Here is a 72,089-nt window from a genome sequence, read left to right on the forward strand (position 1 = left end):
CCTCACAACTATCAGATCTCAGTTTCAGAACTTGAAGGAGAAATGCAAGGACCAAACAGAACTGCTACCACTCCAGAGTATTAATTTATTCAATTTCTTCTACTTCATATATCATCTTCATGTTTTCACTGATTGCATGTTGATCTAGGTTTTAAACACATTAGTTTATTCTCTGTTATTACGAGCAGTTTCCTTCAAATTTCTTCACATTTTCGCCTCGTAACTGATTTTCGAATGTATATCTAACCTATTGATCGCTCAATTCATTCAATCATGTTTGAGGACACACGTTTACTCGGATTATTAATGTAATACGTGTTTGAATGTTTATGTTATTAAAGCACAATGAAGAAGAAGACCTTTCGTTTATGATCTTTAAAAATCTGAACTAATTTATATGTTTGTTCAAACGTTTTATAAACCAAAAAGAAACCTACACAATCAAGAACACATCCGAAAAATGATCCAAGAATCCTTTTATAATAGTATCGGGCTATCGGCCCACATATACTTGAGTGCAAAATAGCCCAACAAATGTAAAAAGCCCAACACGTAGAAGGCTTTGTTTTAGTTTTGGGCTTAGGGAACTAAGTGTAGTGAGCCCAAAAATAGAAAGAGAGGGAGAACTTATATCAGTGTATGGGTGTAAGTTTCTGATACAATATGAAACGGACACGAAATTCGAGGATTTCAGTTTCTTATAAACGTTTAGCTAAACAAGTCGTGTTCGTGTAAACTTAACGGGTTCACATGTTGACCAGTTTGATACATGTGTTAACATTTTTATCTTTTCTAAAATATGTTTCATGCAATAACTTAAACTAGCTGGGTATTTTTTATGCCAAAATTTAAAGTTTTAAAAAAGGTTGGCATAGTTTAAGCGATTGCTGAAAAAATGTAAATACAAATTTTAAAAATATAAAATTCAAAAAACAAAAATAAAAAATCTGGTTAAACGTGTTGTATTGATGTCAACCCGTGAATGTGCATGTTGTGTTTGGGTTCATGTATGATATGATTTTTGGTTTCGTGTAAATTTTTGGGTTCTAAACAGGTTTTCCCTGTCAACCCACAAAATGACTCTTTTAAAATCCCAAACGAATTACGGAATACAGGTTTTCTGAATTATGAGGATCAAATTCTCTACTATGTAAGTATTTATAAAGTAAAAATGAATCAATAAATTACGGATAATATACAAAATTGATATCATAATGTCATAAATTAAAATTGATGTCTTGTCAACTTTAAACTTGCTATAATTTGTACCAAAATACCAAATAACAATTTGGTTGTTAGCTATTGCTTGCTATACTTTAAAATTTCAAAATAGAAAGTTGGTTCCTACTGGATGTCATTTACCCTAATTTAACTCCACAAAATGAGGTGGATCATTACATAAAAATAACATATATTCCTCTTTTCAAATGCATACAAAGGAAGATATTTTCTATTTAAATATTAAGAAATTGTATATACACACTTGCATGTGCAAATAATTTCAATTTAAATTTTGTTGTAAAATTTGTAACCCTAAATATATTATGATGTAGGTTTATTGCATGTATTTTTATATAACATCCCTATCAACCGAAAAAACCGACCCGAAAAAAACCGAACCAAAGCATTAACCAACGGTTAATTTTTTAGTTTTTCGAAAACCCGATTTTTGGGTTTAGGTTAGGTTATCCAATTTAAAAAATCGAAAAACCGAACCGAACCGATTAATCGAACCTATGTTTTTTACGTATTTTTTTAAGATGTTATGACCAGATAGAAAACACCAAAAGAATCTACCATTGATGTTGATGAAGATTATAAAGATGATCAAGATTGGGTCTAAACTTTAAAGATGAATGAGATAATGAATGAAGATTCGGGAAACCTTTTAGTTTTTTTATTAAGAACGTTGTTGAATTTTAAACTCTATTACTCAAACAACTGTGTATTTGTTTGGTTCCACATAACACGTGCCTATTTTTGTATTTTGAATTCAATATGTATGAGGTACTCTAATTTTTTTTTGGAATTCTTTTTTTTATAATGTCTACTGACAATAAAAAAACCGAAAATAACCTAAACCGAAACCGAAAATAACCGAAAACCGAATAACCGAATATTCGAATAACCGAAACCGATTTGTTGGTATTCTAAAATAACTGATAGCTTAGGTTTAGGTTTAGGTTTCACTCAATAACCGAACCGAACCGTGCTCACCCCTAAATTGCTATGTAGATAGGAATTTTATGTCCACCCACAAAAAATATGTTTATGATAAATGCATAAGAACTTAAATAATAAAATTTAGTTGTAATTTCCTTAATTGGCACAATAATTTTCCATACCCTGTAACTATGTACAAATTATTTGATCATTTGAAAAAATACTTTTTACAATTTTATAAAAGAATCGATAGTAAGAAAGTCTACGAATGGTTTGACAATACTTTTTTTGATTAAAATTCTAGGATGAACCACTAATTATTATTGTGGGTCGGCCGGACCAACTGGTTTGACGATCGCTAATAGTTCAATTTTGATGGTTAAACTGTTTGAAACTGGACTAAAACCGTCAAACTATAAATCCAAACCGTCCAACTTGCTTCAATTTAAGAGGGAAAAATATTCATATTAAATAAATCAAAATCAATCAAATAAGTAAATAAAAATGCAGTAGAAGAACTCATATTCCAACCGAACAAATTCAAACTGGAAAGGATATTTCTGATTCTCGAAGAATGAAGGGCAAGTGGATTGATCGAGAAAGATCTCTTGTTCTTATTATAAGATCGTGATTGGATCCGCATATACTAGGTAAAGAGAATAATCTTCTCATTTGAGAATAATATAAAAACGGAAAGTGTTCAATTGGCCTCAATGGTTTTTTAACGCCCCTAATTAATCGATAAAATATCTACATTATGTTTAAAAGTCAGTACAATAATATAAGAAGATAAGACATGAGCTTAAGTTTCACAATTTGGTACCGTATCTTTTTAGATTATGGATGATACAAAATATTGTTTTTACCACGTGACATAAAATTGACTAATAAGCTAATATTCGGTTTGTTTTCTCATCTGTAAAAAATGACAGCAAATTTGGAATTTTATATTCACAATAAATAAATCACAACTGTCTCTCCTCACGTCCTCACGGCTATATATACCTGTTTGGCTGTTTTATATATATACATTACATGGTCAAGAACAACATATACATACATGACACATATAAACATTGAAACAGAACATAGATTCCCCAACGGCCAACTCCTACCTTCAATCTCTTTAAGTTTCCACAAAAGTTGGTTTTCAGTTTTCATCCATCAAAAGGCAAAGCTGTAGACCACATAACTTTACTGGTACGTTTTCTCATCATACATCATCTTATTATTAGATCCAATTTATGTAACATTTGAAATAAAACCTTAATGAATTTGTCGGTCATTTTGTTGTTGATTTGAATTTGTATAGATTGATTGATTCAAAGTTAATTATGGCAAGAGATTGTGAAAAAGTCAAAGAAGGTGGTTGTACAATTAAAATAGGTGCAACTGGGAAAGTGAGTGCCTTGATGATGCAAGAAGTTGAGTCAAATAATATCAAAACATCATCGAAGAAACCGGAGATCAAACCACGGAAGATTCAGACAGAACCGGTTTCGATTGATTGTCGAGGGTCCACCAAAAGGCTACAAAAGATGGTGTCATCTAACGGTAATGAAACCGCTTTAAGAAAGAAGAAAAACATGAAACATGTGTCACAGCAGATTCCTATGTTAGAGTCTGAAGATTTGTGGATTGATAAAACTCCTGTTCGAGGAGAGCAACGTAAGAAAGTGACACGACGGATTGTTGAAACGGTGGATTTGAAGTGTGGGAAGAACGATGGAGATTGGTCGGTTACACCGATTGGTAATCAACTTAGAAGGCTTAGTTTTTCAAAGATTTCGAGTTGATTTTGAAATTGTTTGATGTTCTGTGTCATCTAAAACTGAAATTGATTCATACACCATAAGATGTTTTGAGGTGTTTGTTGGGGTGTTTAATGATTTGTAACTTTTGGTGTTGAGATCAATTTTAGTGAAATTGAAAACCTTCTGTTTTGGCAAACCCAATAATATTATTTCATTCTTGGGTGAGTTTTTTTTTAATTGGGTTGGTGGTTTGGATGCTTTCTTGGGCAAAACTTATGGTTGCATGTGCATAGAAAGAGTTTGATTGATGAATATAAGCTGTTTTACTTTAAAAACTATAAATTTTGTATCTTCTTCTTGATTAAGATGGAACCCTACATGTTTTTTTTATTCATTGATATGTTCAAAAGTCAAAACATTATCATGTTTCTTTAATCAGCTAGAAAGAACCATGGGCTCAACTATATACCTGGTCAACCATATAACCGCTATTATTTTATTTAACCTCATTAATTAGCAGGGTATTGGTCTGTTCGGCTAAAACTGTAGAAATATAACATGTTTGTCAGATGGAATTGAAATACTTTCTCAATCGCATGAATATCATGAACACATCAAGTCTTTAAATATCTTACCAAAAGACAAGCCCACAAGGTTTTTAAGTAAGATTGAGAAATACTTTTTAATAAACAAGAAACAAAAGAGAAATTACATTGAGATTTAAACTCAAGTGAATAAATACATAACCTCTACTTCTTCTTCCCTGCTTTGACCTCCTTTCTTCTAATGATTTCATCGGCATATTTCACTCCTTTACCCTTGTACGGCTCCGGAGGCCTCCACTTCCTTATTGTAGCCGCAAATTGACCAATGTTTGACTTATCATAACCGCTCACAGTGATTCTCGTGTTGTCTTCAACTTTGACTTTTAGGTCATCCGGGATTGTCATTTTAACCGGATGGGAGAATCCAAGATTTAATATTAACTCTTTCCCTTCAACTGTTGCACGATAACCGACACCAACCAACTGAAGTTTCTTCTCGAACCCCTTCGATACACCAACCACCATATTGCTGGTTAGAGTCCTGAAAACAAAAAACAAATATGTTTAGTCATAGCTCACAGGTTATGTAATTAACTAATTATCATCTTACAACCAAAGATAAATGTAAAATCAGAACTTGTAGCTTAAAAATGTGTAGTAAGATATTTTTCACCTAAAATATCTTCTTTCCCCCTTTATTAGTTAGTTACATTAACGGGCCATTATTTCTATAAGCTAATCATAGTCAAACTGATAAATTTCACATTTTTTTGACTAAAAGGGAGATTGATCAATCGGATCAAAAGAAGCCTGTATAGAACTGAACGAACAGAAACAATTAAACAAACGGGCTTTTCTTGCTTGTGATTGTTCGTTAAGAAAATGATTGTGCTTGTGTTCGTTAGTTAAGAGTATAGACGAATGGTTCACGAACATAAACAAATGAGCATAACTGAATATACATAAACGTACATAACTAAGCGAATACGAATTAAAAGTAATGGGCTTAAAACATTTAGATGACTATGTATATGAATTAGCTTAAACAAACGTAAAGTAACAAACATTAATGAACGAAAACGAGCGAAGATAAACAAACATTAAAAAAAGTAACCGAGCGAAGATAAACGGGCATAAATGACCCGACATAAACGAACGTTCATGAACATATATGAACTTATGAACGAACGTCACGTGTTCAAGTTCATTCGTACCTAAATATGAGTAACAGAAGAAGAATATAAAGGTTCATGATTTGTACCTAAATAGCCCATGCATTTGGTTAGCCCTTCTTGTTTCAACTGCTTTTTTGACTTTAAGAATTGCCTCTTGCCTATCGATTTCAATTTCTCGTGGATAAGTTAATGCAAGTTCTCCTAAAGGTCCCTTCACCTTCATATCTTGACCTTCTAATGTGATTACCACATTTATGTAATGAGAATTTAAAAATATCATCACGAGTATAAATTCTGTACCGCTGCTAGGGCCATAGGTGTTACCACAGAAGAACCCCTTAATGATCTTTGTATGGTCCTGCCCATCTTATAACTTTCAGTCATATGTGAAGATTTCCACCCGTTGGCGGGTGGGCTTATATGGCACAGATCATGCAGTGATATTAAGCTGCTGGCACTAAATCTGGCAAAACATGAACATCAAAGTAAGCATTCATGGGATTTGAGTTTGTTTCTAGAAATCACACTTTGACAGAGAGTATGAATAAGATGTTTAGCGTCTTTCAATTATGTTTCAATTTTACTGTTGCAAAATTTTAACCAAAGCAGTTCTAGTTGTAGGACCAAAATATCGGCTTTTTATAAAAGGAATTTACAACCGCTCCATCTCAAAATAAAGCAAATAATCCAGCAATTATAATTCAATCAAACTTTATCCCAACATTAACTCTTTGCCTACATAGATCCATGGTTGTAAAATCGAGCCTAGGCGCTGATTAATCACTGATTAATTGCTAGTCGGTACCCCACCAACTAGTCGCCAATTAATCACTATTTGGTCAAAATCAATCCAAATCGAAAAATTCGAAAAATTTATATATAAAATCTGGTACATATATATATATATATATGTGTGTGTGTGTGTGTGCGTATATTTGAAAAATCACATATAAAATCCAATCCAATTAATCCCTTAATCGCTAGTCTCTAACTCACCGCCCAACTAGCGCCAAGCGAGTTCTACAACATTGCATAAATCCTAATAATATTAGGGAAAGAGCCAAGAGGTTGTATCTTTGATCACTAATTAACATTATAAAACATTCACTCAATCTATCAATTTCATATCTCAAATGTAAATTGAACTTCTAACATCAAGTTATCGCATAATATTATTCCCATGTTAGTTAGGGCAGAAGCATTTAATCCTATCTAATATATTATCTTCAATAAAGACGAGCCCTGAATAAAAAAAGGCTTAAACCTCTTCATCACTATCAAATTGGATTAAATAATAACATATAATCAGCACACAAGTCTTTGGTTACACTATTTAATTTGCGAAACATGTAACCAGTTAATTCATACGCGTGGAGGTTGAAATGCAATACACATATGAATACATACAGGTGATTGTTTAAAGATGAAATTTGATTATTGGAAGCAATAATAAGTGAAGGAAGAATTATTAGGGTTTATTTATACCTGATTTGAAAGGAAGCAGAGAGGGAAGTAGCTGCCATCTTAATTTATTCCTGTTATGTTTGTGTTTGTGTTTGTGTTTGTGTTGTGTGGAAGATAACTTAAAAATCAGATCAGTTTTATGATTTTATCCTTTCCCCTTATCATTTATATTATCGTTTATGCCCTTCGTCTTCATTATAAATATTTTTTTTGGCCCTTGATATTTGTATTTACCTAGGGGGTGATTGTTCGATAAGGGCTGTTCAAAAAGCTCGAAGCTCGAGCTCTAGATAAAAGCTCGAATAAAACTAGCTAAAAAAGTTGATTTGAAACATCCCTAGGTGAGTTGGCTCATTTTTGTAACCGAGCCAAAATCGACCTAGGCTCGGCTCGATCATGGCTCGGCTCATTGGATCGATCTTAATCTCGTTTAATTTCAAAATCGAACTAGAGACTTAGTTGAGTTGCCACGTTTAATTTCGAGCCCAAGCTCGAAACCACCCTGGCTCGACTCGGGCTCAACTCATGAACAGCCCTAGTTCGATTCATGTTTTATATATAGTCGCTAAAACATATAACTTTTCAAAATTTTCTTTCGTTTAATGTATACGATAGAAAAGTGAATTTACATTTTCCTCTATGTACGGTTTGTTGTAACTCCCTTCGACTATCGAACTACTATAGACCACCTGTTTGAATATGATCCTTCCCTTGGATTGGTCCACTACCATTTCCGTTGATCAATTATTCATCCTTTTTGGACCTCAAGTTGACGACGCGACCCTCATGGTTTCATGTTACCCTGCATAACATTTCTAGATATAACGATCTTCAACATCGGCTTAACCTGTTGTCATTGATCTTCTCTTGCTACAATTGTTCATCAATCTTTAAAAGAATATTTGTGATAATGAATTCGACATGCCAAATTGCATGTTGCTTCAAGCTTGTTCTTACACCACTTCGTCACGGACTCCTTACTATCCACTTTTGTAACCTATCTATTGATTGCTCATGTTCAATTCCAACCTCATATACAAACTAGTGTTACCAATATTCTATGTTTTGTTCACGAGAAGCTCACAAATTTGTTCTTTTGTTCCAGTGAAGACTTTTCCAAGACTTTAACCATCAATGAATGCCTCTCACTCAAATATGCTTAATTATAAAGTTCTCTTTCCATCTATAACTATCATGTCAAAAACGCATTAGTAATCCTTAAGGTGAAGATTTCCTTATAGCATAGTATCTCTTGTGTAAAGACTAAAGATGCTATGATATTTGTCTAACGTGTTGGAAAAAATATCACTAAGTATGATGGGGCCCAATAGGCTTTTGATACCCTATACCTTTTTTTAAAATATGTTCTTCTAGAAATAATAATATATTAGTATGAATTATTTATAGGTTTAATACAAAAGTTAGAATTTTAAAATATATAGTGAGAGTAAATCATCAAGATTCAAGAGGCTTTTGGAACCCAATCAAATATAAAACTAAAAAGAACTAACCAATATGTTTCACGTTCCCAAGCCCACCACCAGGATACGTTGCCATTCATCCCGGCAACAGCCATAATTATGACCAAAATGGGTTAATGAAAACCATTCACACTCTTTAAGTTTGTTAATCCTAGATGATTATGCAACAAATCGGGTTTATTATTCACTTAACTAGACATAACATGTATAGTATCAGAACTAACTAGTGAGTGCAATTCAACCACAACTAGTCAAAAAGAAATATTCTTTGCCAAGAACACAAGACTTTCTTGTAAGCTTTAATTTTTCTGCTTCCCACAGCCTTAGATTGTCAGTCACAAAAAAATAAATCAAATCAAGATTCTATCTTCTTGTAGACCTCACTACTGTTTACCGTGGGCACACTCGTATTAAAGGTCTCAAAGAAAAATAGTTGTCTAGTTCACACTCAAAGGAGTGGACCAACTATATTCGGGCTTGAACCGGCCCATTGGCCCTTACATGTTTAGTTTCCCAATGTAGACATGACCTTTTTAAATGTATTTAATTTCATTCTTTTTAGAATCGTGACCAGTCCTGAGTGGCACAACGTAACCATCAGATATCCCTAAGACTATGTGCAATGAAGGGGTATAAATTGGGACGAATTGCAACACGTGAAGCTCAGTCAGCAAATGATAGATTTTTGTTTTTTGGGTGTAATGGTGTTGTAGCCCATTCTTTATCACGTCACCATTTTTTATTATTATTTTTTTAATTATTAAATTAAACAAATACAAAAACCATTAAGATTATTAAAATTTATTAAATTAATTAAATAAAAGAAATTGTGAAGAAGTATGAAATGGTGAAAATGGTTGAATTGGTTTGGAATTTATATTTGAGTTTATGTATGAAATTGTGAAATGGTTGAATTGGTTTGGTATTTATTTTAAAAGTCATTTTTTTTATTATTATTATTTTATTACATTAAACGGGCGAGGAATATTCATCTCCCCCCCCCCTCCCGCGCCTATTGTCGTCTGGGGGGTGGTGTTCCAAACCATTGTCGCCCCCCCCCATCGCCCCTATTGTTGCCTGGGAGGGCGGTGTTCCAAACCATTGTCGCCCCTTCTCGCCTCATATTCTCGCCCACTACACTCTGCCTAAGAACATATGTTTTTTTTTTTAATTTTAATACATATTTACTGTCTCTTGGTCTCTATTCCTTGATTAATATTTACTGATTTTCACCTTTCACGTGACTACATGCATATTTTACTGCTATCTATCAGTGGAATCTTTGTTTCAAAAACCTTACATTTATATGATAATCTTGTGGTCACGTCTAGTGTTGTTGAAAAATTTGATTCTTTACCCAAACCTAAAGCTTTGTGCTTTAGTTCTTCTACTACATATACAACTAATGCGAAAATGAACTCAAATTCCAAAAGGGTGTTTCCCAAAACTTCAAAGTGACGTACCAATAATGAGACAAGTTAAGATTTTTCTTGTTTTCGTTACGTGGACGACGGCGCTGGTGGTGCTCATGGCAGAGGGTAAAATCGGAAATAAAACAGTTTCACCATCACCATCATCGACAAGAATGCCTAGTGTTGTGAATGTTGGAGCTTTATTCACTATGAATTCGGTTATTGGCCGCTCCGTGAAGCCTGCCATTGCAGCTGCCATTGCGGACGTCAACTCCAGTCCAACTGTTCTTCGAGGGGTAACGTTAAACCTTATTTCCCATGACACAAATTGTAGCGGATTTATTGGCACCATTGAAGGTACCTTATACCGTCTAATGTTATATTAATATACAACTTATTGAATCTATAGCTCTATACTTATAAACACATAATATTATTATTAGGGATAATGACTGATCATTTTTTAATAAGAACTCAACGTGATTTTTAATCAACTAGATTCTGTCAAGTGTCATAAAACCGTCGGGTCACTTGTTTTTTTTTTAAAAAAAGAAAGAAATCATTGGGAGGCGTTGAGATTATTTAGGCGTCACACGAGATTATTTTGGCTTCCAACCAGATTAATTTTGACATCCGATGAGATTTATTTTAGCACCCGACAATATTTATTTTTGCTTTCGTCGAGATTTTTTTGCTTCCAATGATAATTTTTTAACAAGTTGCAAAATCTGGTTGATTAAAATTTTGTCAAGTGATAATTAAAAAGTAATATCACCAATGAGTTTTAAGATTGACATTATGATAACCAGTAAAATGAATATTTTGTCGACATTGACGACCAATGAATGAACATTTTCATCATTTTCCCTAGTTATTGTTTATGAATAGCTTTGGAGTTGATGGAAAAGGACGTCGTGGCCGCAATCGGCCCGCAATCGTCAGGCATCGCACACGTAATCTCTCAAGTCGTAAACGAGCTTCACGTCCCGCTTTTATCATTCGGGGCAACCGACCCGACCCTTTCGTCGCTCCAATACCCGTACTTCATCCGCACCACTCAAAACGACTTCCACCAAATGTCTGCCATCACGGACCTCGTCCTTCACTTCGAATGGAAAGAAATCATCGCCATATTCGTCGACGACGACTACGGCCGAAACGGCATATCAGCATTATCCGACGCGCTTTCAAATAAGCGCGCCAGGATTTCCTACAAGGCGTCGTTTACTCCTGGCGCGTCACGCGCCAACATTACTGAATTACTTACTGGAGTAAACTTATTGGAGTCCAGGGTTTACGTTGTGCATGTAAACCCTGACTCCGGGTTAGAAATATTCCACGTGGCAAAAAAGCTTGGGATGTTGACTAGTGGATACGTTTGGATAACCACGGATTGGTTACCCGCAGTTTTGGATTCGTCAGTGCTGCCAGATTCTGACACGATGGACCTTATCCAAGGCATCGTGTCGCTTCGGCAACACACGGCGAATTCTGATGTTAAAAAAGGGTTTATGGATAAAAACAAGGGTTTAAATTCATACGCACTTTATGCATATGATTCTGTTTGGTTACTCGCACACGCACTCGATAAATTTTTCAAATCCGGATCAAGAGTAACGTTTTCGTATGATCCTAATCTTCGAAAAACGAATAATAGTGAGCTTCGGTTATCCGCACTTCGGATATTTAACGAGGGGAATAAGCTTCTTGAAACAATTTTAAATACAACATTTGTGGGTTTGACCGGTGAGGTCAAGTTTGACCAAGATAAAAACATGGTTCATCCAGCTTATGATGTTATAAACATTGGTGGGACCGGTGTCCGAACCGTCGGGTACTGGTCAAACCACTCGGGTCTCTCGGTTGCTTCACCTGAAACGTTGTATGGGAAAGGTACGAATAGTTCGGATCAACGGCTTTATAGTGTGATTTGGCCGGGTGAAACGAGTGATAAGCCGCGTGGATGGGTGTTTCCGAATACAGGGAAGCCGCTACGTGTTGCGGTCCCGTATAGGCATAGTTATAAGGAGGTGGTGACAAAGGACAAGTCAACACTAGGGGTAAGAGGGTATTGTATAGATGTTTTTGAGGCTGCTGTGAATTTACTGCCGTACCCCGTCCCACGAAAGTACATTTTGTATGGTGACGGTAAAAAAAACCCGAGTTATACGAATCTGGTCAACGCAGTGGCTGATAATGTGAGTTCTTGTTTGACTTTCTTGGTCAAAATTTTGCATAATATTGGTGTAGGATAATAATATTATTTTGATTTGTGTACATTTTTAGACATATGATGCAGCTGTGGGGGATGTTACTATAACAACTAACCGGACGCGGATAGTTGACTTTACACAGCCGTACATGGAGTCTGGGCTTGTGATAGTTGTTGCGGTCAATAAAGTGAAACCCAAACCATGGGCGTTTCTCCAACCGTTCACAATTGAAATGTGGCTCGTCACTGGTGGATTTTTTCTTTTGGTTGGATGTGTTGTATGGATTCTCGAGCATCGGTTGAATCATGAGTTTCGTGGTCCGCCGAGTCAACAAGTCATGACAATCTTCTGGTCAGTATTTGAATTGTTGCACCAATTTCTAGGGGTGTGCAGACTCAGTTTGAGTCGGTTTTGGACTCAAACCAAATCAAAAACCGAAAATTCATTTTTGAATCCTTGAAACCCATTCTGTTTTTTTCTATTTTAACATTTTGGTTTGATTTTTTTTCTTCTAAAGAGTAAACTGCGGTTTTCATCTATGTAGTTTGTTCAAATTTGCTGTTTTAGTCAAATAGTTTCATATTTGTGATTTTCGTCCCTGTGGTTTCATTTCACTTGCAATTAAACCCGATCCTACTAACCCCGTTAAGCCTGATCGTTAAACCCATCATTTTGACCCCTTACTTGAGGGACAGTTTTGTCCTTTTTCTCCCCCAAATAAACCTTAACCCTAATTCGCAAGCCCCCTTCACGGGAGGGTTGGGGTGTATTTGGGGAAAAAAAGGACAAAATTGCCCCTCAAGTAAGGGGTCAAAATGATGGGTTTAACGATCAGACTTAACGGCGTTAGTGTGGTTGGGTTTAATTGCAAGTCAAATGAAACCACAGGGACAATAATCGCAAATTTGAAACTGTTTGACTAAAACTGCACATGTACCGTAGTTTACTCTTTTCTAAATTAATAAACTTGGGCTTAAGTTTGTTTGTTAATTAGTGATTTGATTATTATTTTTTTTTGAAAGGCAAACAAAATTTTTATTAATATACTAGCAAGAAGCTAGCATCACCAACTATTACAAGAAAAACCGGGCTTGACATCACCAAGACCCGCCACCAAACAACAAAGCAAGAACAGCGACTAATTACAACCGAAACTTAGTCCAGTCCTCCCACGTCAAACCATTCCTTTTAGACCTATGCTTGATCCAGAGATAACCAAGAGCTTTAGGAAATTACAGCGACTAATTACACCACATCGTGATTAAACAAACCGCATGGAACACTTTTGCTTTTGCTTTAGGAAATGTGGACATAAAATATTGGGATTAAATTATTATTAAATTTTCATAAATTAATGTTTAAAAATAAAAATATAAATATAAATTCAGGTTAATTTACATTTTTTTATATTTTTATTATTTGCAAAACTGGAACCGAACTGAAAATTCCGTTTTTACAAAAACATAAAACCAAACTGTCATTTTTGTTTGGTTTTGATTATTTTTTGTTTTTTATGTTTTGTGCACGCTCGTACCAATATCAAACAATCAGTTTTTAACAGTTGTCTTGAATTTCAGGTTTAGCTTCTCAACTATGTTTTTCTCACACAGTAAGTACAAATCCTGACTAAACCAAAAAAATATCATATATGAAAACTTTACATTAGGATTTTATTGTATGCAGGAGAGAACACTGTAAGCACGTTGGGACGGTTAGTGCTGATCTTGTGGCTGTTTATAGTGTTGATTATCAACTCTAGTTACACAGCCAGTTTGACGTCAATCCTAACAGTACAACAACTGACATCGCGTATTGAAGGGATAGATAGTTTGATATCAAGTAATGAACCGATTGGAATTCAAGATGGGAGTTTTGCGTATAATTATATGATTCGGGAGCTTAATATTGCTGAATCGCGTATCAAGTACTTGAGAGGTGAAGAGGAGTATGCAAATGCACTTCGGTTAGGCCCAAAAGGCGGTGGTGTGGCTGCCATTGTCGACGAGCTTCCGTATGTCGAGCTGCTCATGCGTTACACCAAGTGCGAGTTTAGGATCGTTGGTCAAGAGTTCACTAAAAGCGGTTGGGGCTTTGTAAGTTACTCTTTCCTTAGTCTGATTAAAAAGTCAAAGTTTGACTTTTGAAGTCAAACTGAGTTTTTTTAACTAGGGGTGTGTGCGGGTCGGTTTTAGGCTCAAACCCAGTTCTCTTACAGTGTTTTGGTTTTACTATTTGGGCTTGAAATTTTTGGGCTGGAAAAAAATAATGGCCTAAAATAATGAATTTGGGCCTAATGTTTTTGTTAATTGTTGGCCTGATTTCAATCGATAAACAATATAAATGAATTTGGTTATGCTTCAATTATTTCGGTTTTATACATTTCTAAAACGGTTAAACGATTTAATCAATTTAAATTTAAAAAATATTTCAGGCATTCCAGAGAGACTCACCTCTAGCAGTTGACCTATCAACCGCCATCCTCCAACTGTCAGAAACCCGGGAACTACAACGAATTCACGACAAATGGCTGTCAGCAGCTTCATGCTCAACACAAGCCACTGATGTTGAAGACAGCAGTTTATCTCTCAGCAGTTTCTGGGGCTTATTTGTCATTTGTGGTGTCGCGTGCGTCCTTTCTCTAAGCATTTTCTTCTGTCGGATGTTGTGTCAGTACCGCAGGTTTAAACCAGACGAAGAGCCCCACGAGATTTTGGAAGCTGAGTCAGATACACGTGGCGGGAGACGGCCCTCACGAGCCATTAGTTTCAAGGACTTGATAGATTTTTACGATAAAAAGGAGGCGGAGATTAAGGAAATGATTAGACGAAATGCACGTCAAAATAGGAGGGAGTCGGATGATCATGATGGCTCACCTTCCTAAAGTGGAAATGTATGTTCTTGCAATAGTGTTGTGTGATATTTTTCTTATAAATGTAATGCTTAGTTTATAGCCATATACAGTTTTTTCAAAAGAAATCATTAGTGATAGCCTGATAGGTATAGTTTTCATTTATTACATTGTAAAACTGGCTGTGTAATTAGAGTTGATATGCATGGTTTCCATTTATTATGTTGGCTAGTTTATACCTAGCAATCCTGCCCAAGAGGATTAAAAATCACCCAGTTTTAAGGTGTTGGCTAGCTTGGGCGGCAATGGTTTAAACTTTAAAATGGGTTGTTTTTTTAAGCTATAGTTGATTTGATGCTATGAACAAAATTATTCATGAACTAACCTAATGTTTATTTTATATCATATAAAAGTCCAGTAAATGAACCAAACCGCAAACAATCTATGAACTGTTGGGCGTAAGTCTTGTTTATGTAATACGTTAATACGAAAGAGAACATAATTTGTTGTTCACTTAGTTAAACTCACAAACATGAACACGACTTTCGTATGTTGTTCATATACGTTTTTTTGTATTCGTTCATTTATGTTTGTTCATATTATACTAGATCGAAAACCATAAAGATGTTATCATTTAAACTTTGATACATTAAGGTCACGAATCACACAATCTCTTATAAAAACAGACGATTCTGCAACCTTTTGAAATTTCAAAACTAATACTATTATAAAAAGAAAGTGTAAAAAAAGATTCATAAGTTACTGAGATTTCAAATCTACCATAGTTGTCTTGGTCTCTTGAATGTGTACTGATCTTTATACAAGTTGTCAACATTCTCCATGCTTGTTCTTGATATTTGATCATCCGATGAATTTACCAAACTACCCAAATCTTGTGACCAGAAAGAACCCAAATCTCCATTGCTGTCAGATTCATGTGCCATAAATGGACCCTGTCACACCATCACTCTTTTAGAATCTTTATATCTTATATTTATTCATAAATCATAAGGGTGAGTGCAGTGGGGCGACAAAAAGGCCAAATTGGGGCGACAACTTGATGGGAACACTGCCCCTCCCCCCACCCACCCAGGCTACAAATGGGCGATTTGGGGGGGGAGAAGTATTTTTCGCTCTTCCTTTCTTATCTTTTATTATTATTATATTCAAATGTGTGTGATATATATATACATATATATATAGGAGATACAACACCACTGCACCCCTAAAACAAAAAACCCGCGTTTTGCTGACTGGGTGTCACATGACACAAAACGCCCCATTTTGTAGTCCCTCCACTACACATAGCCTAACTAATGTCTAAGAATTTAATAATCAAAAAGTTAATTAATAATTACAAACCTCAAACAATCCGTACGGATGGGATATTTGGATACCTGGTGATTCGGTGTAGGTCCTATTTGACATTTGGGTTCAAGCAACATATTTGGAAACCTTCAAACGAACATCAGTCGATTCAAAGTCATGGTCTTAAGCTGCATAAAAACACCAATGACAGAAAATCAGCATAAATATGACGAAATTATAGAGATGCGATTGAATTACCAATTGGTATGCCTAACAGATTGTAAATTAATCCCCGCAATTCCAGTTGCAAAGTCAATAATCGAAGAACCTAATGAACAAAATCAAACTAAAATAGTTGAAATAATGAACTTAAATAAACCCTAGATTCAGAAAAGACTAACAGATTTCATCTTCTTCAGAAACTGCGTACCTGATTAACGACGATTCAGTTGCTGGAGATGAGATTTATTCAGTAGCCAGCGAAACCGTAACATGAACTGGTGGTGATTCGAACGATGATGATTGTTAGTTGTGAGTCAGGATTGATGAAGACGAAGGAGTGTAAAAGAAGAGAACTGAAAACACGTGTCATGATGTGTTGGGAGAAGGCCAGATTAAGATATACGTGGATGGATCACAACCAATAATTTGATGAATAACAAAAGTTACTTTTTAATATATATATAATATACACAATAGCAAGACAACATCTTATATTAATATGTAAAATCTTCACGGTCACCAGGCCTTCGTCTTCCTTTTTGTTAGCAGAGGTGGAACCCCACCACCACCATTTGAACATAGCCATCGTCTCGACCACCACCATCTTCAGATTTGAGAATCTACAACCACCATCATTCGTTTTTTCCGGCTTGAGTTTCGATATAAAGTTAAGGTGGGTGTTGTTATGGTTGGAAAACACCCAATTAACCCACCCCAGGGGCGGACCCATACCACGTGGGTGTATGTTTTTCAAAATTTCTTACCATACCACGTGGGTGTATGTTTTTCAAAATTTCTTAGATACGGTACCGTTAAATTTTCTATTGACCCCATCAAAATTAATTGATGGAACACTTACTATTAAATTAACTTTAGTCCGGTGATAAATCCATGTTTTCATATCTAATAGGTCACATGTTCAAGCCTTACCAAACCTTTTTTTTCCTGTGACGGTCTCTTACAGGTTTTCATAATAGGTCACATGTTCAAGCCTTACCAAACCTTTTTTTTCCGGTGGCCGTCTCTTAGATTTTGGGAGGCAATTCTGATTGGTCAATAAAAATCGATTTCAACGCCATTTTTTTTTTCTTTTTTGTTACTTTAGCCAATTTATCATAAAAGGTAAAAGGGGGTAAAGGAACTATGTGTTGATTGTCCTCTAAATTGAAATTTTTTTCTTTGGTATGTAAAAAGGGAATCAATAAATCAATCAAATTCCGGGAGGCTTCGTGAAGTGCTTCTTTAGGAGTTAAAAAGTTACAACATGTAATTTTAATGCTAATTGATCAATTTTATATTGGTAAATGTATGTTGTGTTGTCAAATTGTTAAAATTGTGACTTCGTTTTGTCAAGACTTGTAGTTTAGGGTTGATTATGCAACAATTATTAAATATAAAGTTTGAGATTTGAGACATCATCTTCTTTCGTCAATACTCTTGACAAAATTGATATGAAAGACCTTCCATCGGATCCGTCCGAATGAAACCAGTTTCATTTTATCATATTAACTATACAGATGAAATTAAACAGACATATTTGGATAGAGGTTCATGTCAAGTTGTCAACCACATTTGTTTTCTAAATATTTAGTTTGTTTTGGAATATTTTGTTAACGTAAGCTTGAAAGTTATTGGCTTATTTAGGTTTACATTTAGACTGCGTGTTATTGACTAACGTCTTGGGCGTTTTCATTGCCACATAGTCTCTATAACACCAACTACATTGCACCAAATCTTCAAACCCGGGGCGTTATGAAGCATGTGACAAGGCATTAATAAGCGTTATGATGGATTTTGTGTGGGACCGATTTCTTTTCAGACAATAATATGCTAGTTAACCCATAATACACTATTAAGGGGTGAGTTAGTTAAAGCCTCACTACCTACGTGGCGGTGACATGATGTTTTAACTAGCATTTGCTAGTTAGCCCACAACAAATAGGCTTATAACTTTATGAATTATGAATGTGATAAAGTGATTTTCTCAAAATTAAAGCTGATCAGAAAAACTTTGGTTTTATAGTTTCATCGTGTGACCCGGACCGATCAGAAAAGTTTAATATTTAGCGATGGTCCACCAATCCATAAATAGTTCCAACCCCATGAGAATATTTTTTGGCCCTTCACATTGTATAGTACCATAAAAGCATATTCTCGTGTTTGATTATGAATAAGTTCTTTTTTAGTTTGTCGCATGAAATGCTTGTACAAACTTATCTATGTCAAATCAAATTTATCACACAAAGTTTATAGCGTTCGAATATTCAGATTGTGATTTTATATTGTATAAATTATTAGTTTTGAAAAGAAAGCAAAAAACTCATTCTAACAAATCTATCGTTTAGGTTAAGAAATACATTGTTTGGTATTAAGTATTAACTTCGATTATTAAACGTATGGAGTATCATGATCATCTGAAAAAACGTAAGGCCCAAAACGTAAGAAGATTTTCTTGATTTTTTTGTTTTGAAAGCCAAGGCCCAAAATGTGAGGCCCGTTAAATATGGATCAACCTTTTCTTCACTAGGGCTTCAAATCATCAAATGTTGGGTTTATTGTTAGGATTAATGTTTACGTTCAAAATAGTTTTTCAGTATATATAAAAGAAATTTATTTGCATGAATTACTCAAGCTACTTGTTTTTTTAACGATTAATTTAGATCACTAACGACCACCGGCTCAATCGAGTATTAAGGACCACTCTTATGAGAAAACACACTATAGATAAGAAAACTCTCTCGCCCAATCTGAAACCCCCTTGTTTTTTACTTGACAAGAATATGCATCATAATAATTTAAATCTAAAAATGAATAACATAAATATTGTAATAACTTTAGATAAGAAGCACTAAATAAAACTTACTAAAAGTGGACTTGTCGGGATGTTTGGTAAACTGGCGGTGACAATTCATGAGCTACGACTTGAAATGCGAAACGAACTTAACATGAAAGTAATAAGTTTTTGACTTGTCATGTTTAACTTGGTTGACATGTTTAAAGCTTTAGTTTAGCGATCGAGTTGTGTTCAGATTTTCTTATTTAACACATCTATAAAAAAACATGCTCACATATTAAAACTTAAAATAAAATCCCAATTATAATGTTTGCATGTTAACATGTATGCGATTCGTTTAACCTATTTGCTTTTAGCCTTGTAACTTATATAGAGGAATGGGTTACACATGGTATTCGGGTTACACAATTTCTTTACATATTCGGATGAGAACAAGGACACATACTACTGTAATTCTATGAGCTCTCTCCACTTGGTAATTTAAGGAATTATGTGATTTCCACCAAGTCTTCGTTAAGTAAATCAAAACATTAGTTTGCACTAAATTAGGGGGAAAAAATATTTAACATATGGAAAAAAATAAAGTATAAAGATAAACGGTGATTCAGTTTACATGGTCGGTTCCATGTTCCAAACCTCAAACGGTCCGATTCACTTCAGTATGGATGATTCGGTTGGGTTTAAACTTTAAAGGCTTGTTATCATGGTTTTAAGTGTTGACATGGTAAAATAGTGTTATTGGTATATGACGGAAACCCACTAGATATTTTCTAGCAAACCAGATTGATACAAGTTGTTGAAACTTGAAAGGAAAAGCATTATGTCTCTTACAATAACTTTCAAGGCCTACAATGGATCTTTTGCAAATATGAGGCTATATTTGAAATCTGTGCACCTTTTATGTCGTTGCAATGATAACAAGTATTATTACAACTTATTTTTCATTTCAGTAATAATCTAATTTTTTAAATAAAGTTCTTAGAAAGTTTTCTACATTAAAATTCTCTTTGGCCTGGTTTACGCCCATTTGACATGTTTCCTCTTTAGACAACTCGTTTAGTCTAACGTTTTGACCTATTATTGATAACCCAAATTGACATATTCGAAATAAGCGGGTCGAAGGTACAATCTCGCCTTGCTTGGATTAAGGAGTATTCCTTACACTACAGAAAGGATTTAGTTTATTTTTTCTACCATAAACGTATACCGAATTACAATCATAATTTTGCAGCAAGTCAAAGGAAGTAGGGTTGTCTACACCGCTCGCCGCTCGTTCATCGTTCGCTCGAAAATTGCTCGAATAATGCTCGTTCGATTTCGGCTCTGTTTGGAAGTGAGCCGTTCGGCTCGATTCGGTTTAAAAGCAATCCAAGCACGAACAAAGCCTCGCCCGGTTTGGTTCGGTTCGTTTTGCTCGAATTATTTTTAATTTATTAGTTTTATATATAAACTTTATGCATATATATAAAAGTATACTATTTTTTTAAAGTTTTTAAAATCCCCCCCTTTAGTGTTGCATTCTAAGTTCAAAATTAAACCATAGCCGCTCGTTTTATATATGTTTTGTTATTAACTTTGAGTTTTACACATTTTAAATGAGAAATTTTAGATAATTTAGAGTTGAAAGTCTTGAATTAATGATATTTTGAAGTTTTAGAAATTTAAAATTGGAAACTTTGTACGAAATCAAGCAAAACCAAACCGAACCAAGCCGCTTGGTTTCAAAACCAAACCAAGTTCAAGCATAAAGATATCGCTCGTTTCTTTAAATTCAATCCGCTCGGTTCGGCTCGCTTTCAAACCAAACCAAGTATGAGCATACCCGCGTTTGGTTCGATTCGGTTCATGAACAGCCCTAAAAGGAAGCATGAAGCTTTGTTGTTTTGTTTCAAGATTAAGCATACTTGTAATTAAATAAATTTTCAAATATTTTGTTGTTTTAATTGTACACAGAGGATATCACTAAGTTTGAATTTTAATTACAAGGATATAAAATATTTCAACTTTTGGGCATAGTTTCTCTTGACTTCTTTTCATATATAAATAACATACAAAAATGAGGAAAAAAGACACGATCCTTGTTAAAAATTTTGTAGGGCCTCAATGAATAATTGAATATAGACAATCTGGCATATCCCATTTTCATTATTATATGGTTACTAAGAGTCTTTTCTTTATGCCGTCGACGATGCTCTTGTTTGCTCTTTCCACATCACCATTATCCTGCGGGTGTGCCACTGAGGTAAAGGTGTGGGTGATTTAAAGCTCTTTCAACCACTTTTGTAGTTCTGGTCAGCAAAGTTGGTGCCGTTATCGCTCACCAAATTCTGTGGAAGTCCAAAACGACAAATAATAAATTCCCAAATAAATTTTTTGATATGTTTTGCGGTTGTTTGAGCTAGGGGTTTTGCTTCTATCCACTTGGTGAAGTAGTCGATGGCTACCACTAGGAACTGAACGTTCCCTGCTGCTGTGGGAAATGGGCCTGTAACATCGATGGCCCACTTCTTGAATGGCCATGAAGAAGTGACTGGAACAAGTTCGTTCTTCGGGCGATGCGTGTTGGGTGCGTAGAGCTGGCAGGACCTACATTTTCTGATGTAGGCCAGCGTGTGCATCCCTGGCCAAAAGTATCCCGCGTTGTTTAGCTTAGCTACAACTGCGCGTGGACGTGCGTGTACTCCACAGATGCCTTCGTGTACTTCCCTTTGGAGGTAGTCGGCATCTTGGTCATCGACGCATTTGAGGAGTGGGCCAAGAAAATTACGCCTTTAAAGTATGTCATCAACAAGTTGATAGTTCAGTGATTTACAGCGTATCTTTCTTGCCTGTGTCTTTGACTCTGGTAGTACACCCGTCGCAAGGTAATTTATGATTGGCGTCATCCATGTTTCCGTGCCGGTTTGGATGACACAAATTTCCTTGTGCGGGACTGATGGTGCTCCAAGAAGTTCAACGCGGATGTCCTTTCCCAAGTGGGTGAAGGCTAACGATGCAAGCTTGCTTAGCTCATCCGCAGATTTGTTTTCTCTTCGCTTGATGTGCACGACTTTGCAATCGTTGAAATCGCGCATAAGGGTTTTTGCTTGTGCGAGGTATAGGGCCATTGTGTCGTTCACGGCCGTGTACGTCCCGTTTATCTGGTTGGCTACTAGCATGGAATCCACGTGGGCTTCCAAGTTTTTTACCCCCATCTTACGCGCAATTCTTAATCCGGCCAAGAATGCTTCATACTCCGCTTCGTTATTCGTACTTGGGAAATCCAGCCAAATAGCGTAAGTGTATTCTTGGCCTGCTGGGTTAGTTAGTTTCAACCCTGCTCCTGAACCTTCGTTGTTGGCTGCTCCATCAGTATAGAGTCTCCAGACATCGTTAATGTCTTGTGCTGGAGAGGGTTGAGCCTCTTCCCGGCACTCTTTTTCCCGCGAAGCAGGGACTTCTGCAATAAAGTTGGCCAAGACCTGGCCTTTTATGGCTGGTCTTGGCTTGTACTTTATCGCGTATTCTCCCAACTCAATTGCCCATTTGGCTAGGCCCCCTGACAACTCGGGTTTGCCTAGAACATTTGCCAGTTTGAAGTTCGTGAGAATGGTGATTGGGTGGCCTTGGAAATATCGTCTTAGCCTGCGTGAAGCCTGTACAAGCGCTAAGACTAATTTTTCCAGGGTGGAGTACCGGGTTTCCACGTCTGTTAAGACGCGACTTACATAGTAGATGGGCATCTGAATGCCCTTTCGTTCTACTAGTAAGACTGCCCCAGTTGCTCTGCCTGTGGTGGAGAGGTATAGAATTAATTCCTCCCCCACTTCTGGTGCTGTGAGTGTTGAGAGTTCGATCAAGCGTAACCTAATCTCTTGAAAGGCTGCTTCCGCTTCTGGTGTCCAGTGGAAGTGCGTTTTCTTCAAACAATTTCTCAATGTTGACACGAATGGGAACGACCTTTTCGCATGGTTTGCCAAAAAGCGGTTAAGTGCGACTAGTCGTCCATTCAGTGTCTGAGCCTGTTTGATGGTAGTAGGTGACTCCATTTTCATAATGGCTTCAACCTTTTCGGGGTTCGCTCTGAAGCCATCTTTGGTAACGATGACTCCTAAGAACTTCCCATCTTTCATCTCAAAGGAACACTTGCTCGGGTTGAGCTTCATGTTTATCTTTCTGAGCGTGTTGAAAGTTTCTTCGATGTCTTTCAACATCGTCTCTGGCTCGAGGCTTTTGATGACCAAGTCATCCATGTAAACCTCTAAGTTCCTCCCGATTTGGGCATGAAACTCTTTGTCCATCAGGCGTTGGTATGTGGATCCGGCATTCTTTAGTCCGAATGGCATCATTTGGTAACAAAATGTGCCATCGGGCGTCCGAAATGCGGTTTTATCCTGATCGTCAACAGCCATGTGGATTTGATGGTACCCTTTTACGCATCAAGGAAGCATTTAAGGCGAAACAGTGCTAATGAATCTACCTTAAGGTCAATTTCAGGTAACGGGTAACAGTCCTTGGGGCATGCTTTGTTTAGGTCTTTAAAATCTATGCACATGCGCCATTGTTTGTTGGATTTTGGTACCATGACGGGATTTGCAACCCATGTTTGATATTTATTAACGTGTACGATGCATGCGTCAAGGAGTTCCTTGACTTGGGTTCTACACGCGTTAGCCTGCTCAACACCCATTACGCGACGCTTTTGTATGACCGGCGCAAACGCCGGGTCACACTTGAGCTTATGCTCAGCCTTACTTCGAGGTACACTAGTCATGTCAGCTGGTGTCCACGCGAAGATGTCGGCATTTTTTTGCAACAAGCGTTTAAGTAAGGTACGTGTGGGATTAGTGATCGTTGGGCCAATGGTAACGGCCTGGTCAGGGTATTTGCCATTGAAGGCCCATTCTTCTGGCTCAGAGGTGGTTGGTTTAGCCATTTTTTGTTTGGGTTTAGATGAGATAGATGCGATGCATACCTGGGGAATGCCCGTGATCATAGCGACGCCCTCAGCTGTTGGCCATCCCATCATACCATGGACCGAAGACACCACGGCATTAAATCTTACCATCCCATCTCTCTTGAAGAGAATGTCGTATGTGTGGTGTGGCTTCCTCATTACAACGAAGTCCACGTCTTCTGTGCGGGAGTACTTCCCGTCCGTGAGAGTGACGGGGAAAGATAGGATTCCCAAGGGGGTGTTTGTGCTGCCGTTGAACCCTTCCATCGAGGCGTAAACTGTTTCTAGGTGTTCTTTGTCTTCGTCGTCCAGCTTGTCGAAGAACTGCCTATACATGACCGTTGATGAAGCGCCATTATCAGCAAGGGTGCGGGAGGTGATGTAGTGCCCCAGCTGGCTTTTGATGACTATGGGGCCTTCTTTGTTGGGCCCCCCTGGCACACGCGGGAAGCGCACTTCTGCTTCCTTCCATGCACTTGGCTCTGTTGTTCGTCGTTTTCTTTCTCTGATGTTGCCGTGAACCATGTGAATCCTGATGTCGACGGGCTTTCGTCCATTGCCCTTGTACCGATTGTCTTTCCTCCCTCCGTTCTTGATTGACGCCACGAGTTATGTGAGTTTCCCATCTTTGACGAATGTTTCGACGAAATCCTTCAAGGATGTGCATTCCTCCGTGGTGTGGCCTTTTGTCCCGTGGAAGTCACAGGATTTGCTCTGATCAGCGTTTTGACGCTGTCGGATTATTGGAGCCTTTGGCCATGGGAGCTTCTCGGTGGCAAATATCTCGGTGACGCTTCTGGTAAGTGGCGTCCATCTGGGATTCCGGTTCGACAACTGCATGTTGTCCGTCCGCCTAAGAGAGGGCGAGAGCTGGATGAGGTGTCAAAGTTTACCCTTGAATGCCAAATACCAAGCTTCCTCTTTTTGTTTTGTCGGGCGGTACGGACGTTATTTTCTCTTGTTCTCTGGGTGTAGAGGTTTGTGCTCTGGGGAAGATTTCTACCCAGTTGCTTCTCCGTTTCGGCAAAGCGTTTAGCTGCCGTCATGATGGCATCCCACGTGGGTGGCATATCGTCTTTACCTGTCAACGTGCGGATGAGCTCTGGTTACTCAGCGCCCTAGATGAAAGCGGCGCTAACAAGATCTTCGCTAATAGTGCCCAGACTTAGCTTCTTTGAGTTGAAGCGAGTGATGAAGTCTAGCAAAGATTCGTCTTCTTCTCGGATGCAGTTGAGGATTCCGGTTCGACGACTGCATGTTGTCCCTTCCGCCTAAGAGAGGGCGAGAGCTGGATGAGGTGTCAAAGTTTACCCTTGACTGCCAAATACCAAGCTTCCTCTTTTTGTTTTGTCGGGCGGTATGGACGTTATTTTCTCTTGTTCTCTGGGTGTAGAGGTTTGTGCTCTCGGGAAGATTTCTACCCAGTTGCTTCTCCGTTTCGGCAAAGCGTTTAGCTGCCGTCATGATGGCATCCCACGTGGGTGGCATACCGTCTTTACCTGTTAACGTGCGGATGAGCTCTGGGTACTCAGCGCCCTAGATGAAAGCGGCGCTAACAAGACCTTCGCTAATAGTGCCCAGACTTAGCTTCTTTGAGTTGAAGCGAGTGATGAAGTTTAGCAAAGATTCGTCTTCTTCTCGGATGCAGTTGAGGATCGTCCATTGCTCTTCAGTATATTTTCTTTGTTGACTGAAGTGCTGGCTGAATTTGTGCTGGAAGTCTGCCCAATCGTAGATGTGGTGGACCGGTAGACGATCAAACCACGCTCTGGCTGCCCCGACGAGCGTCATTTGGAACATGTAACATCATGTGGGTTCCGTCCAATTACTGACGGTTGCCCCCGCTATAAATCTGTTCATGTGATCGTCCGGGTCAGATATGCCATCGTAAGTGCCTATGTTGGACATCTGTTTGGCACTCTTTGGTGCGATTGCTTCCGCAATGTCCCTTGCAAATTTGGACGTTCCCGCATTCGCAACAGTTGGTCTGAAAGTTTTGAAGAAGTCACGTGGGTTTCCCCCCATGTTCTTTGGTTTGAAAGTTTCTTCGAAATTTCTTCTCGATTGGAAGTCTGCTTCTTTACGCTTCCCTTTCGCCTTATGACGTGGGTTTGCGTCACTATCAGATTCTTCCCAATCTTCATCATCCACATACTCGCAATCATTGCTCATGTTGAGCTGTTGTCGAGTGTTTCCGAATTTGTCATTGGCCTGTTGGAGTGAACGTAAACGTTCGTCCAACTCGGCTTAGAATTCTTTCTGACGTGCTTCCGCCCAAGCTTTAACTTGTTCTGGTGTTTGTCGGGGAAGTCTCGTCTGTTGTTTCCCCAACTGGGTATCAATGAATCCCAGGAAAGGATTGTTTACTGCACTTGCCCCGGCTTGGGTAATCGGGGTAGTGTTCGTAACAATCGTGTATTCACCGGTGTTCCCCCCAGTAGCTGGGGTTGTGGTTACCGGAGTTTCTTGGTTACCCGGTGGCTTTGGCATCGGAGTAACCTTAACAATCTTTCCAGAAGTTTGAAAAAACTGAGAAAAAGAAGAGTAAGTTCTAGCTTAATGCACGGATGGCGCCAATGAAGAAACACTAAGTGACCCCGACAGATTAAGGATAATTTTAGGGTTAAGTAGATGTTTCCCACGAGGGTTAGGTCCGGCAAATATGGCTATTCTTCTCAACCTGCAAAACAGACACCGTAAGCTCGTCACTGAGAAGGGGGGGGGGGGTTCCTCCTTGTGACCACCCTCCGGCGTGAGAATCAGACTAGGTTGTTCTGAATATAAGTGTATATAGAGAGAAATAGCTAGAGAGAAGATGATGATACCGTTCCAGGGTGTTGGGGTATTTATAGCCGAAGGTAGGTTTCCAAGCAGGTACGACCAGCTGTATATAATATTCCTTTTCCACCAACTATGGGCTACGTTCGTGCCATGATGGGAGTTGGTGGGTAGGCAGCGGCTGATAGTGACATTTTGTACTGGAGCATGCTCCTCCTCGTACTATTGTCAGTGAGCTGTCACCCTGTGATTGGTTCATGGGTTGCTTTTGTCAGATCTTGTCTATTTGTCCATACCTTGGTAGGTATAGTACAAAAGATCTTCTAGAAGCCTACGGACTGGCTCTTTTGGGCGGGAATATTCCCGCCCTGCTCATTCCTTCTTCAGGTGACATTACTGAAGTATTAAGAGTTAGTGCCTTATGCGTGTAGCCTTACTGTTAGTGCGGGTAGCCTTCTTTCTTGGCTTGTACCCACAGCTGCGGGAACAGGCAGGGTACTGTACCAAGGGAGGCTTTCCTGCGGGGACAGCTGGCTTACTGCGTGTAAGGTATTCATCTCTCTGAGCATGGTGGGTCCTGCGGATCCAGTTGGTCTTTGCGTGGACGTACCTCTTCAAGGTGAGTCTTGTGGGTCCAACTGAGCTTTGCGGGAACCTACCTCTTCACATAGACATATATATAAACTCAAAATCAAAATGGGACATATAATTCTCCTTTATTAGGTCCTACATAAACTCGATTGAGTTTCGATCATAAGACACGCAGACTCGTGCCGACATTGTCAAAGACAAAGATATAGAGGTTGATGGTTAATGGATTAATGTTAATGTAAACATAAGTGATCCTTGACTGATAAGTTGATTATTAAAAATGTTTTTATTTGTTACGAATTTAATTGGTAGCTTTGGTTGAATGGAACTATGGAAGTAGTTGGAGGCTGGAAAGACATTTAAGCTTCACATGCATTGTTGAATGTTGATAGATATAAAGAAAGTGCATCTAGCTACTTCTTTGGATTCACATGTACCCATCACCTTATTTATTTTCAAGCCTCTTTTATTATTTATTTCTTATTTGGACCACAATAACATTCTTCTTTCATAAATTCTATAATACACCAACTCAACCTTTTTGGCTCTAAAGTCGATTTTAAATTCAGGATTTGTTTTTTCAAATACATTTTTCCTTTCATGATCTAAGTGTTGGAATATGAAAAAATACATTTGTATACGATTTCTCTTGAATACAATCATACTTCATATGTTAAAAGATACACTTTTCGATAAAATTCCTACAAAAAAGAAAAGTTCAACTTTGCAACATAGTTTTGACAAGAGAGCGACAAACATAATCCGTGTTGGAAAAACGTCGTAATCTTCAAACACACTTCCGACAAGAAAATGCACTAAAGGTTTCCTTTTATTTAACAATTTCCTTTTAAACATGTAGAAAAATATTGTTTATATTTATAAATTCATAGCAGAAAATTTTCCCTTTAAATATGTAGAAAAATATTATTTTATTATTTATATATGAGTAATAATTATAAATGCATAGCAGAAAATTTTTCATCAACGTGTTTCCGGCAAACCTCATTTTTGTTGGAAATGTGTCGGAAATAATGGTTTCCTACTCTGTCGCATAATGGCGAAGGAAGTTGAACAATTTTCTAGTAGCGTCAACCTACAGTTAACTTTAATAAAAGGAAAGTAATTTTTCAAACGCATATAAGTAATAATTATACTTTACATATCAATGGATCAGCTCAACAAGGATTTGGCCGATTACCATTAATGTTTCAAATTAGAGTAGAAAACGACTATTGATTGTGTTCTTTCATTTCGAACAAGCATGTTTTTGTGACACGGTTCCGCAACGGATATGTCAATCGACGTTGTAGTTGTCTCCCAACAAAAAATCCAAAAGGCCAACGGAAGTGAGTTATGATCAAAGAGAGAGCCTACAATTAAATAACATATTTATCTGTTTTAACTAGTTTACATACCCTTAAATGACATTTATAAGAAAGAAACCTTGTTTGTTGACACAAAGCTCAAAAATTCATCTTTAACATGTACTAAAATTTAACTCAAAATGAAACTCAATAATCAAATATAACATTACCTAGATTTAATCCCCCCGTATTACGGGGTTGTTTTACATTATTCGATTCTAATATTAATATATTTTTTTGGATTTTAATTTATTTATTGTGATGAAAGGGTTCACATATATAAATGAGATTTTATTACCCGGTTTAAAAGTTATCCAGGTTTGGTGAGACCAATGACCCGTTTATTTTTTTACTATAAAATTGTTTTTTAATTATAAATAATATCTACTTTAAAAATATCAAATATTATTTTTTAGTATATCCTTATTTTATAGTATTTTCATATCAAATATTTGTTAAGATTAATTTTTAATTTAATTAGATGTTATAACCTGTTTATGGGCTATCTGGGTTTGGTGAGACCCATACACGTGAATTCGTGTTAAATGAATGAGAAACCTCAATTTATAAATAAAGCAATCTGGTAGATTGATGGAATGTAGGGAGCAACAGAGAGTTTTTAAAGGTTACGTTTACATATATATATTTAAGGTTTAATGATTAAAAAAATTGTTTCGTAAAATGAAAGTTTATTATAGTTTTTTTATTTACAATCGTCAACAATATACATAGTATAATATGTTGATGATAACATTTAAAATTATATTCTTTTCACAAACATGGTTTGTTATTGATTTTTGGATTTCACCAAGTATGTTGTGAAATATATCCTAACAACGTATATAAGTATTATATGTAAATACTTATTTTTATTTTTTTTTTAAATGTATAGATATAATATAAATAGAGTTTAAAGAAAATGAATAATTTAATCAATTTATATATATAATATAAATAAAGTGTAAAATGAAAGTAAATAATTGTTAATCTATGAGATATATTATTTTTAGAGAGAGAAAAACTATGAGGATTAACCATAAAGTGACACATATTCACAATTATTTTACTTTATTAAAATAGATAGATTCATTAGAAAAAGTGCGTTGCAAGTCTTTGTCTTAAAAAATAAAACTGTCATCGATATTGTTTGATAAAAACAAATAAACATTTTCTTTCATATATATAAAAAAGATGTTACAGTAAAAGTAAAATGTTTGGAAAGATGGAATTGGATGGTGCAGCCTGCATATCACAAACACTGCTACCAAAAAGGAAGAAAAACATAGTGCAATAAACAAGAAAGTTGTTGCCAAGTATACCATACAATAAGACAACTTAACACCCCCCATGCAAATTGACTTTTAAATACAAACAAGTTTTTATTTAAATATTCGTTGCCTAGTTTTGTTAAAAATTATAAAAATTTAATTTTTTTTGGATGACAAACTACATCATTTACATGTAAAATTACTATGTATATAAGTATATGTTGTTAATGTGTTAAATGAATATAGAAAGATATTTGTGAGTGCCATGTCTTGATCATTTGCCATCTCTTCCCCTAAAGTATTTATATTAGGCCACACATAGTTTTGTTAATGTGTTAAATGAATATAGAAACATGGAGATTAGAATCACTCCGTGTACTCTTAGAAGCTCTATATTAATCTCTTGCACTCTATTGTACTCCTTAGTCTAGGGCCGGCTCCGAAAAAACGAAATTTTTTTTGGCCAAAGGCGAATTTTTTTTTTTGCCTTAAGTAAAAGAAATATTTTGTTGGGTTTAAAAAATTTAATTATAAATGGGCTTATTTGATTATGATTTAAGTTGTGTAAAAAACTTTTGTATAAAATAAACTTAAAATTACCTCAAATAAGACTAGAACCCACAACCTTTTGGTTAGATGTCATACCCATTTACCATTAGACCAAGCTAGTGGTTATGTAATTGTGTTGAAATATTGATTATACACATGTTTTTGATAAAGATACATATAATTAAAAAAAAAGTTTTGGGCCTAGCGGGGTGTCGGGCCTGTGGCCGTCGACTACCCTGTCATGCCTCAAAGACGGCCCTGCCTTAGTCGTTACATGTATTCTCTAGATTTTTCTAAAAAAGACAAAAAAAATAAAAAAGAATAGCATGTAAATTCCCGACCAAACCAAACTTTTTATAGAGATATATTTCAGAATCATTTAATCTTCAAAAACCTTATATTATATGAATGGGTAGAGTTAATGTAAAAAACAATATTTTTATGAGAATAATAAGAATAGATCTAGGCCCTTGGATCTATGATCTAGTGGTTAAGATTGGTAGTTTCAAAATAATTGCATTGTTTCCTATTTACATGGTATTTGCATAGTATAATGTCATATTTAGGTGATTTTTTTTATTTTAAAGTTCTTCTTACATTTCTCACAAAATAATTATTTTTTATTTGAACTCTTTTCTATATGAATATATATATATATATAACAATAAATGACACTGGAGTAATCTAATACTGAAAGTATATATCCGGATTCCGGACAATTCAAAATATAACGTCTATCTGCTGTAAATTTTAATAAATGCTATTCAAAGTAGTTAAAACGAAAATATAAAAATAGCCATTAGGCCATTACATGTTTTTTTAAGTATTTTCTTTTCTTTCAAAAAGGAAAACGTAAAAAAGTTATTAGAAAACAAAAACATTGAAAAACACATGTCCTAAACAAATTTTTTTTTTCTTTTAAAACTTAAAAGGCTTCGATACAGTTGCTTAAAAACAAAAGTAAAATACAAAAACACAGTTTTATAAAAAGAGAGAAAATAATGGAGTCAAACAGTAAAATAATTAAGTAAAATAGTAATGAGACTTCCAAGATGAAGTAAGGTTATATAAACATTTACGTGTCTCTTTCCACATTCAAAATCACTCTCTTGTCATCTTCTCCATTCAGATTCTTCTTCTTCTTCTCTCTCTCTCTCTCTCTCTCTCTCTCTCTCTCTCTCTCACACACACACACACACACAGATTCACTTTAATTCAAACTGTTTTTCTCACATTCTTCAAGGCTTCTTGTTGGCAGAGTTATTTCATGCCCTCACAAGGTAAATAAACATAACACATCCATCCAATTATTTCACATTCTTATTATCTGCTATTTACATTCTCAACATCAACAATCACATCATCACCATATTACCCAGATCCCACACATTCAAACCCCATATTCCATCTTCATGGTAGCATCAGAATTATTAATCTTTTTTTATAATTTCAAATATATAGGTCTTGTGTATATCCTTATAAATATTTGTGGGTCTTCTTGTATTTATTTGTATTTATTTATGTTGTGTTACTATGTTGTGTACGTGTTTGAACTATTTTAGTAACTAACTCTATTTTGTCTAATATTTCAGTACTAAAGACTAGAAGAATTATATTCCGTTACAATTCTAAATGCCAAGAGTAAGGTTAGTTATCATTATCTCTACATTCTCAATTTAATTTCTTCAAACATTTATTCAAATAAAAATTAATAATAATTTGACAAAACTAATAAATTTTTGTAACCGCAGAGGCTCGGAAATGGCTCCCAGGGTATCAACGAGAGGCCCGGGGTCTCGTCGATTATCATCGGGCTCTGACTCTGACCCATCGTACCGCCGTACGATGACAGACCGGAGCCCGAAAGTAGGGGACCGCCGGTCCCCAAAAAGCGTGCTTTCCGAGCCTCTAACTCAAAAGAAGCTCGGAACTCGCATTGCTGGGTTGGAAACCCAGCTCGGACAAGCTCAAGGAGAGCTTAAGCTTCTTAAAGATCAATTAGCCTCAGCTGAAGCCGCAAAGAAAGAAGCCCAAAAGGAGCTTGAGACAAAAGCCATTAAGCCGATTATTTCCGTACCGGCTCCTGCGCCCGAGCCGGTACCCCGTTCTTCGCCAAGCGAAAAACACGAAGAAGATGAAAGGATAGATGAGAATCAGGAAGAAACTGATGTTTTTGAAGTCGCAATTGAAATGGTGAGTCAAAGTTGTGTTCAGGATGAAGTCAAAGTCAAAGTCAACGATTCGACGAAATTACCCGAAAACCGCAGTTATGAAGAGGAAATTAATTCATTGAAACTGATGATTGAAGAGAAAGACAAGAAATTAGAAACTTTTAGTCAAGAAAATGAGGATTTAAAACATAAGTTAAGTGAAGCTAATGTTAAGATATCTTCAGCCTTGGTCAACGAAGAAAAGTTGACCATAAAGTTGACCGAAGTTGACCAACAGTTGACCAAGAGTAAAAATGAAGGAATACTATTAAAGGAGAAGATGAAGGAAATTGAAGTAGCAAATGAGGCAATGGAAATAGAAATGAAGAAGCTGAGACTGCAAACCAAGCAGTGGCGGAAGGCGGCGGATGCGGCTGCAGCGATATTATCCGGTGGGGTGGAAATGGGTGGGCGGGTGTCGGAGCGGTGTGGTTCGATGGATAAGAATTCTGGAGGTGGGGTGTTTGAAGGGTTTGTGGGTTCGCCGGGATTGGGGGATGATTCGGATGATGGGTTCGGGAATAGTGGGAAGAGGAAGGTTTCGGGGATTCGGATGTTTGGTGATTTGTGGAAAAAGAAGGGGCATAAATAGGGTGGTTATGTTCATGTGTGTTTGGAATGGTGGATTTGATCTTAAAATCTATGTTTTTTTGTTTGTTCGTTGTAGTTTGAATGTTTTATATGTTGATGTAGATTGGTGATCATGTTAAAATGATCTGTTTGTTAGTTTCAGTTTGAATGTCATATCATTATGTTACTTGTGTGAAAAAGATCAGTCAGGGTTGAATAAACAACCCTTTCAAGTTGTAGTGAAATTTAACAAAAAACCGTGATTCCGTTGCCGGGACTTGAACCCGGGTCTCTCGGGTGAGAGCCGAGTATCCTAACCAACTAGACTACAACGGAATTTGTGTTAACCAACCCTTAAGGATGAATCTGTTCAGTAAGTTTCTAGAAAAAACACAAGGAATAGTCACTAGAGTAAGGGGGTGTTTGGCCTAGCTTTTATTTTTAAGCTTATGCTTATATATAAAATTAGCTTATAGCTTTTTTTTCTATTATTTGATAAGCTTTTCTTAAGTGTTTGGATTAGCTTATATTCGACAAGTTAATTATGTGTCTTACTAAGTTGTTAAATCCAACATTCTTTAATTTGTTAGAGTAATAATTACTAATCTACCACCATTTGATGACAAATGAGTAATTTACACCCTTAAACAAATAAGCTTCTATCAAATAAGTTAAAAAACCATCTTCAAATAAGCTTCTTCAAATGAGCTTATATAAGCTAATAAGCATAAGCTTAAAAAGCTAAGATAAACACCAAGTTAAGCTTATTTTGTAAAAAAAAGCTAAAAAAGTTATAAGCTTGGTTAAAAAAGCTAGGCCAAACACCCCCTAAATAAACTCGTTCTATTGTGTAATGATTCTTATGGTTACAATGATGGGTATACTAAATATACACATGACAATTCTATCATAAATATACAATTGTTTAGCCCGTCTAATTGCCTATATCGAGTTTCACACAGAAGGATCAGACCGTGCCTGAGTATATATGTCCAGCTAATTAATCACTCGCAAAATTGTTCCAACTCTTGGTAAATTTTTTATTGTAACTCAGCTCAAGTCGGTTAAGCTAGCATTGACGGATCCAGCATACAAACGGGTGGTTCCCCGGAACCACCCGAGTTTCGAAATAATAGTGTACGGATATATAGAAGACGCGTAGGAACCACCTTATAAATTAAGAGGGAACCACCTAAAAAAAATTCCTGGATCCGCCACTGTAGGCTAGTATAAAGTTTCGAGCCAAGTTTGGGTTGAAGATATATCAATCAAACATGTATTTATCCTGTTTTCTCTTGGATATTGGTAGTCTTGTACTTCATTATTGAGACCAGTATTATTAGATATTGTTGTTGGCTTGTTATTGGGACTAGTTTAAAAAATAAACTAAATCCAAAAAAATAAAAAATGAGTTTATTTAACACATGGGATGATGGCCCGTCTTGGATATAAGCAAACTGCAAGCTTAGTTTCAACTCGGATCAGCAATGATGAGCAAACCCTGTTTGGCTTGTGCTATGAGTTCGAGCTCAGTTAGACGCTGGTTCGGCTCAATAAACAACACTTTTGAATGTATATTTAGCTTCAAAGGTTTAAACTTTTGAAAACACGTAATCATATAAAAATACAAAATTTGTTCCAAAAATGATAAGAAAGAAATAGATATACAGTAGAAACTCTATAAAATAATACAATTCGGACCACCAAAATTTATTAATTAAAAGAGTTATTAATTAATCGATAAATTAATAATTATTAATTTATATATTAATTAATATTTTATTAATTTATAGTAGAACTAGCTTTAGAGCCAGTGTAACACACGGGATGATCTAAATAATTAAGTTACAAATAAAGCTATACATAATATATATAAAAAATGTATTACACATATTCTTGTATAATTATACATAAATTGATTTTATTTATATCATAAAATGATTTTTTTCAAAAAAAAAATGAACTTGATAAAATAATAATAATGCATGTGTAAAAACATACCAAAGAACACTCAATCTATTGAAAATATATTCTCTGTATCATATATGTATAATTGAAAAAAATTGGTTATCAACTAATTTTGGAGAATACTTCTCACATAATAATAATTTTGAGCTACACCATGAAAAATATTTTGATTTGAGGGGCTTCTCGACTTTGTCGATTGACAAAAAAAATAATATGTTAACCCGTTCGATTTTGTGAATGTTTTACTTCACTTGAGCATAATTTTGTTTGACATGTTTCACATAAAACATTTTGATCACTATTCAATGAAAAATCAATGCTGACATAAATGTTACCAATTTGATAAAAGTTAGAAGCATGGATAGGCCTAGAGGTGGCATATCAGAAGTGATTGTCATTTTTCTTAAATTTTAATAGGTATGGAAAAAATACTTAATGTGCAAAATCCTGAATCTTTTAACTATTTCCAAAAATGTCATTAAAAATAAATTTGAAACTCAATCACATTTAAAATTCTAAACTTAATTTGGTTTACATTTTCAAGTCAAAATTTTGAACCCGTAAGACGATTAATCTATTTGCATTATCAAATTTTTAAAAATATTTAGATTACCCTTTTTTACCCGTAACTAATTTGAGCCAAATGTAGTTAATTTGTACCAAACGATTTATTTGCGAACTTTTAACCCGTAACAATCAAATTTAAGTTCCACAAAAAACCGGAAACAATTTTTAATAAAAACCCAAAAAATTAAATATGATAAACTTTATTATATTTTAAAGTTATTTGTATGTACTATCCTTGCAATTTAACACATATGTGTATAGTTTACGAAATTAACCGAATACACTAAATAGATAGAATTATATCATATATTTATAATTTATATTTATATGACAATGTACAAAAAACCAATAGATAAATAGATTTATTTTAAAATACTGGATCAACATTTAAGCATATATTTATAATTTAATGATTAAAAAAATAATTCATAAATTGAAAGCATATTATAGTTTTTTGTTTGCTTTTTTATGTACAATCTTCAACAATATGTATGGCATAATATGTTGATGATAACATTTAAAATTATATTCTTTTCGATAAGAAATAATCTTGTCTATTAATTTTAAAATTGAATGGTTGAGATTAGATTAGAGAGATCTTCAAATGTAAAATAAGGGTAAGGACATAATAGGGATAACACATTTGTTGACTTTCTCTCTCCACATGCAAGGCACATGTCAAATACCCCCATCATTTTAAAACGCCCATAACTTTTTTATACGACATTTTTTTTTCAAAACAATTTTACCATAATAACGAGTATTTTTTTATCTTTTATATGAGTACCATATTGCTATATAAAAATAAAAAAAAATTCGTGGGTTTTTTTACAAAGTGTGTTTTTTTTTACCAAAATTGTGCTTTACAAAATTGTGTTATACAAGTGTGTTTTATTTTTTCATAGTGTTTTTTTATTGTGTTTTTTACATTGTGTAATTTAATTGTGTTTTTCATTGTCCTTTTGTCATTGTGTTTTTATTTTCATAGTGTTTATTCCATTGTGTTTTTTACATTGTGTCCTTTTCATTATGTTTTTCATAGTTTTATTTGCCGGCGAAATTTCCGAAGACTTTTCCGGCAAGGTGGTGGCGGTGGGTGGCGGTGGGCGGTGGTGGTTGTAGGAGATAAGTGAAAATTTTAAGTGGATTTTAATTAAATGGGTTTTTGAAATTAAATTAAGTGGGTTTTCAATATTAAGGGATTAGACAAAAATACCCTCCTTCCTAGCTTTCTTAGGATAATCAAACTTCTTATTTGATTTTTTCTCTTCTTTTCAATATTTAACAAATACATTTCGTTCTTGATTTTTGGATTTCACCAAGTATGTTGTGAAATATAGTCTAACAATGTATAGTAGTATAATATGTAACTATTCATTTTTATAAAAGTGTATAGATATAATATAAATAAGTTTAAAGAAAAGTGAATAAATTAATCATGTATTAATATAATATAGATTGAGTGTAAAAGGAAAGTGAATAATTATTGATATATGCCATATATTAGTTTTGGAGGGAAAAACTTGTGAGAATTAACCACAAACTGACACGTGTCTACAATTATTTTACTTTATTAGAATAGGTAGATACTTAGTTTACAAACACTTTTCAAGCTTCCACTTAATTATTGTATACAATGCATGTATATCAAATGAATGGCCCAATTTGAAAGAATCTTCCAATCTCCCACCTTATTATGCTTCTTGTGTTCAATGTATCACTTTATGGACATTAAAAATATTTTCTATATAAATACAAGATCAAAATAGGTTAACACAAACAAATCATACACACAACATGGCTTCCCATCTTAAAGGTGTGAAAAAAACAACAATGACATTGAACAATTTCTTGTTGAGCTACGAGAAAACAACACCAGAAGTTCTTACCATGCTAAGGAAAATTAGAGACGAGATTCAAGGGGAAATTGATTTCAACAAAAAATAAAAGACAATTGAGTCATTTTTCAAGAAACCTTCATAAATCATTCATGTAATATGCTATATATAAGGAATTATTAATTTATATTTTATATGGGGTCTAAAGAAATTATCAAAAATGTATGATCTTATATTTTATATCGGAACCGGTAAAAAATATTATCTTAGAGAGTTTATTAAATAATCGAGTATTAATTTATCGAGTTTATAGTGTATACGAAAAAAAAATGTAAATTTGTGTTGACCATTTTCTCAAATAAAGACAACTGAGAATTGACAAGAACCCATTGGGCTGGCTCACATGTTTTGTAAATGATGATCACATAAGCAGCCCAACCCGAACCAATTACATGCGTCCACCTCGTTCTTTTTATTTCCCTTCTTCATAAGTTTAGCCTTAGCCAAAAGAGGTTTTCGTTTCCCCGCGTTTTTGGCTACGTGCCGTGTTTTGCTAAGCGGGTAAGACACAACATGACATGATTAATACAAATTATAAAGTGTTGAACCTGAACACCACACGTTAAACCAAACATATCATTTACCTAAACCTCCACACGCCGTTTAACACAATTAGATATAATATGTGCAGTAACACAATTGCAAAAATGACAAATGACATGACAAGACATGCCCAATTAACACACTTAAATACAACATGTTCACTTACATGATATGACACAAACCGACCCGTTTACTTGGTTAGATATATATTGTATTACCATGAACAAAAAGTAAAATATAATATAATAAGAAAAAATGTATGCATGTATGGCTCGTGTAAACGGGCATACATAATTTAGGCAATCGCACCGAGTATCACCTAATTACAAACTCGTGGTTTTTTAAAACTAAGCATGTGCTCTATCCCGTACCTCGGTCTCAAATGCTTCGTGTTTCGAATATATTTAAGGAAATTTTGAAATAAAATAGTTCTTTGAAAATTTAATAAATAATTAGTGTTTGTTAGAAAAATATTTGGATATGTAATAATTAGCAATTTGATTTTTAAATTAACAAATGTACTAACAAAAGTGGTAGCTAAAGGGATGCAAATCAATCTGTAAAAAGCAGTTGCTAAATTCGGGTGCAAAATAAGTCTTGTTACCTCAAAATTTAGTCAGAAAATACTATCTGCGAGACGGCGCACTACTAGAAAATAGTCCTTTAATGACGCGCTATGCGCGTCATTAAAGGGGTAGATGACACGATATCACGTATCAAGGAAGGCCATGTCATAAAGTAAAAATGACACAAATCTGCGTGTCATCTTTTTATGACAAACATTTATGACAAGCATTATTGATATCTTTTTTTTTGACACGCGTTTGCGAGTCATGGTTTTAAGTATTATAAAAAAGAATTTTTTTTGACAGATTTGTAATTTCAACATTAAATAATGACAATTAACGTCTCATAATAAAACTAAAATTCATATATAGCAAAATAATCCATTTCAACATACTAATTAACAAACATTCAAAAGTCGACCATTATTCACGATATTTCAAAGTTTAACATTTCATTAACATCGATACGAACATTCACCTGTAAATAAATGATGCCACAAAAGTCGACCATTCTTCACGAATTCCATCAATTTCAGCATCTGTGTATTCATTATTCCCTCCCCCAACCTGAGAAAAAATTTAGATTAGTTAAACCCAAAGTTCAAATGATTTGTCAAAACAATGATGCCACAAAAATTTAGATTAGTTAAACCTAAAGCAACTTGATAACCTGATCTGGCATATACAATACGACAATTGTACAAGATCAATAGTATAAGTGAATTGAGTCTAATTACAGCAGAAATACTAACTTTTATTAATCACATAACATAATAACTTCATACCTAAGTTCCTAACTGGTTATGGAGACTTATTTATTTAGGATTAGGGAAAAAAGTTCCTAACTAAATGTCACATTTTGAGCAACATTAATCATCAGCTTGACTATAAAAAGTCAACCTTAACACTATAACTTAAACCTACTGTCATAAATTTACTGAACTGATACAATAATGAAAATATAAAAAGCTGCTATACTTACATTGTCATTGACCAGTATTTCAATTCCTTCATCAACTATCTCTTTCATGAACTTTAACATAAAGTAGCCACATTCAGTGCTTCCCAGCTGACATGGACACTACATAAATATATAACAAATAGTCATCATAACGTAGATTCATATAATGAGGTTAAAACTACTATTTCAATAAGGAATTAAATGCTCACCCTAGCATTGACCCAATTGAGTTTTACCCTCGATCCACTTTGTGTATCGTACAAGTTCATTGCACTACAAAAATGTTAAGAAATATATCAAATACTAACACATAATGTTTCCATAATTTGTATAACTTACCCATCGATAATTTGCTGCAACTGCAAATTAACAGTTCTCGGCCTTAGAGAATCAAGGTAATAGCAAGTCATTGTTTTCATGTGTAGTGCGCCCAGCACCCAATGATTTCTAAAAAAAACAAAAACCAAATTTAGTCAAACAAATAATAAAACTAGTAAAACTTGGATTTCGATTTGTATGGTTTTGATAATTAGACCCGGGATTGTATGGAATCAAGATGATGTCATTGTCCTTTCGGTTAAGCAATCGATTTGCAATGCTTCGACTTGAATCATCAATATTTTTGAACTTTGATTTACGTTCATGTGGCGAGGCTGTAGTCAGGCTCACAAAACAAATTCCATGATTTCTTTTTGACCCATTGTTGATTTGCTCAAACAAGTGCCTGATAAGATACAAAAACTAAACTGAGTGAATAAATTGTGTTTTACGAACAATTATTTAAAATAAAATTTAAGCACTTACATCATATAAGTTATAATGACAAAACCGCTAATCTCCTGCAATGTAAAAACTCTTTCAAAATCATCCGCAGATAGGCATACGCGACTCTCGTACCCAAAGATCATCTTCACACCGCAATTTTATATACTCAACCTTTGAAAATTTTGCATCAGCCATCATTGCAATCATTTTCAAAACACCACTTTTCTCAATTCTTATCCTCGTATTCCTCCGTGCTCTCGTCATCTTTTTTTGCATGATCACCTTTTCATTCTCCTTTTCTTTTCCTTTCTCTTTTTTATTTTCTTTATCTTTGCATGATCACCTTTTCAAAACGCATCTAGCATCATGGATTATATGTAGATTGTGTGGTCGTGCATCTTTTGATTTCACAATAAATAAAACAAAAGGATCAAATGAAAACCGTAATTTTATTAACTTTTGACTTTACCATGTTAATGTATAATGCATACACAGTGAATGCATATACATTAAAAGACACCAAAAGTTACACAGATTCAAATTTAAAGCTCTAAAGCACACATAATTGATAATAATATACCTGCTTTGACTGACATTGTAAACCTGGCCTTTGATGGCCACAAGAAGAGGCTTTTGAGGATCGCTGCCATCATATGCTTTCAGCTTCTCCACAGAAAATATATTCAAATTCAAATAAAAACAATGCAAAATACTTATAACTTACGCCCTGCTTGCGGTGCGCACATATAATGTATATATGTGTGAACCCTTGGGTGGGCAAAAGTAAAATTGCACTAATTTTGACGTTATTTTACTAATCACGTGAAAATACGTTAAAAGTGGCGGAAGGTTAATCAGGCATCATGTGGTGGCATTGATAGCCGAAAGACAAGGGCACATGCACCAATCAGCCGGTGTCCCGATGATTGAGTGTTATGTGTCTTATGTCCAAGGCTAGATTCAAAACTACTATCGAGCCGGGGGTCTCACCGGAAGCAGCCTCTCTATCCCTATGGGATAGAGGTAAGGCTGTCTACATCTTACCCTCCTCAGACCCTACCATAGCATTGCTATTGGTGGGATATACTGAGTACGATGATGATGATGATGATGATGATGATGCAAGATACTTATAACTTCATCTGAACAAATATTATTAATTGTTAAACAATTGTTTCAAGTTATGTTTATATGATTTTTCATAAGTTGATATGACTTCACTACTAACGCTATAAACGAACAGAGCCAAGCTAGGTCGGGCCCGGCTCGGAATCCGACACAGCTCGTTATGTTGAACTCGAGCGAGCTCGTTTACTTGTGAACTTTTTTATACATTGATATAAAAAAAACAAAAAATAAGATTTTTAACATACATATGATGCAGAATTAATAAACTACATATTTTATAATTCAAGTTCAATCCATATGTGTTAAAACAGTAAATAAAACAACATTTTTGTCTAAATTAACACTTCATTTACATATATGAACTTAAGCCAACGAATCAACCTATCAAGCAAACCACGAGCCGAGCTGAACCGACCTTGGCTCGGACTCGGCTCGTTTTTAGACCAACCCAACCTAAGCTCTAACTCGGCTCGTTTTCAGATCGAATCAACCCTGGCTCGAGCTCGACTCTCGTTTACAGACCGAGCCAATCTTAGCTCGAGCTCGACTCGTTTTCAATTATATATGTTTACTAAGTTTCACTTGGGTTACAATATATAATGCAGCCTCAAAGAATAGATACAAACTAACTCTTAACAAACTCGTAACAATATATACAATAAAAAACAGAAATGCCCCTGCACACACACTACACGTTGTTCGTTCGTTAAGCTTTTATTAGACAAGCAAACGGTTCATGAACTTGCTTGTGAAACAGTTCACGAACACAAACGAATTAACACAATTGAACACGGAAAATGTTTTATTAAATTTGGCTAACCGGAAATCGTCACCGTCAACGTATCGGTCCAGTTGCCAAGGTTGTGTTAGTGTTTTTTTAACATTCAAAAGTCACTAAAAAGTATAAAAAACCTTTAATGGACAAACATAAACAAACAAACATTAACGAACATAAACGAACACATTATCAAACGTTCACGAACACAGTTGAATGAACATGGCCTCTGTTCGGGTTCGTTAATCGAACAAAATTCCTTGTATATGTTTGTTCATTTATTATACAAACGAATAGACAAAAACGTACACCCGGTTCGGTTTAGGTCCGTTTCATGCTAAAACCGAAACTTTTTGTATTTTTCGAAACCTTTCGGTTTCGTTTCAATTTTGCCATTTGAGCTTGAAAATCTTGGGCCGAAATAATGAACTTGTGCCTAAATCATTCAGCCAATTTAATAACTAGTTAATTATCATTCACTTACATATTTATGAAATTCCTATAAATCACTTACAATAAAAAATTAAAAACTATAAATTCAGTTCGGTTCGCCTTTTGTTACATGCAAAACCAAACCAAACCAAACCAAACCGTAAGTTCCGTTTTTTACCAAAAAAAACATAAAACCAAACTGTCGATTTTGTGGTTCGTTTTCAATTATAGTGTGCATTTGACGCGGTTTCCAAAACCCAAAAAAACCCGAAAACCGGACCGAATATAAACACCTGTTAGATCATCAATATGTTACATTGATGGTGATGAAGGGATCTTAAGATATAAAGGCTACCCTTTCTGTATTCCATCCTGATGCAAACCTTGCTTTTAGAGTAAGTAATTTCACTTTTAAACATTATTAACTCGATATGCCAATTTACATATTTTTCTTTATACGTTGAATATATTCTCAAGTTTTACTTGTTAAAATTAGGGTCAAGATCTATACAAGTCCGAAACCGAAATTTATTACACGGATCTGATCTCGGTTATGGATTTTAACTATTTTTCGGTTTCGGGTCGGGTCGATTAACACTCGGTTCGGTCCGGTCTTATCAGTTTGCTCACCCCTATTAGAAACATTAGAATGAACATGTCTTCATATTTAACCTAACAATTCTGCGTTTAACCAGAATTTATGCACCAGTTTAAGTTTAACATTGAAGGCGGAAATTGATCTGAAACAACCCAGTTAACAACAAATTCAATTCAAAAAACCACACCTTAACTATTTATGAGTTAATTAAGTACATAGGAAATAAGCATGATTATTGTGAAGGTAAAACAGGTTCACTATTCAGATTATTATAATAAAGAGGATGTACACTAAACACCTATATAATACCACAACAAGAGATTAAGCAGCTTAAACCTAACCAATTTATGCATCAGCAGATCCGTAAAGCCACTTTATGACCCAATTTAACACAAAAAGTAAGAGATTATACCGTAAACAATGAGTAATTAGAGCCATAATCGTGAATTAGACGCAACAAATCCTCAAATCCAGAGCTGTAATTGTAAAGCCAGAGCCGTAAAGTGAGAGATAGATGATGAGAAATTGTAAAGTGAGTGATCGATGATGAGAGATATAGAATTAGGTTACTGCCATGAGAGATCGATGATGAGAGATATGGAATTAGTTACTATCATGAGAGATAGATGATGAGAAATTGTAAAGTGAGATTGAGCCCTATAAATGAGAGGTGGATGAGATAAAAGAGGGGTTTCGTACTTTGTTTTTTTAACCAAAATAAATAAGTGACACACTCAAAATGTAGTCCGTGTTTTTTCTTAAAAAGAAAATATTTTATGACACTAAAACATTGACAAACAAATGTGTCTTTGTTTCTTCGAATCTCTATAAAAAATGACAATATTTAGTGACATGCGGTTTTTACACGTTATAAAATTACCATGTATCATGATTGGCGTGTCATTAAATGTATATTTTCTACTAGTGGCGACCAGAGTTATAGTGCATGTACCTAGTTTTCTAGTGGTGGCAAAATGTTGTATTTAGTTCATTTTATGAGGGATATTACGGGAGAAGATATTTGTTTCCCTACAAGATACATTTTGCTACAAACACAAAACACAAACACCAACCAACTTCTTATTTAGTTTTAAAAAATATAATATAAAACTCTAATAAGATATGATAGATATGTTTAAAGGAACCGTGTTAAACAAAACTTCAATTAATTCTTTCTTTTTCTAATTTTTGGTTCCCAGATTTAAAAATTCTCAGGTGTTTTCTTTCAGTTTATTAATGTATTTTACGTATTATTATAATTTGTTTGTACAAAAGGAATTATATTGTTTCATACAAGTTTTATAAAGAAACAAAAGTTTTTTTTTCTCCTAAAAACCACATGTTGCAATGAACATATAAAACTCCCCTGAGATATGATAGATATGTTTGACAATAAAATTCTTCGCAAACCCTATATTTTTCGTTAAGAAATACATATGCGACACTAGTGAGCTAAAATTCTTTAACCTTAATCGAACCGACACCCTTATTGAAAATCTTCTTCAGTTCTATGATAAGCATTGATTTGTTTTACTATGGAGTAACAATAAATTTTAGAATATCAAAACAACATGTGTCTTTATGAACTGAAAACATATCTAATCCACCATTCAAAATCCTAGTTTCTAGTCCTACACCCTTTATGTGAAAAACAACCCAACCATGAATGTAGTAGTCCTACACCTTTTGTTGTTTAGCAGTAAAACTGATGGTTCTTTGTTATCTCATTTATTAATTTTGTTTTCATTCACACATGTGGGATCTCGGAGACTATCCATAAAAATTATAACATCCGTACAAGTCGTCAAGTCTTCTCAATATTAGTTTTCTTCTTTTTAAACGGCCAAATTTAATTAACAAGAGGACTACTAAGTTACTAGTCATCGAAAGATACACCGAGATTACCTTCAGTTACATCATAAAACACCATACTACAACTATATTATTAAAAATGAGAAAGAACAAAACTTCTCCCAACCCAACCCAACCCAACCCAATCATTTTACCCTATTTTTTTTACCCGTGAGGACAAGAGTCGTCTTATGTCCTCTTTGATTCTGTTAATCGACACCATGAGCCACTGAAAATAGTCACATTTCTCAATTTATGTTTTTATATATTTTTTTACATTAATATATATCTTTATCTATAATTTATAAAATTCTTTTTGGGAGCCCACTTTTCAAATCTGAATAATGGAATTTAAATTTTGTTGACCTTATTTAACGATTTGACAATGGATAAGTAAACATTAATTATTAGGCTTTTTTTGTCATGTTTTAGATGTTTTTTTCTAATAAACACTTGTATGTTTTTTTTTATCATTTGTACGTTGCGGTTAGATTTGGAAATAGTGACAGGTGATGAGTACGGATGAAAATTTAAATGTGGCCTCCGTCACCCACATGTATTTATGTTACTGCTTGCGTGCCTGCGCGATGCGGCGAGGTATGCATGCAAACATTGTTAAACTTTTAGCGGGTGAATCAAGAACACGAACATGAGGATTTGATCAATACACGATCGACTCTTTTATTAAGAAAACGACTAACGAGAAAAACTTAATAATTTTTTTAACTAACACATTGAACCTAGGGTATATATAAACCCATGGTTCCTAATCCTATACTAACTCAAATACACAATTTGAAAAAAATATAGTTAGGATTAAAGATAAGACTAACTTATCTATAATAATAAACTTATTATTATTATATTAAATATTCTTCGAGATATTAGGAGACTTCAATTTGATTTGGTGTTGTACACGTTTAACACTCTCTCTCAACACCAAACTTCTTCTAACCGTGACACACACGAAGCACCTCGACTCGAAAACAACCCGCGACTCAACATAATAGGTCACGTCTTCCGACATCGGCTCAAATGTTGAATTCCAACACTCCCTCTAGATTCATACTTTTTCCTCCAAGGTCTTTCACGGTCCTTCGCATTTCTATCGCTTTTTCTTTCTCAACTCCTTGGTAAAATACCAGCCCAACAGATAGGCCTTGATCATTTTTGACGCTCTTCTATGAACACACAGTTCATACACGTTGATTCAGCCCCGATATTACCTAATGACCTCATAAAATGGTCCTACTTGGCAGCCCAAAACTGCTACTATTTGGTACCACTTAACCACCAATTTCAGCCCCCATGTGGTATCCAAACACCTCGAATTGTTGCAGCTCCGAACGTGATGATCTAGTCCCGAAACCAGACCCGAACATATAATGTTGCTGTCCCGTTTGGACAGCCCAATAATGTTATCAATCGGGACTTTTGGGTGATCAATCCAGCCCACTTAACTACCCGACACACGGAGATTTAATCATCCCGACACACAGGGATCTTACCATCCCGACACACGGTGATAGCATGTTGAGTCAAACAATTGACCTAAGGGGGAGATTGTTGAGTCAAAGATCTGACCAGAATGAAGTATATGGAAGATTGGAATCTTCTTAACCTCCTCAGAATTCGCTAAGTATGGATCTGGGCACACCTTAGACATCCGAGCAAGGTTTTACTTAGCCGGGTATGATATTTTGTCTATCGGGCAAGGTTTACTTCAAGTAGTCTTTTTTAGTGGTTATCCGAGCAAGGTTTGCAAATTAGTGTATTGCCGAGCAAGGTTCACTAGTTTATGTAAATCCGGGCAAGGTTCACTTTATCAAGCAAGTCTGCTCTTCAGAGCCAAATATATTACTCTTCCGAGTAAGGTTTGGTCAACCAAGTCCAAGAAGCCAAGTGATTGGAAGACCGGGCAAGGTATTCATTAATAAGTATGGTCCAAGTATGCTTGATGATCTAAAGGAATATCTCTAAGTAATATTGGGCAAGGTTCAGCTCAAGCAAGGAACAGTACTCCCGAGTACACTTTGCTAATAAGTTATTTTATAGCAAAGAGCTGAAATGGATCATTAAAGAACAAGGTTGCTTGTAAGGATTTGTCGGGCAAAATTTGACAAAACCAAGAAGACTGAAGTCTACCCGGTGAGTATTTTACTTGGTAAAATACTCTTCAAGTAAAGTCTACCCGGAAACTGATTTCGAGCACACTTCTATGTTACCAAGTCCAAAGGATGGCAGAGTACAAAGCGTACTCGGAGAATGAAGAATGTTGTAAAGCCTACCCGGAAGACTTGTTTTACACTTAGTTTATTTTGAATATGTAATTTGGATATATACGTTGTATTTAGGGTTTCTAGAAGGAATGACAGCTGTCATAGGATGGCAGGCCTATAAATAGAATGTTTTAGGGCACGCCGCCTAAGACACACGAAAAAGGATAAAAAGACACGAAAAAGGATAGACAGACACATTTATTGAAATAGAATATATCGTGTGACGGCTGTCCTAGGATTCCTAAAACCCTAAATCGATTATCCACTTTGTATGATGAAAATTATATAGATGGAAATCTTTTGAGTGAATCCTGTGTGTGTCTTCTACCTTTGATTATTCATTGCAACCGTATGTTTGTTATTGATTCCGCCTTTAACAAACGGATATCTTTCTAAATATAGCAACCCGTCATTAACTCTCTTGTCGGCACATTAATCTGTGTGAGTTATGACATGATTAAGTAAGATCCAGCTGAAATCGAGGGACCTGACAAGTGGTATCAGAGCTTGTTACTGCTATTTTGGAAAGATTGTTGCTGATTGAAGATTTGAAGAAGAATGACGTAAGCAAACCACTGTTCGATTGATTTGTGATGTCAGCAGCCCTGTTTTTCATTATTCGTCCAGATCTACAATCTACCGGTGTTTTCTCTTCCTTATTTCAATTAAAGTTCTAATCTTTATATCTAAATCTTGTTCTAATCACATCAGACACATCAGATCTGAGCATTATGTTTTCAGATCTGATTATTTTGAAACTCTGTGTTTACAAAGAAACTGATTTTTGATTTCTTAAAATGTCTGGATATGAGGAACAAGAGGTGTCTACTAACAAGATACCAAGGTTGTATGGACAGGAAAACTTTATCAAATGGAAAGTACTCTTTGAAGCAACCGTATGCTACAATGACATTGATATGTGGAACTCCATCAAGAATGGTCCACAAGCTGCTGTTGAAGAAGGTGCAAATGCAGCTGCAACTGCTGCAGTAAGAGAAAGAATGAGAAATGTGGATGACAAAGCCTTAGCTATGATTAAGCTAGGTTTGTCTTGGGAGATTTTGACCAAGGTGGCACATTACACAACTGCCAAGCAAATGTATGATGCCATCCTTGAGATGTATGAAGGGAATACTGAACTAAAGAACATAAAGAAGCAAAGATTGAAGCAACAGTTGGAAAGGTTCAAGTATAAGGAAGGAGAGAGGTTGAAATCAATACTAGAACGTTTTCTAAGTATTGTGAATGAGTTGAGGACAACTGATTATGTAATGACTGACTTTGATCTAAATACAAAGTTACTCAACTCAATGCCAAAAGAATGGTATACTGTTTGCAAGTTCATCCTTCAGAAGCATAATTTCAATGAATTGAAATTGGATGATGTAGTATGCTTTCTTCAGGCTGCAGAACTTAAAATGATAGAGAATGAGATGATTAAGGAAGATAGACCCTGCTTCAATGTTTCAATTGCATTGATTGCACCCATGGGAAATCTGTCTACCAAGAATCAACAGCAAATTCCCATTATTGAAGAACCATCTGAACATAATGTTGTTACTCCAAAATCTTTCATTGGAGGTAGCACAAGTAATCAAGGAAATCAGCAGAGGTTCAATGTGCAACTGATTGATGATACTGAAACTGCCTCAATGGCAAGTGGGAATGTGCATCACTCTAGTGGTGTAAATGGTCAAAACAATGAAACAAATGCATTGTTTTCTATGTTTACTGAGTCATATAATGCATTTTTTGCAAAGAACCTAATTTACACAAGTGTGGTACAAGATGATTTAGAGAAAATTGATGCAGATGACTTGGAGGACATGGATTTGAAGTGGCAAGCTGCAATGTTAGCCTTGAGAAGTAAGAGGTTGTATAACAGAACTGGTAGGTCTCTGGTTTCTGGTCCTAAATAAGGATTGGATTTGACAAGTCAAAAGCAATCTGCTACAATTGTCAGCAACCTGGTCATTTTGCAAGAGAATGCAATCAACCAAGAAACTTTCAAATGAATCAATACCAGAATCAACAACCAGGAGGTCAGCAGCAATATCAACAAAATCAACCAAGAGGTCAGCAGCATTACCAACAAAATCAGCTAAGATTCAACAACAACAACAATCAAATGAACAACTTCACCAACAACAACTTCAATCCCAATAACAATTACAACCTCAACTTCAACAACTTTCAGTCTCAAATGAATAATCAACAACAAAATATGCAACAGACTCAAGGTTTTCAAATGAATAACAATCAAAACCTTCAAGTAGCTCAAAATGTTCCAAACAACACTATTCCAGCAAATCAAAATCAGATCAGAAATCAAGGAAATGTGGCAGTGACTACACATCATGAAGGAAATTTTGATTGGAGCAATCATGAAGAGGACATTGCAGATGATATCAAGAAAGCAAATGTGGTATTCATAGCCATAATTGAGAAAGAAAAAGGATCATCATCTCAGGGTCACTCTGCTCCTACTGTTGATTTAAATGAACTTATCATTGAATTGAGAACAAAAGTAGGCAAGCTGGAAAGTGAGTGTTTTAGAAAACAAAGTATCATCAATGGGTATGAGGCAAGTGAGATGATCAGTGAAGAAAAGATTAAAAGCCTTGAAGATGATTGCATGATCAATTACAGAACTCAAACCAGATACATCACTGAGATTGATGGATTAAAGAAGATGTTGGTTGAAGAAAAGGTGCAAAACACAAGACTGAAGGTTGAAACTGAATTTCTGAAGAATTTGGTCTCAACGGGCAACATATGTGGTATACTGAACCAGGTGAAGGACCAAGACAAATACAAAGCAGTTCCACCTCCATTCAACAACAACTTCATGCCAAAAGTTGACAAAGAGAAAAGAGATGCATACTTGCAACAATTCAGAGATGTCTTTCAAGACAAGGAAGAATTTGTTGATTTGTACAAAAAGGTAGAAGTGAATGAAAAAGGAGAGTTTGTGATTAAGAAAGAAGTAAAAGAGGATAAGTCAATTGGAGTTCAAGTCTCTGAGGATGACTTTGATTCAGTTGAATTGGATCAAGATGACTTGAGTGATTTGAGTGATCAAATTACTGAAGAGGAAATCAAAGCTGCTGAAAGAGGAAGAAAATATAAGAAACCGGAATCTGTTGATAAACTTCCAAAGTATTCACCAGTCCCACCAAGATTGAAGAAACAGAATGATAAAATGAAAAGAGAACATGTTTCTTTTGACATTTGTGAAAGGAGGAAGATAAACTACAATGCAGTCAGACCACCAAGCAAGGCTGTATTGGGTAGGATAAAGCAGAACAACCAAAGGAAGATGGTGACTGAAAAGGTTGATATAGAAAATTTTATCCCAGTTTATCCAATCTTTTCTAGTCATGAGGTGTTGGATGTTGGAGAAGTGGAAACTATGAAAGAGTATGAGAAAAGACAGTCAAGGGTTAGAGAAAGCAGTGATGAAGTACCTATGATTATTGAAAAAGTTGTCTTTGTCAAAAGCAAACTTGAAAGACAAGACATTAAGATTGAGGAGTTTGTGCCATTCTCAATTAACTTTGATCGCTTAAAGAATCAGAAGACTCTAGGAGTGAAGCCAAGTGAAAGATTCAAGAAACCAAAAGAACATGAAATATTCAAAGGCAAGGTTTGGTGCAAAAGGTGTGATGAATATGGTCACCACACAGACTCATGCAATGAGAGATTGAAATTTCAACCATTTCATGTCCCAGATGGAACAAAATATGGCCAAGACTTTGTCCTGTACAAACAGAAGTATGATGTATATCTGGGAAAAGGAAAGGTGTGTGGAAATGAAACCATGAACAGAGAAGAAAAGAAATCTGCAAAGGAGACAAGGATTGAGAAGAAAGCTGAAGTAACAACAAAGAAGCAAGTAGCTGAATTAGCAAGAATAAGTAAATCTCCTAAGAAGCATGAGAAATTGACCAAAAAGAACTATCAGCCTTTGAGAATAAAACAAGATACTCAATCAGTCAAATCTGATAGTTCTCAAGGATCATCAAGTAGTGAGAAGACAAGAAGAAAAGGTGCATATTCTAGAAAGAAACCAACAGAACTCACTGGTGATGAGAAGTTTCTACTAAAGCATGGATATGAACCACATGGTTTCCTTTGGAAACCTAAGACTGAGAATAAGGTTGAGCAAGTTGCTGATGTGAGAGACTACTCTGAGAAGAAGGACTATGTGATAAAGGAGTATGCCACTGACTCAGCTGAATACCAGTGTCCAACCTCACTTGTTAAAACTCCAAGAGAGTGTGGTTATGAAACTGATAATTCAGACAACTTAGAATTGACTCATGAGGATCCTAAACCAACAACACTCACTTCCCAAACTATGTCTGAAACTGAATCTGATGAGCTGCAAGTTGATAAGGCTTGCACTTCATCACTCAACTAATCAAACTTTCTTTGTATGTGCAGGAACACTCCACTCCTCTAAATGTCATATGGTATATGGATAGTGGTTGTTCTAGGCACATGACTTGTGACAAGAGATCTCTTGTCAATTATGAAGAAAAGTATGAAGGTCCAGTAGCTTTTGGGAGTGATGAGAATGGTGGAAAGATTGTTGGAAAAGGAATCTTAACAAATGGGAAAGTCTCATTTGATAATGTATTTCATGTTGAAGGTCTTCAGTACAATCTGCTGAGTATATCACAAATGTGTGATAAAGGTTACAAAGTCAGTTTTGATGATTCACACTGTTTCATTTTAAAACCTGAGTTTGTAATTCCACCTGAAATGATTATTATGATGGCACCAATAAATGGTAACTTGTATGAATTGAATATGAAAGAAGCTATTTCAAGAGGAGGTGCATGTTTTGTTTCCAAAGCCACTGAAAATGAGTCAAAATTGTGGCATAGGAAACTGTGTCATGTGAACTTGAAGAACATGAATAGACTTGTCAAATGTGAGCATGTCATAGGCTTACCTACAAGAGAATTCAAGTTGGAAAATCATTGTGATTCATGTTAAAAGGGAAAACAACACAAATCTACTCATAAGTCAAAACTCATCAATTCAATTGATCAAGTACTTGAATTACTTCACATGGATCTCTTTGGTCCTGTGAGTGTACCAAGTATTGGGAAGAAAAGATATTGTCTGGTGATCATTGATGACTATTCAAGATACACTTGGGTTTATTTCCTAAGTACCAAGGATGAGACTGCAGAGTTGATTAAAGGTTGTGTAACAATGATTGAGAACAAGTTGAATAAGACAGTCAAGATGATGAAAAGTGACAATGGCACTGAGTTCAAGAATGGAGTTATGCAAGAATTCTGTGAAGCAAAAGGAATACAACAACAATTTTCAGCTCCTAGAACTCCTGAGCAAAATGGTGTAGCAGAAAGAAGAAACAGAACACTTATTGAAGCTGCAAGAACCATGTTAGCAGATGCTAATCTGCATGTCACTTTTTGGGCTGAAGCCATAAATACATCCTGCTATGTTCAGAACAGGGTACTTGTGAACAAAAGGCATAACAAAACTCCTTATGAAATATTTCACAACAGAAAGCCTTACATCAAGTTTTTCAAGCCCTTTGGATGCAAATGTTTTCTTTTGAATACAAGGGACTATTTGAACAAGTTTCAAACAAAATCCCTAGATTGCTTCTTTGTTGGATACTCTACACACTCAAAAGCCTATAGAGTTTATGTGAAAGATCACTTGAGTGTTATAGAATCATCTGACATCATCTTTAATGAGAATCAATTCAATACAGTTGATGATGCAGCATGGCTGTTTGACCATGAGAAGTTAATAAGGTCTTTCAAGATTTATCCTGAAGACTTTGATGACTCATTATACAAGACCAGTGTAATTGAAGAAAAGAAGAAGAAAACATTGGACTTGGAAGAATTATGGAAGAAGGTTGCTAGAAAAGAGAAGGAGTATACTTTTGTGAAGAATTCCTCATGTGATATTGGTGAACCTGATTAAGAAAACAATCACAATGTTGAACATGATCATACTGAGAACAATCAAGACAATCAAGATGCACAAAATGATCAAGTTCAGAATGAGAGTGACACAAGTAACCAAGCAAGTGGAGAAGAAGCTGCATCTACATCAAGATTTCAAGATCTATTTCAAAGATTGAACTTAGAAAACAATGGTGCATCTACTTCAGGACAACATAATGATGAAGCACCAGAATTTCATGATGCAGAAGCTGATTTGATCATTGAAGAACCAGAGCTCAATGAAACAAATCTTAACTCAAATTTGTCTACAGATATGATTGTACAAACTCCTTATGTGGAAAAGAATCATCTTTCTGAAAACATCATTGGTGATTTGCATGAAAGAGTTACAAGAAGTCATTTCGAAATTGCAAACATCTGTCTTTACTCTTGTTTTCTGTCCCAAATAGAACCAAAGAACATAGCACAAGCATTAAAAGACAATAGTTGGGTGGAAGCAATGCAAGAGGAATTGGCACAATTTAGAGACCTGCATGTGTGGGATCTTGTTGATAAGCCATTTGACAGATATGCAATTGAAACCAAATGGGTTTTTAGAAACAAAAGGGATGAAAGGGGTTTGGTGATTAAGAATAAAGCTAGACTTGTAGCACTGGGATGTCTTCAAGAAGAAGGAATAGACTTTGAGGAAGTATTTGCACCTGTTGCAAGACTTGAAGCTATCGGGATTTTTCTTGCATATGCTGCCTCAAAGAACATTAGAGTGTTCCAGCTTGATGTTAAGTCTGCATTTCTAAATGGAAAGATTGATGAAGAGGTGTATGTTGCTCAACCTCCAGGTTTTGAGGATCCAATGTATCCAAACAGGGTGTATAAGTTAAACAAATCCCTTTATGGATTGCATCAGGCTCCTAGAGCATGGTATGATGAGCTGTCAAATCATCTTCTTGAAAATGGTTTCAAAAGAGGAGCCATTGACAAGACACTCTTCTACAAAAGAAAGGGATCAGACTTGCTTCTGTTACAAGTGTATGTGGATGACATCATCTTTGGTTCTACAAATGAACAAATGTGTATGGAGTTTGAAGGGGTAATGAAGTCCAAATACAGCATGAGTTCTATGGGAGAAATGAACTTCTTTCTAGGATTGCAAGTTCAACAGAAGGCTGAGGGGATTTTCATTCATCAAAACAAATATGTGCAGGACATCTTGAACAAGTTCAACTGTCAAGAGTACAAGACTGCTTCAACTCCAATGGACACCAAAGAAAAGATGATTGCAGATGAAAAGGGGGAGCCTATAGATGAACATGAATATAGAGCCAAAATTGGATCTCTGATGTATCTGACTGCAACAAGACCAGATATCATGTTTGCTGTATGTGTGTGTGCAAGATTCCAATCAAATCCAAAAGTCTCCCATATGAATGCTGTTAAAAGAATATTCAGATATTTGAAGGGAAGACCAGACCTAGGGATTTGGTATCCAAAGAATCAATCATTTGATCTGATTGCATATACAGACAGTGATTATGATGGCTGCAACATGAGCAGAAAGTCAACCTCAGGAGGATGTCAATTTTTGGGTGGAAGGCTAGTGTCATGGCAATGCAAAAATCGGACTACAGTCTTAATCTCTACTGCAGAAGCTGAATATGTTGTTGCATCTGTCTGCTTTGCACAAGTTCTATGGATTCAAAATCAGATTCTGGACCATGGTTTGAATTTCTTGAACACTCCTATTCTTATTGACAATACTGCTGCATATTTTACTGTTAAGAATCCAGTTCAACATTCCAAAACTAAGCACATTGAAATCAGACATCATTTCATCAGAGACTGCAGTGAAAAAGGTTTGATTGAAATGCAAAGAGTTGATACAAGTGACAATTTGGCTGACCTTTTCACCAAACCACTTGAAAGAACCAGGTTCAACTTTCTTCTTAAAGCCCTGGGAATGATCAACTCTGATGAAATCTGATTAAGGATGTGTGCCTGGTTGTGTGTCTCTATGTGATAACTGATTATTTTGTTAGAGATTACACATATTGAATGTTTAGTGAATATGCTTGATTATGTTACTTAAGTATGATATTTGAATATGCTACTGAATATGTTAACTGTTATGTGATTTAACTGTGTATGAATGCAAAATTTGACATGTTTGATCTGATTGATTGGTTTGCATGATTATCAGTTGATGTGCATTTGTGATGTCAGGATAAGAGTTCTTGTTATGAATTACTTGTTGATGTAAACTTATCTGATATCATTGCTTAATTGCTTGAATATGTGCTTTATCTGATCTTCTGATGTTATTAAGATAAGTTAGAATTTGATTGATTAGTACTGTCTACTTGTCTTGATGATTTCATGTTTGATTAAGATTTGAATATGTTACAACTGTTTGTATCAAAATGTGTTTTATGTCAAAATTAAGTGATGAAATGAAGTTTTTCCAATGAATTTTACATAAATATTCTATTTTGATCAAAACATGAGCATGTTGTTAATGGTGCAGATATGATAAGATTATTCAGTTCAAGCTTTAAAAAAAACTTAAAAGATGGATTTTTTTAAGTCTCAAGTAGTTGTTTTTGCTGAAAACTATGTCATTTGCCCAGTTGGAAGGACATGCACCTGTGTATGTTTGGTCCTTAAATCTCTACAGATTCAAAGGATAGCCATTGACCTGAAAACTGAATGCATTTGGGGCAATAATAACTTGTTTCTTATTCCTTCACTTAAAACTATGTCAATAGCTCTAACTTTGAAAGGACATATATTCACATGTATGTTTGGTCCTATTGACCACTTTTGGTCAAACAGGATAGCCATTAACCTGAAAATGAAGAGATATTGGGGTGATTGAATATTAAACTGTGTTTAATGGGAAATGATAGTACATTGACCACTTAGCTGATCATATGGAATTAATAGGCTAAAAAGACCTTAGTATAGTCATTTACATGTATGGTTGCTTTCCCATGATGATGTAAAATCTAAGGTGATATAAACATAATGAATATGCTAATCTTTATGTGGAGATACATAGTTGTCCTTGCATGTCTCAAGATAAATCTCTCCAAATGATAGGCAGAAAAGTGATTACCCAGTCATACACGAGCCTGTTTTTATTTGGTCAACCAAAAATGAAATATCTTTAAATATGACAAAGAACATGCTTTAAGAAAATTTGAGAAAATATCAAAAACAAGGGGAAGAATGAATAAATCAACCAAAAGTTGATAAGTGTTTTAAATATTTTATCAAACAAGATGGTTACAACAAGAACTACAAAGATGTTGACAAAATCTGTCTCATCTTGAATGAAAGGCATGTTATTAACTATAAGCCCAACGTTCAACCTCTATATATGTTTGAATCTCAAAAATACAAAAATACAATAAGTTCTGTCATACAAAAACTATTTTTGACCAAATACAGGAGGTTGGAGTCAAATTGGGGTGATCTGGGGAAAGCCAAATAAGCTTTGAGAAGAGATATGATGCATCATAGCACAGTGTTGACCATTAATGCATTATGCTTAAATTGAACCTTAATCATATCACCAAAGAAATGAAATTCATGCTAAGTTTATACCTGCTGTTAACCTATCTATGTTGTCATAATAATGCTGAGAGTGAAGTATTGAGATAGCTACTTAGTCAATATGATCCCATTCTTGAGATCTTTTCTAGAAAATGGAATAAACTGTTTTGAAGAGAAATATAACTTAAATTTGATCTCTAAATGCACCATTTGCTCTTAAACTATGATCTGAAATGAAAAATATATTTTGACAAAGTGGTTTAAGTCAAAAAGTGTTGCATTTTGCCTTTAATTGGCTGAATATGTAAATTGGGGTAAGGTTTAATGTTTTATAACCTTTCCGGGCACAAAACAGTTGAATATGTTTGAATATGAGATTTCGGGTAAGGTTTGATGATTTATGACCTTTCCGAGTAAGCTTAGTCATTTTTGACTAACTTTATGATTTCCGGGCATGCTTTGAAGTGTTTACACTTTCCGGGTAGAGTACACTGTTGTACTCATTTCCCGAGCAAGCTTGAAGTCTTGAGTTGATTATGTGTTGTTATAGCTAGCTTTTAACAAGAAATTCTTATTTCGGGCAAGCTATGCATGTTATATGCTGTATGTGATTCCAAGCAAACTTTATGAACTTAGTCAAGTACATCAAGTAAGCTTTGTGATTTGTGATTATGTTGTTAGGAAAAGTTTGTTAATCTTTCCGAGCATGCTTAGATATTACTATTTAAGTTTGTCATTTTTCGGGTATGGTTTGACATGTTGAAGTCCCTCGGGTAAGGGCATACCTGATGATTGAATGTGTTTATTCTAGCAAGATTAGTGCTAACATAGGATTTTCGGGCAAACTCTCTGAAATTTTAGACTATAACACACATAAATGTTTATGTGTTTTAATTTCATTCCGAGCATGCTCTGTGATATGTGTGTTTATGATTTCGTTGAAATTACAAGTGTTTTCGGGCAAACTTTGTTTTCCGGGCACACTTTATATTTAGGGTACACTTTTGTTCCTTCAATATACTTGGTAATTTCAAAAACTTAACTTTCCGAGTACACTGTCTGCTCAAAATCCTTTCCCGGGCACACTTTGTACTATATGAAGTTTATTCAGGTGTACTTTGCATTAGAAAGGTGTTCGGGTACACTATTCTCTTGAATGGTTGCTCGGGCACACTATGTTTTCAAGTATGCTTGAATATATATGTTTTGAGTATGATTGTTTGATTATGATTCTTATTTCATTAGGGTTTATACTAGATCATATCATTTAATTTGAATTGAATAAATGTATATGAGGATCTTAATTGATTCCTAGTAAGGATGTTTGTTTGATGTTTATACTTGATTATTTGTCTTGTGATTAATTTCTCAAGAAATCTTGTATTTCGGGTAAGCTTTCTTTATTATGTCTTAACTCTAAATTAATTAGCTTGATGGAGCAAGGTTTCTAAATAGAAGGATTCGGGCAAACTTTGTATATTCAAAAATGAAAATTTTCCAGACAAAGTTTGACCGGGTAAGCTTTGTAAGTGGATGTATACCGAGTAGACTTTGAAAACAATAATTCCGAGTAAGGTTTTATTAACTTAAAAGATAAATATTGTTTTTAATATCAAGTGGATAATGTTACTGTTTGACAGCTAATAATTCACAAAATGACAAAAAACATTTAAAACCCACTTTCAAAAGATATATAAGAGGGAGTTAGGCAAAATTTTCAACATTATTTTTCCCTCTCTCTCTCCTTCCACTGCAAACTGCTTACTTTCAAAGAAACCCAAACCGACCTATCACATTCTTTATTCCTAACCCTAACTTGAATTAGCCCTCTAATTCCGACTAGGTAAGCAACATTAATGTGTTTTTCGACCACGATTAGACTATAATGGGCTTTGATTATGTTCTTGATTACTAATATTTTGTTTATGTGTAGGTTATAGATTTTTCGAAGAACAGGTTCTTGATGATTTTTCTTTCTTTCTTCTTCATTTTTATACCTTGAAATTATCTAAAATACCAGACTTTCTGACTAATTTCACTTTGAATATGTTTGTTTATGTGTTTCAGAAATGGCTGATGATGAGCCTAAATATGTCTTTGAACCAAAACATAATATGTGTGGACTTCTGCAAGTCAAACCTGACAATGAGCCGATGACAAGAATGATAACATGGATGGCACGATCAAATGTCAGTTTCGCATTCACTGAAAGCCCTGTTATCTACAGAAATCATGTTTTAGATTTCTGGAGATCTGCTGAACTGGTTGAAGACATCAATGGTAAACGAATCGAAGCAACAGTTGCCAGACAAGAAATCCACATTACAGAGAGGATGATAAGAAGATGTCTCAGATTAAATGATGATAACCATTACCATATAAACTTCAGCACACCTCACTTAATGAAAATATTTGAAGAAACAATGGGGTATCAAGGAAATGTTCATGATGGACAGTTTCAGAATGGCATGTTTCCTATGCTGTACAGATTTCTTATTCACCATGTGATCCATGGATTTGCTCCAAGGAAGGGATCATGGACCTTGATGAGTCACAACTTGGCAAATGCCACAGTTGGGATTATATATGATCTGCCCTTCAATTTTTCAAAGATGATATTTGAAGGATTAGTAGGAAACCTGAAGAAGGCAGAAAAGAAGAGATTTTTACAATATCCAAGGTTCCTACAGATATGTAGGTTCCTGGACGGATCGTACACGGGATGTCGCTATCTGCGCAGGTGCGGAATCCCTGCGTAGGTAGATACGAGCGTAGAATACGTATAAATCAAACACACTAGCAATAACCGAAACACGTTATATTGATAACCCGAACACGTGACACGAGGTCACTATTACAGACTCTGACACGTAACTCTCGAACTAATCAACTGAAACAAACCCTAACCAACCTCGCGAACACCCTCAACTGTTACGGTGAACAGTATATATAAACACGACAACTTCGCCTCAGGCGAAGTTGTCCATAACTTCGCTTGTTCAACAAGTTCGCCTGAGCGAACTTGTTAACAACTTCGCTTGTTCAACAAGTTCGCCTAAGCGAACTTGTTGACAACTTCGCTCGTTACATAAACATAAACATAATCAAAAACATAATTACATTACAGACTCGATTACAAACGTTAGACTATGAACTACTGACATACATGTACCAACAGACTCCCCCTTGGCAGTAGCTTCATATCTTGATCTTCAAAGCTTGAGTCTTGTAATCTTGTATCTTTACGCGTGCGCTCCTTCTCTAACACATACGGACACCACCCTTTGATATTTCCTTGCTTGATCCTTCCAAGCAGGAATGTAGAAGATCTTCTTTTCGTTGAGCATCTTCAGATCAGCTTGCGATAGATTAACAAGATGCATCGGGTCGTAAACCCTAAGCACTTCTTGTTCATCCTCATCTTCCATTACCGCCTCCGCTGTTTCACAATCCACGAACCACCATTTTAGGTCTTTGAGCACGTCCTTGGGCATAAGCTTCATCGGTACTTCTTTAAGGCACCGGATCGGTTTATACTTCATAACCATCCAAGGCTTTCCATCAGCTCTCAAACCTCTATCCTTGTCTTCGACAAGTTTCCCCTTTTGTGGTTTCAGCAGCTCAAACTTCTTCTCCTTAATGCTCTCTTTCTATACGATCTTTCCGATGACTCTAGCCATGTTATTGTCACTTCGATTTATCAACCCCAATCTGGCTAAGTCTTTAACCTCACATTCAGGCAGTGTGTTTAATGATCTCAAAGTTCTCCTGAAGTACTGAATCCCGTCATATCTTTTGATCACGAAGAGCCGCAGCTGCTCATCATATATCCAGCAGATAATACCTTTCTTTGCTTCAGCGTATCCCTTAATATTGTAACTCTTTTTGAACATTTTAGGGACCGCCGGTTTCTTCGTCTTTACGAACCATTGAGCACAACCTTCCTTCCAATTCGGCTGCTCTTCCCATTCAGTATCTTCCACAACTGTCTCATCACCCATATCGGGCATCTCAACCTCTGGAATCTCGTGTTCAATATCTTCATCTACTATCTCCCCTTCTTCTATCACATTTTCAACAATAATTTGCTCACCGATCTTCTCAATCTCATCACTCGGCAGCACATCTTCTTCAAGCATAAAATCATCATCATCATCTAGCTCTTTCAACGCGTCGATTACATCATCAACATCATCATCATCACCAGCTGCGCTTGTAGACTCCCCCTCAGCTGTGGAAGTACCAAGAGCTATAGAAGTTCTTGGCAGCTCACCACCTGCACCTTCCGGTGCATTGGGATCATCGTCATGATCTTCTCTCCGTTTTGTCCTCAACTCATCTCCCCTACAGCTCATCTCCCCCTGAGATGCCAAGAACGCTTTCATAGCGTCTATGATCTTCCCATGCTCGACCAGGAGGGAGGCCTGTAGTTGGTTTGCTTCCACTAGGCTTTGAATAGTCTTGGACTGCTCAGCTACGATCCGCTCTAGTGAAGCTATCCTTTCGGAGTCTGAAGTAGGCGTTGGAGTTGGCGGGACATCAGCAGCAGAAGTGACCGCAGGTGGTACACTTGGTAACCCTGCAGTAGTAGTGACTGTAGACTCAACAAATCGTGCTACTACCACCGATGGAGTAAGCGATTGAGGTGGTAGAGACACAATTGTTGGAGTCGACGTCTGAACGGCAGTAACCTGTGCTGTAGAAGGAATAAGAGACATACCAGACAAGGCAGGTGGAGCAAAACGTACCAGCCTTGAAGTTTCTCCAGCTCCCGAACCCATACCTGTCCGTTCTCTTCTTGAACGTCTGAGCACTAGCTGAACTGCTTCTTCTTCATCATCTCCCTCGTCATCGTCGTCAACCGTTCTCATCCTCTTCCCAATCGTTCTCTCCCTAGACACCAGCAAACGTCTAGCTTCAGCAAATGTCTCATCAAGATCGGAGTCAGCTACCGAAGTAACTGCTCTAGTAACATCCATGGCCTGAGAACCCGAGACATCCATATCAAACAATCCTTGGCCGCTAAAAGCAGCATCAAGGTCGACGTCTTCAGCAGTAGGCACAGCAGGCGCAGCTGATACAGCATGAGGTGCTGCCGCCTGTTGTGGTCTTGGGTCTCTGAACTCGTCCCCACCAGCAGGAACATACTCCGGGTTGACAAGATACCCGAACAGTGGAGTATGCCTGGGACGCAGCTCAGGCTTGCTTCGTGCGCTAGAAGTGCGACACTGAGCAAAGATACGCTTCGTCACACATTCAACGTATCTAATAGGGCGTCTCTGAGGTAGCAACGGAGCCACATGATTGAGAATCATTTGTAAGAATCGAGGATACATAATAAATCGCTCACGCGCCACAGCCCTCCTCTGACGATCAATCTCGTAAAATATCAGCTGACTAAATGAATATCTTCTGTTGTAAGTCAGGGCAGTCATGGCAGACTGCATCGTCGCGCCCATTCCATCAGTTCCGGCCTTCCTCCCAGACATGCACACGATCAAGACGTGCATTAGGAAGCGCCACTGATCTAACAAAAATCCTTTTCTCCTCTGCGTGTCCCCCAACGGACCTGAATAACCCATCCTGAGATATGCCCCATCACGAAAAGGAGCGACGAACTCCGTTGGGTCATCCCTCGTTTCTTCTCCAAGCTGCAAAGCCAACCGTATATCTTCTGAAGAGAACTGCACAACATGACCATTTACGGTTGCTCGCATCACCGGGGGCTCAACCCGGCAATCATACTCTACCGACTACCAAAAGTCTTCAATGTTAGGTAGTGAAATAGGCAGGGTATTCGTGATCGCATGGAAGATCCTTGAGCGCAGGAGAAATGTGATTATTTCCCTGTAGTCCTCCACGCCACTTGCGTCTGGGTCTAACATGATGTACTGGTTATGCGCCGGAAAGAACTGTCTTTGATCATTACCGTCATCACCACCAGCACCGCCAACAGCAGCCATATCTGCACTAAAACGAACCAAGTTAGATAACTGTTAAGCAACTCACAAGTTCGCGTTATACCATGAGCGAAGTTGTGATTAAAACTGTATAGGCGAACTTAAAGGTGAGGCGAAGTTGGGAACAACTTCGCTTCATCTGTAAGTTCGTCTAATTAACTGTTAAACAAATTGGTTTAGGCGAAGTTGAAGATAACTTCGCCTTATCACAACATCGCCTCAGGCGAAGATAAGTGTTAGGCGAAATTAAGCTTCAGGCAAAGTTGTGGATAACTTCGCCTTAGGCGAAATTAAGCCCCAGGCGAAGTTGTGGATAACTTCGCCTAAACCCTAACTTCGCCTGAACTTAATCGGCGACTGTTAGGATTCCAACACCGGAAATCCGGTGTTTTCGGCTATGTTCGACGATCAAGGACATCAATACACATGATATTAAGGATGTGAAGTTGAAAAGGATGTCCATTCACACGTTAACACAAGTTTTTAAGATTTCGGTTTTGAAGGTCCGACGACCCGAGGTCTCGAACCGGGTAAAAACGATCAAGAACGAACAAGTTTGTGAGAGATATCGACAACACATACCCTCAATGATAATAGAAACTAGAAGCAAAGATCGAAAACTGAGATAAACGCAAGTTCGCCGGAAATCTCTCAAGTTCGCCGGAAAATCAAGTTCGCTGATATTATAATGAAGTTTACTGTTTAAAAAATCACCTTATATAGGGTCAGAGTTGGTCAGGCGAAGTTAAGGATAACTTCGCCTAGGCGAAGTTAAGCACAAGTTCCCCTGATTCAACAACTTCGCCTATATTTTCAGAATCAACCCTTTAAGTTTGAACATTTTCCAATTAACATTTGAAAGTTTCATAAAGAGTTAAACAAAAATGATCAAGTCTAAGTAACCAGATATAAAATAATACAACTACAAAAATAGAAAAACTTATAAAAGTTTAACGAAATAAGGGATCAAATTTCAGTCTAGTCAGGGACCACTATGTTTTTAGAAAAGATCCTAACAGGAATCACACTCACTACGTGACTGTCATATAGATCCGTGTTTAGCCGTATTATGACATAGAGAAACAGGTTGTAAGCATGTAAATAACTTAAATGGTTTTCATCGTTTCTGTGATACGGATTAAGGTTCAATTTAGCTCAAAATTTAAGTGGGCAACAACTCAGAGATAATGAAGCCTTCTATCTATTCTCAAAGCGTATTTGGCTATACCCAAGTCACCCCGAATTGACTTCGACCCATAGTGTCTGATTAACTTGTAGATACTCGTTGTCTGCTTCCCGTTCTCTTCTTACTCAAGAATTGAGAAGTCTTGATTGTTACAATAACTCATAAGTACTTAAAATTTTTATTTTTTTTATTTTTTATTTTTATTTATTTTTTTTTATCCACACATACTTATAGACTTCGGAGTACTAAACCACTGCAAGTCCCGAATCTGGATCACTGCAGTGTCTTGAAATGCTTTCTTCACGGGAATCAGAACACTTACGGGCTCGTGTATGACTGGGTAGTCGCTTTTCTGCCTATCATTCGGAAAGAAATGCATGAAGACATTCAAAACTCTTAAGGAGTTTCCACGTAAAATCGAGTAATTTAAGTTAATATCACATACACTTTTACGCACCATAAAAATTACCATGACATACAATGACTGTCCTAAAGTCTTTTAAGCCTAATAACTTCACTAGTTAAGCACACACAATCAGTATATATATCATTTTCCAAGGTGGATCAACTTTCTGTTAAACATAGCACATTTACTTCATACGAAGTAATAGACTTGAAAAGTAATTTCATTTCCCAAAAAAATTTTGACTTCAGTCACCCCGATCAAGTCAAAGTCTTCAGGTAAACGGCAATCCTGAAGATCCAATGGATCAACTGGACCGACCACATACAAGTATGTGTCCTTCTAACTATGTATGACCGACTAATTTTCAGCGACAGAAAGAAAACACATCATAACTGCCCCGGTCACTTTCAGTCATCTGGTTAATGGCGACCCTCATTTTCTAAGTAGAAACAAGGACCAAAACATATCCGTGGATATGTCCATCAAACTGAGGTAACCGACTAATTTTAAGCAATAGTGATATTTTTTTTTTTTTTTTTTAAGACACAAAAGAAAAGCATGGTTACTCGGGATTGATCATCCCGTTTAGCTCAATTAGGTTTTGAAATCTGGATTTATCAAACGCTTTTGTAAATAAATCAGCGAAATTCTCGAGCGTATCGACTTTTTCGATCTTAATCAGTTTCTTCTCAGCACAATCCCGTATGAAATGATGACGAATGTCAATATGTTTGGTTTTACTATGTTTCACGGGATTGTTAATTACTGAGATGGCTGCAGTGTTATCAATTAAAATAGGAGTTAGTAAGAAATTCAGACCATAGTCGCGCAATTGTTGCTGAATCCACAAAACCTGTGAACAGCAGTTGGATGCTGCCATATATTCAGCTTCACATGTTGAGATTGCAACTGACGTCTGTTTCTTGCACTGCCAGGAAACTAATCTTCCACCAAGAAACTGACATCCTCCTGTTGTCGACTTCCGACTCTGATTGCACCCTCCATAATCAGAATCAGTATAAGCAACTAGTTCCACGTCTCCTCCCTTCGGGTACCACAACCCTAGCTTCGGCTTGCCCTTGAGATACCGTAGTATCCTCTTTGCACATTTCAAGTGAGATTCTTTCGGATTTGCCTGAAAACGTGCACAAAGACAAACAGCAAACATTATATCAGGCCTAGAAGCAGTTAAATACATTAATGAACCTATTATCGCCCGATACAGAGTTGGGTCCACATCTGCGTCACCATCTGATTCAGCGCCCAATTTGTGATTGACGCAGATTGGAGTGTCATATGGAGAACTGTCCTCCATCTTGAATCGCTTGAGCACATCATGAACGTACTTCGTCTGATGAATGAACATCCCGTCCTTCTTCTGATCAACCTGCAATCCTAGAAAGAAAGTTAGTTCACCCATAGTACTCATTTCGAACCTTTTCTTCATGACATCCTCAAAATCTTGACACATGGAGACTCTAGATGCAGCAAATATGATGTCATCCACGTAGACTTGAACTAGTAGGAAGTCGCTTCCTTCTCTCTTCACGAACAGTGTGCTGTCAATTAAACCCCTTTCAAAACCATTCTCGAGCAAGTAGTCCGATAACGTTGAATACCAGGCACGAGGTGCCTGATGTAATCCATACAGCGCCTTGCTCAACTTGTATACGTGATCTGGGAAGTCTGGGTCAGGAAAACCCGGAGGTTGCTCAACATACACAACCTCATCAACTTTCCCATTTAAAAACGCACTCTTCACATCTAGCTGAAACACCTTCATTCTCTTACATGCAGCAAACGCCAAAAACAATCTTATCGCTTCCAACCGGGCGACAGGAGCGAACACCTCATTGTAATCAATACCCTCTTGCTGATTAAAACCTTTAACAACCAGCCTTGCCTTGTTTCTAATGATAATCCCCTTTTCATCCCTCTTGCACTTAAACACCCATTTTGTGCCTATAGCATGCACATTCCTTGGTTTTTCAACCAAAGTCCAGACTTCCATCTTCTCGAATTGAGCCAACTCTTCTTGCATGGCTTCGACCCACGAGCTGTCCTTAAGAGCCATTTGATAATTTTTCGGTTCAATCTGGCTAATAAAGCAGGAGTACAAACATTCGTTCATTATACCCGTTTCTTTAATGCTTGTATAAACACATGTGTGCTCATTCAAGCTACTTCTGGTTTGTACACTGGAGGACACATCACCTATAATATTCTCCAATGGGTGATCTTTGTGAATTCTCGTGGTCGGAACAGCACCGACATGCAAATTATCTTCCAAATTGAAGAGATCTCATCAATGGTTGTTTCTGGCTGAGAGTGAAATGGATTGATAAACTCATCTTCAGGTAAGGCAGCAGGGGTATCAATAGTGTTTGATGTGGAAGGTTGACTTTTCTCAATAAGCTTTCGTTGCAATAGATTCTCTTCCTCATCAAGTATCATCTTCGACGCAATTCTTTCTTCTTCTTCAGAAATTTCCAAATTAGGGATGTTAAATGACTTAAACAGCTTAACATAGTCGAAAAGCTCAGCAGGTCCATTGCTTGGTTTTGGCGATTGGTAACTAGTAATGTCGGTGTTACACACCACCTCCACCTTGCAAGTCGACGTATTGAAGACCCGTCTGTTGGGAGTCCCAACAACATAACCGACTAAGATTCCTTCATCGGCTACTTCACCAAATTTCGAATTAGTCTTCAAAATCGAACAAGGAGACCCGAATGGTTCAAGACCGCTCAAGTTGGGCTTCCTTCCATGCATAAGCTCGTAACATGTTTTTCCAAGTCTCTTAACGGTTAACACCCTATTCAGAACATAGCAGGCTGTAGCAACTGCTTCAGCCCAGAATATCACAGGAAGTTTTGAATCTGCCAGCATAGTTCTGGCTCCTTCAATTAAAGTTCGGTTCTTCCTTTCAGCCACTCCATTCTGTTGCGGAGTATACGGAGCGCTGTATTGATGTTCAATTCCTTTCTGAAGACAGAAGATTTCCATTTCAAAGTTCTTGAACTCTGTTCCATTGTCACTTCTGATGTATTTAACTGATTTACTCATGACGTTCTCAACTTTTGTAATTAGATTCTTCACCATTTGAGCCGTCTCATCTTTCGATTTCAGAAAATATACCCACGAATATCGCGAGTAGTCATCAGTGATCACCAAGCAGTAAGAGGTACCTCCTAGACTTTTTACATTCACGGGACCGAAGAGATCCATGTGAAGTAGTTCTAGAGTACCGGCAATAGAGTTGACCTTCTTGGTGAGATGGGATTTCTTGTGTTGCTTTCCCTTCTTGCATGCTATACATTTGTCTTCAAAGTTAAAACTTTTTAAGGGAACGCCCATCACAAGCCCATTCTTGACAATGAAGTTCATCTTCCGAAGATGAATGTGCCCCATTCTCCTGTGCCACAATTCAGATTCTGATTCGCTTGCTTTCGTCATTAAACAAGATTCTCCCGTGGCCATTTCAGTAGACCTCATATCCATCACATATGTATTTGTTTCACGTGGAGCTTTCATTACTATCCACTCGTCTGGTATCTGGAAACCAGGCTTCAACACGATCGCTTCATTCTTCGTGAAATGGACAGTGTAATCTTTATCACAAATCTGCGACACACTCAGCAGATTGTGCTTCAATTCCTCCACAAAATTCACATTCTCAAGTGTCATCCTTCCATTTGACACTGTACCTCTACCAGTAATTCTTCCTCCGCTTTCACCAGCAAAACTAACTCTCGCTCCCTGAACAGGTTTTAAGTCTTGCAACAAGTGTTTGTTGCCCGTCATGTGCCGGGAACAGCCGCTATCTACAATCCAAAGACTGTGGGCAGCCCTGTTCAACTGTTCCTGCACAATAAAACAGAGAATTAGAATCTTGGGACCCAAGACCAATTGGTCTTGGATCGATACGTCCCGTACCCTGGCTTTCCAAAGTTAGCATCAGGATAATTCCTGTAAGTCCTGTTAGGAAATCTCCTTGAAGATTGAGTGTGATGCCTTCCAAACCTATGTGAATTGAAAGTGTTATATCTTGTGGTTTGGTTGAAAAACTGAGGTTTGTTTTTATGAAAACTTGAATTAGTTACATTTTGGCATTTTGAAAAGTTTTCATTTTTAGCAGTATCAAACTGATGCTTATTCTCAGTTTTATTTGGCCTCACACCTCTGTATCTCGGCGTCAGAGGGCAATCTGCAACAAGATGTCCTACCTTATTACATCGAAAACAACACCAATACTCCATTTTCTTTTCAAATGTTGTTTTGGATGTAGAGGCAGTGTTACCAGCCTTTCGTCTCACATAAGGTGGGACGTACGGATTGAGTGGAGTACTCTTTTTAGAAGATTTATTTTTATCTCCACCAGTGGGTAACACTACCTTCTCTTTCGTCTTACCTGATTCGGACAACTTATCCGAATCCGATGAGACTGGACTCGTAACAGAAATATTTACACTAGAAACAGGCGAACTCGTTTCGCCATTACTAACAGTTGGTTCTTTACATGTAACCTTGATTGGAACTGTCTGAGGAACTTCAAAATCCACAGATTTCTGAATACTAGGGTTGAAAGTGTAGTTGTGGTTATAAGGTGGTGGCACCTCGTGATAACCAATTCCTCCCCTCTTTGCAGAGGTACCTTGATCACTAACGAGGTGATCTAGAATAGCTGAGGAATTTCGGAACTGCTCGAGTTTTCGGTTCAGTTCCACCACTTTCACCTGGTGGTCAGCAATCTGCTTTTCTCGTTCAGCAATAAGTTTAGTCTTTTCTTCTAAAACCTCATAACTTAGGTCAATTACATCAATTTTTTCAGCAAGTTTAGTTTTTAAGCTTTTGACATCTTTTTCACATGCTTTTATTTTAACTTTGTAACTGTTTTCTCTTGCCTTAGTAAAATGATGATCTTCTTTAAGAGTTTTAAATTCAGCATCTAAACGAACATACTGATCAGTTATGGTAGCAAGTTGCTCAGACAAATTCTCACATTTTGTACAAACAGGTTTAGAACTTACCTCGGAGGGTTGACCATCGTTATCTGCCATGAAAGCTTTCTCCTTACCAGTAGCTTTCTCCTCTCCAGTCATCTTCTCACAATCTTCATTTTCTACCTTAGCCATATTCGCCTGCTCACCAGTTTCATTCGCATGCAGGTTCCAGTTGTATTCACCGGCTTCTCTAGACAACATGGCATTGACTTCTTTACTAATCCCAGTAGGCTGTGCAGACCGGCCTTGACCCAGTTCAACTCTCTCGTTTCTGCATTCTTTAGCAAAGTGCCCATACTGTTGACAGTTATAGCACCTCACTTTAGACTTGTCGAATCCGGGCCTACCACCAACAAACTTTCTCCCCGTCTTATTCATGAAACGCTTGACTCGCCTCACTATCATGGCCATTTGCCATTGCAAATCCATCTCCTCCAGATCATCAGCATCGATCTGGTCATAATCCTCATCCAAAATAGCAGGGTCCACAATCTTCCCTTGTATGTAGTTCTCATATGAAGCAATAAAAGATGCATAGACTGCAAACTGCTCTTCAGCAGATTTGACACTCATTGGCATCTTGGAATAGTTATTGCTTGAGGCACTGGGAGAGAAACTACTGTTGGATGTTTGAGGTTTCGAAGCACTTGAACCTCCAGCAACAAAGCAAACATCACCGTTCATGTTTACTGAAACGTTTCCTTCATGAGAAGAGTCAGAACCTGACTCTCCTTTGGAGTAGTAAGCAGCAGAGTCAGGCTTCGAACTTGAGCCTGAGTTAACTTTGGCACCATACATACCAGGGTCTTGAATCTGATCTGTTGGTGTCTCTTTACGAACCATATTAAGCTCAAAGGTTCTGAGCTTGTTGACTGCTGTCTCCAAATCATAATTAGGAAAGTCTCTGTCTTCCCTCATCAGAACTGTGTACATTTCCCACTTCGGTGGGAGAGCATCGAGAAGCTTTTCAACTATCTCCTCTTCTCTGTAAGCAATCGAATAGTTGTTTAGCTCTGTCATTAGATGATAATATCGAGTGATAATATCATCCAGAGATTCGTTCTTCAAATATTTGAAGACAGAGAACTGAGTCTTCAACAGTTTAATCTTCGAGGCACGAATACCTACGTTCCCTTCGAATCTATTTTCAAGAGCATCCCAAAGCTCTCGAGCCGATGTATACTTTCTGAAAGTATGAAGGATCTCCTGTGGAAGAGCCATAGTGATAGCTGCGTGAGCCTTGCTTTCGGCTTCGTACATCTTCTTCTCCTCTTCCTCCATCTTGCTGTACTTCTTAACCACATCACGACCTTCGTACACCATTGTCGATGGGATATATCCATCCTGGATGCACACCCACATCTTTGCATCCTGGTATTTAATATACTGAATAAATCTATCTTTCCAAGCTACAAAGTCAGTTCCTTTTAACAGCCTTGGGGCCTTAGTGGCTGACCCCGCTTCGACTTCCATTTTCACCAATTCAGAGATGTTAATTTGCGACATCTTCTCAAAAACCCGAAAAATTCAAAAATTTGTCCAAACAGTACTAAAGGCAAAGTTAAGAATAACTTCGCTTAAGTGTTAACTTCGCTGGAAAAATTCTTAAATTCGCGTGACTTGGCGAAGTTGAGAATAACTTCGCTTAAGGTAAGCGAACTTAGGAGGTAAGCGAAGTTGAGGATAACTTCGCTTAGGCGAACTTATGAGGTAGGCGAAGTTGTGGATAACTTCGCTTAGCCTTATATCTTCGCCGAAACCCTACTTTCAGTGACGGCAACTTCGCCTGAAGAACAGTAACTTCGCCCGATGAACACTGAAAATATTCAGATCTGTTGTCGACTATTTTGCAGTTTCCGGTCGTTGTAAAGGCTTGAAAATGACTGTATATAGTGATTAGAACTCAATACGAACAAAAACTCGTCCCGTGAATAGGTCAAACGAGACGTTTTCTACACCCGCGTGAAATCCCGAACCTCACAATCGAGCCGATGGCTCTGATACCAATTGTAGGTTCCTGGACCGATCGTACACGGGATGTCGCTA

The 72,089-nt window shown here is 36.4% G+C and overlaps 4 protein-coding genes, 1 non-coding gene and 1 pseudogene across 6 annotated transcripts; 3 read left to right on the plus strand and 3 right to left on the minus strand.

Annotated features, from left to right (window-relative positions):
* Positions 1-3,497: 3,497 nt before the first annotated feature.
* Positions 3,498-3,959, plus strand: LOC143591929 (uncharacterized). The gene has a single exon (XM_077071983.1). The coding sequence runs from the start codon at positions 3,498-3,500 to the stop codon at positions 3,957-3,959; it is 462 nt and encodes a 153-aa protein (XP_076928098.1).
* A 594-nt stretch (positions 3,960-4,553) lies between these two features.
* On the minus strand, positions 4,554-5,885 carry LOC143591931 (large ribosomal subunit protein uL6c). The gene is made up of 2 exons (XM_077071986.1): positions 5,724-5,885; positions 4,554-5,003 (listed from the first exon to the last, which is right to left on the minus strand). Exons 1-2 carry the CDS (start codon positions 5,858-5,860, stop codon positions 4,667-4,669), a joined length of 474 nt encoding a protein of 157 aa, XP_076928101.1. The 5' UTR covers positions 5,861-5,885; the 3' UTR covers positions 4,554-4,666.
* Positions 5,886-9,790: 3,905 nt separating this feature from the next.
* LOC143591932 (glutamate receptor 3.4-like) lies at positions 9,791-15,091 on the plus strand. Its single transcript, XM_077071987.1, has 6 exons — positions 9,791-10,351; positions 10,883-12,192; positions 12,281-12,558; positions 13,785-13,816; positions 13,891-14,300; positions 14,639-15,091. The coding sequence occupies exons 1-6, from the start codon at positions 10,051-10,053 to the stop codon at positions 15,086-15,088; spliced, it is 2,781 nt and encodes a 926-aa protein (XP_076928102.1). The 5' UTR covers positions 9,791-10,050; the 3' UTR covers positions 15,089-15,091.
* Positions 15,092-31,867: 16,776 nt separating this feature from the next.
* LOC143591933 (interactor of constitutive active ROPs 4 pseudogene) lies at positions 31,868-33,793 on the plus strand (annotated as a pseudogene). The gene is made up of 2 exons (XR_013145811.1): positions 31,868-32,145; positions 32,458-33,793. The product of XR_013145811.1 is annotated as an interactor of constitutive active ROPs 4 pseudogene (transcript).
* A 115-nt stretch (positions 33,794-33,908) lies between these two features.
* On the minus strand, positions 33,909-33,981 carry TRNAE-CUC (transfer RNA glutamic acid (anticodon CUC)). The gene has a single exon. It is a non-coding gene; the product is annotated as a tRNA-Glu (tRNA).
* Positions 33,982-39,377: 5,396 nt separating this feature from the next.
* Positions 39,378-44,447, minus strand: LOC143591934 (uncharacterized). Its single transcript, XM_077071989.1, has 6 exons — positions 44,259-44,447; positions 40,684-40,872; positions 40,488-40,595; positions 40,358-40,421; positions 40,170-40,268; positions 39,378-39,754 (listed from the first exon to the last, which is right to left on the minus strand). The coding sequence occupies exons 1-6, from the start codon at positions 44,282-44,284 to the stop codon at positions 39,662-39,664; spliced, it is 579 nt and encodes a 192-aa protein (XP_076928104.1). The 5' UTR covers positions 44,285-44,447; the 3' UTR covers positions 39,378-39,661.
* Between the last annotated feature and the right edge of the window lie 27,642 nt (positions 44,448-72,089).

The sequence above is a fragment of the Bidens hawaiensis genome, unplaced genomic scaffold (assembly GCF_021521415.1).
Source record: "Bidens hawaiensis isolate Kalapana, Puna unplaced genomic scaffold, B.hawaiensis_p1.1 tig00040174_1, whole genome shotgun sequence".
Taxonomy (NCBI): Eukaryota; Viridiplantae; Streptophyta; class Magnoliopsida; order Asterales; family Asteraceae; genus Bidens; species Bidens hawaiensis.

Coding starts and splice junctions, on each gene's coding strand:
- LOC143591932 (XM_077071987.1), top strand. CDS start 10,051: ATGAGACAAGTTAAGATTTTTCTTGTTTTCGTTACGTGGACGACGGCG. Junction 12,559..13,784: donor CAAGTCATGACAATCTTCTG/GTCAGTATTTGA, acceptor CTTGAATTTCAG/GTTTAGCTTCTCAACTATGT. Junction 13,817..13,890: donor AACTATGTTTTTCTCACACA/GTAAGTACAAAT, acceptor TATTGTATGCAG/GAGAGAACACTGTAAGCACG.
- LOC143591929 (XM_077071983.1), top strand. CDS start 3,498: ATGGCAAGAGATTGTGAAAAAGTCAAAGAAGGTGGTTGTACAATTAAA.
- LOC143591934 (XM_077071989.1), bottom strand. CDS start 44,284: ATGGCTCTAATTACTCATTGTTTACG. Junction 40,873..44,258: donor CTAATTACTCATTGTTTACG/GTATAATCTCTT, acceptor GTATCTTATCAG/GCACTTGTTTGAGCAAATCA. Junction 40,422..40,487: donor TTGCAGCAAATTATCGATGG/GTAAGTTATACA, acceptor ACATTTTTGTAG/TGCAATGAACTTGTACGATA.
- LOC143591931 (XM_077071986.1), bottom strand. CDS start 5,860: ATGAAGGTGAAGGGACCTTTAGGAGAACTTGCATTAACTTATCCACGA. Junction 5,004..5,723: donor CAAATGCATGGGCTATTTAG/GTACAAATCATG, acceptor TTTTGTTTTCAG/GACTCTAACCAGCAATATGG.